The sequence below is a fragment of the Gossypium hirsutum genome, chromosome D13 (assembly GCF_007990345.1).
Source record: "Gossypium hirsutum isolate 1008001.06 chromosome D13, Gossypium_hirsutum_v2.1, whole genome shotgun sequence".
Classification (NCBI taxonomy): domain Eukaryota; kingdom Viridiplantae; phylum Streptophyta; class Magnoliopsida; order Malvales; family Malvaceae; genus Gossypium; species Gossypium hirsutum.
In genome coordinates this window covers 32,568,966-32,641,054 of record NC_053449.1, presented here as the reverse complement: position 1 = coordinate 32,641,054, position 72,089 = coordinate 32,568,966, and the positions used below count along the sequence as shown (strand labels likewise).

Sequence of the window (72,089 nt, the reverse complement as noted above, 5' to 3'; positions counted from 1 at the left end):
GGGTATATCTTTTAGGTTTCGAGCGTGAATTTAGGAATTTATCGGGTTAATAGTAATTTTTAATTTAATTTAGGAGGTCAATTTCATCTAAAATTGATTAAACAATAATCCGAAAAAATAAAAATATTTTTTGGAAAAAATAATTTTAAAGTAATTAAATAATTATTAGTTAAAATAATTAATTTGGGTCGAAAAAGAATTTTAAAATAATTTTTATTGGGGGTTAATTTGAAATAAATTTAAATATTAATTAAATTAGATTTAATTGTAAAATAAGAGAAATTTTGATGTATTTATTTGGCAAATAAACCTTTAAATTTAGAATTTTGGAGGGAAATGATCAATTAGTAAAGTAAGGAAAATGTGGTAGTGGCCATTAGGAAATTTCCCAATTTTTAAATTTATGGTGGGTTGTTTCAATTTTAAACACAATGCATCTAGCCTACTTTTCACACCATTTACATCAGATTAGAGAGCTATAAAGTTCGTTTTCTTTGCATGGTTTTAAAGACCTATCATCAGAGAATAGATTCAACAAATTTCCTTCTCAAAATACTCTCTTTTTTCACCCGAAATTATTCACAAGAGTAGCCAAAAATATTTTGAAATTTCTCAAGATTCTTAAATCAAGATTTTCAATCAAAGGATTTAGAAAAAATCAAAGGTAATTATTATTTCTAAACTTATTTTTATGATGATTAAAAGCATATTTACATGATTTGAGTGATAATTACATCATTTTTTTTATCAATGTCGTCTTCTTCAAAAGCTTAAGGTGCTTTAATGGTGGATCTTGAATTTTGATAGAAAATCTACAAATCAATGGATCTTCCAACTCAAAATGGATATATTAGAAGATTTTTTTATTTTATTTATCAAGATTAAACATGTTTTGTAAAGTAATTTAAAGAAATTCGAATTTCATCCCCTTCACGAACCGAATTTTTGGATTTTTGTGAAATTGATTTAAATGTGAAATTAATGCTTAGTATATGTTTATTTGGTCTAGTATTGATGTTTGGAAGTGATTAGGAGTGCTGGAGTGATCGATTTTGTGAGGAATCGAGTTTTCGACTTGATAACACAAATCCAGTAAAGTAACTTTGAGTGAGAATTTTGAATAGCCTAGTTGATGAAAATTTGTGTTTATTATATCTTTTGAAAGGTTATTTTATTTTTGTTGAAGCTCTGAATCTTGAAGAGGATCGAGCTAATCGAAATTGAAGCTTGGATTTGCTTGGTTGATCACTTGGTTGTGGTTGAGTTAGTTGTGTGGTGAGTGTTATTAAAGGGCGATTTGGTAAATTGACCCTCACTTATGCTTAATTGGATGATTAATTACTAATTGAAAATATTTAATTGAGTTTTGGTTGGTTAATTGTGTAAGATTATTGATATATATTTAAGTGATGAAATTTTTGTTAAATGTTGGTAAGTGAGCATCTAGTGATTTTATGTGCTTGATTTGATTGATTATAATAGTGAGCTAAGCAAGCATGCTGGAGTTTTTGGTTCATGGTATGATGATATTTCAATTGATAAATGAACATTGATAATAGGTAATTGGTATGCTAGATTTAATTTCATGTTAAAATGACTATGTTACATGATTCACATATGCATTTTGGCACTTTAAATTGAACGCATTATTGACTGAAATTATATTTTGATTGATTGATTATGTTGGTAATATAGCATGATGGATCCATTGGATATAGTTGGCATGCCATAGGATTTGTGAGTACTCACCATATTGATATGTTATTTGTAAGCAATAAGGCTCTAGGTGGACTAATTTGGAGTAGATAAGGGAGTGTTGAGTTTGTATCTCCACTGAACGGGACTGATTTGAGGCAATATAAGGGAGCATGTGGCCTCGACCCACTCAACCTGGGACTTATTCTGATTCTGATTAGGAGTAAGGAGATCTGTTTATCTGATGTATGATCACCCGATTAAGCTATGATTGTATATGCCAATATAAATGTATGAAATGTTATATGCTAAATTGATGATTATATGCCCTGATTAATTATGATTTTTGATACATGGTTGAACTTATGACATTGAACTATTATGGATTAATATTGTGACTGAAAATTTTTATTTGATTGGTTTCGATTTAAGCATGATTTGGGTGCTAATTTACTCGTCATTTTATTCATATTTATTGAGCTTTTTAAGCTCACACCCTCACATTCGTGCAGTTAACTGACGGGATTGAGGAGCTGAGAAGCCGAGCAAGAGAGTTCCAAAAGATTAAGGCTCGTTAAAGATTTAGATACACATTTTAGAGATGGTAATCGGGCATTGTGGAGCTTCCGGGACTTAGTTTAATTTTGGTTGTAATTGGACTTGGACATTGGACATTTTTTATTTTGGAAGGTTTTCTAATATCATATATGGATGTTTGAGTTTTATTATTGAATAATTTACGATGTATTGTTGCTTGATAACACGGTGTGTAAGGTATGATGTTTACACTAACCATTATTTAAATGAAGCTTCCGTAGAGTGGTTTATTAGCGACTAAGGTACGCCACTTGTTTCAATTAATCGGTGGATGATATGCATGAAATTGAATGTTTAATTCTAATTAATTGAGGCTGAATTGGTGTTAATAAATTCAATTGAAGGTGCATGAATATGTATGATATTTAATTGTAGCTAAATCAAGTTTAATTGGCCATTAAAATACTCAAATCGGGTTTAAAATCGAATTTTTCGCACAAAAAAAACTGCAGTAGACTGTTGGGGGTTTGAATTCTGGTCTTTTTAAATTGGTTATCTAATTCGTTTAAATTACAAATTAGTCTTGTAACTTGATAAGTCTAATTAGAGCCTTAAATGATAAGGAAGCTTGATAAAATTTTAGGATTAGACTTGTAATTGATAAAATTGGTTAGAAACACACTCAATTTAATATTCGAGTATAGTACTTATAGTTTGAAATTATTACGATTTAGTTCTTGATGATAAAACTTGAATTAGACATAGAAAATAAACTTGGATTAAGTTGAAATTTTTAGGGCTTACATAAATTGACTAAAAGAGGGTTGGTAATATATAGATTTAAATTCGGGTTAGTTTAACTGTAGGTGGTAAAATGGCAAAAATGTCTTTAAGTTAAATTACTTATAAAAAGTTTAAAATTGGTTCACAAATTGCTTCTGCATTAATAAATAACTAATAAATGGATAAGATTGAGGTGTTATAAGGTCGGGGTGTGTCTTGGGAGGTCATTAGTTGGAGAGTCATTTAGGTGGCTAATGTAACGCTTCGAATGTAGGCAGGTCCGTCCCAGTTAGGTTTGGGGTGCCACAAAAATACTTAATTCATATTATCAAGCTTTTCGACATGTTTTATGGCTATTTCTCGAAAATTCATTAAAACTCAAGAATTCTTTAACAAACTTCAAAGTAAGTCTAAAAACCTTCTAATTACATCAAAACTAATTGAAAAATATTTTGAAACCACGTTTTTATGCAAAGTCTCAAATTTCACCATTAACGACCTAATTTTCAACTTTTATTTAAAACATGCGATTTAATGGCTAAAAACTTAGCTTAAAAACTAAATAGTATTTAAAAATATTTAGGAGTTGAATCATTACCTTAGACGACGAAAAATCGAGCATTTGATCGAAAACTCGAAAAACCCACAAGCTTGACAATGAAGGAATCTGTGGTGTTTTTGGATGTTTTTCTTGGATTTAATGGAGGTTTAATAATTTGGAAAGTGAAAGAAATCAAGAGTATGGAGTTTGAGAATCAAAATCGATTGTAAAGTGCTTAGAGAATCAATTTGTGGGATCAAGAGTATGGAGTTTGAAGTTTGGTAATCAATCTGTGGCAAGTTTGGATGACGGCAATTCTAGTTCAAACCGGCTTAAAAAGGTTGTTACTAGGAAAAAGCCTGAGAATTTAAATCAAACAGAATGGGAAGAGCTTGATGAAAAAGCCTTGTCTACAATCTAGTTATGTCTCGCGAATAAGATATTGCAGTAAGTATTGATGGAGAAGACCTCATCCGCCTTGAGATAAAGGTTAGAAACTCTTTATGGGACTAAGTCTCTGGCTAACCGTTTAGTGTTGAAACAACGCCTATTTATATTTTGCATGGATGAATATGATCTTCTTAGAGATCACATCAGTCAACTTATTACTTTTTTAAATGACTTAAAGAACATTGAGGTTAGATTGACGATAAAGATCAGGTTGTACTATTATTGTGCTCTTTACCCCTTGACACAAGTCTTTCAAAGAGACCCTGATTTATGACAGAGACAAACTTTTGTTCAAAAATGTGAAGGGTCATTTTTTTACTAAAGACAAACTAGATAATGAGTTTGGTTCGGATAGCAATGCAGGTAGGAAAGCTTTTGTTTTTGTAGCATCAAAGAAACGAGACAAATGGTGTCGCCATTGTAAAAAATTAGGTCATGCCAAAACAAATTTCTATAAACTGCGAAATAAAAGTGCTACTGAGAGTAGCGAGGAAAATGTAATTGATGTTAATTTGGCCGATGAAAGCGGTGATGATTTCTTATTAGTGTCAACAAGCGATAACTCCAAGCTTATGTCCGAATGGATCCTAGATTCGAGATGTTCTTTCCACATGTGTCCCAATAGAGAATGGTTCTCCACATAAAGTTTGGTTGAAGGTGGAGTTGTAAGTATGGGAAACAATTCATCTAGTAAGGTAATTGGTATTGGTACTGTTAAAATTAGGATGCATGATGAGATGATTAAGACACTCTCAAATGTCACGTATGTACCTAGTTTACGAAAGAATCTCATCTCTTTGAGTATTTTAAACTCGAAAGGATGAGAATCAATATCGAGTCGAGCGGCATTAAGGTATCTTATAGAGCTCTTGTTTTGTTAAAAGGTAAAAGGACCAATAGTCTTTATATTCTGGAAGGTTCTACAATGACCGGTGAAATCGGACATCCCTCGTCCATTACGGAGTCGAAGTCAACTTGTTTAGAGCGGAGGCAACTTGGTCATAGGAGGGAAAAAGGTATGACCGTTTCGTTAAAGAGAGGTTCTCTTTTGGATGCAGGTTTCGAAAAGTTAAGGCACTGTGTTCGTGATAATCAAACCCGAGTTAGTTTTGATTTGGTAGTGTACAAGTCAAAGGTTAGAAGACTTTCAGTTTCTAAGCACAGATTTGACTCAGTTAATTCCCTACATAGTTCAAGATAGGCTTGTGGTTGGCTTTGGCAAAAATGTCGTTGTGGAAATATGAGTCAAGGTGGAGATTTGTTGAGTATGACTCCTACTTCAGTCAAATTTGTGAAATAATCTTCTAGTTAAACTCTGACTATTTGTTTCAATCAAACCAAAAATTTTAAACACAAGGGAAGTACATATTTTTCAAAATGTTGTTTAGAATCAATTGTACAATTTTTTAAATATATTAAAATTCTAATCAAATTTGTTAAAAATATTAAAAAAATTTACAATTACAATTTACGGTCAACAAACTATGAATTATTATCCCCTTATTTAAAGGTTGATGAGCGACTATAGGTAATTCTAGGCATATATGATAAGAACCTATAATGAGATTAATGTTAAAAAAAATTAATTTGATACTAATGTAAAAGAAAACAAGGAAAAATATTATCTATCATCTACTTTTTTTAGAATCAAGGTTAGGGAACTACCCGTCGTATACCTAGAAAAGCATCTGGGCACTAAAGGACTCCTAAAATCAGGAATGTGTTAAAGGGTTGGGATAGGGGAGAGTATATCAATCAGGGATGATGAATGGATCCCTGAATCTGTGGATTATAGAATTCATAATAAGGTTACAAACAGTTCGATAATAAAGGTATCTGATTTGATTTTGCATGAAACAAGACAATGGATGGAGGAGCTTTTTACCGGTGTTTTTTCGTCTGGAGATGCAGAACGAATCTTATGCATCCCTCTAGCTTGACACCCATAAGGAGACAGAATGGTACGAAGGGGAGAACAAACAAGGGAGTATTCGGTAAGGAGTGGTTACAAAAAGACAATGCAAGATGAAAATATAACCAACATACCAAATCCTTAGAGGAACTATTGCAAAAAACTCTGGCAAATTGAGCCGCTGAGTAAAGTAAAAATTACAAATCAGAGGGTGTTTAATAATTACATTTCAACACTTAACAATTTAATAATTCGAAGACTAGGCGATGTAATGACATGTCCAAGATGTAGAAATGACAGTGAGACCATTGAGCATGTGTTCAGGGAATGTGCATCTACAAAAGAAATATGGGACAAGTTAGGAGTTGGGTGGCCACAAAATATCTCCGAGACAAATTATAGAGAATGGATGACTTATCTATTCAAGTAGGGTCAAGAGAACGATGAAGATGTGGTGCTGTGTAGGCAATATGGACCGCTCGATATCGGATCCTGCATAAGGGGCAAAATTAGTCAGTACAGGAAACAGTGAATCTCATAAACAAGTATAGCCAAGAGTGGAAAGATAGTAAAGAACGTTTGGCTTCCAAAGTACTAGTGGCTGAGGGTTGGCAACCACCGAAACCAGGACTAATCAACTTAAACTTTTGATACGAGTCTCAAGTCCCAACTTCAGGCCTATAGATGCGATGTGCTTACACTACCTCAAGGCCCAACAGCAAGGTCTAAGGTCAAGCAAATCAAATCAAGATTCAATCAAATTCAATATGCGAGGATGAATATTTTCAAGGAAACGAAGAATGATACATGCATGGAATGGGTGAAATGTATTAAAGTCAAGTCAACCAAACTGTTAATTTTACTCCCCAAAACCCTCAAAATCTTTTATTTTTCCCAAAAATTTTTACTCCTTCCCACTTTTCCCCTAAAACTTTTATTCCCTTCCCATCCCACCTCCCACCTCCCACCTCCCATCTACCCCAAACCCTCCCCCCTCTAATTTTTTTAAATATTTTCCCTCCAAAATTTTACTCCCCCTATTTACTTTCCCTCAAACTTTTATTTCTCAAAACTTTTTATTTTCCCCCTAAACTTCTACTTCTCACCCTTTACTCTAAAAAAAATCAAAATTATCCCAAAAAAATCACTAAACATAAATAATAATAATTTTATTTATATCTACTATTTATATTATTAAATTAAATTTCACATTTTATAATATTTATATTATTGAATTGTTTAGTCATATTGAATATTTATATTAAAATTGAATTATTAATTATATCATAAAATATTCGTGTTAAAATTTTATATTTGTATCAATTTCACATTTTATTTTTAAAATAACTTTTATTAAAAAATCATATTTTTACATTTAATGTATTTTTTAATTCCAAAATACATAGTGATAAGAATCTGAAGATAATTGAAACAACTAAGCAAGCAAAAAAGCTAACCAGTATATAAAAAAATTAATAAATAAATTATGAGGTGATGAAAGTTAATAAAAAAATTGATTAAGGTGGACAAATTTTATTACGATGGGTGACAGTGGTTACAAGGACCTAAAATTATTTTTTAAAATTTAACTCGAACAAATATATTCGATTTGATTTGATTCGAATTCCATCTCACTCAACTCGATTCGAGAAAATTTCAAATCAAATTAGGATGATAAAATATGATTCGTCAACTCGATTAACTCGAAATTTTTCGATTCGATTCGATTCGATTCGATTGAACGCTCACCCCTACCTTTTTTTTACATACACAAGGGAGAGGAACGGTCTTGTGCATGTCTTGGCAATGAAGGGTTTAAAGTGGAGGGAGCAGAGTCACCTGATGAGGGAAGTACCGGTGTTTGCGAGAGGGAAAATGGAGGAGGAGAAGAGATCGGTTGGCTGGTGAAACGAATCGACGAATGACCAAAAGGGTCTCCTCCAAAGAAATGCGAAGGTTAAGGGAGCAAATAAGAAATGAAAGGGGAAATCTGGAGGTTCCTGTTTTCAAAATCAATTGGGTTGTGAATACTGGGGTGGTTTAGGAAGCCAACAAGGAAGCCAACAGTTTTTATTTATTACTGCATTCTTTTATTTTTTCTTCTTTATTAGTCATTATTATTTTATTGGTTTTCAGTTAGGTTGTTTTTGATGTTTAGTATTTTTTGGCTGTATTCTTTTCCATAAATGAATCCAGCTGGTCTTTTCTTTTATAAAAAAAAAAGCAAACAAGGAAAGTACCAACACTCTCTATATAAAGAACCAATTACCAAAACTCAAATGTTTTCCTTTAACATCACCAAATTTCTTTATCTTTTCTCATTGTTGTAAGGTCGTTGTTTATGATTAGCATGGAGAACAGAGGTTTTAATGTTAGATTTATGGTACTTCTGGGTTTATGTTGTCTTCTGATTTCTTGTGCTGCTGTTCCTGCTATAAGTGAGGGTAATATTTTAGTTTTTAATTTTTAATTTTTATTAATTAATTTATACAAAATTAATTTATTTGATATATATATATTTTTATATAGGAAATCTCAAGTCAAATAAGGAGCTACTCCCTTCTTCCGCCCGAAATTTACTTACCCAGGTCCTTTCTCACTCACAAAGACAAACATATATAATAAAATATTATCTTATATCTAAACTCCACAAATGGAGTAATAAAATGACATATTTTTAGGAAAAAGAAAACGATTACAGATTATTAATCTTAAAATAAAAGAGGACACTTTTGAACCACTTTTATTTTTGAAGCAAGAAGACGAACATCAATACTAGCAATTCTGAAAGTTGTTGTATTCTTGGACAATTGTCTGTCTATCCGTATAAATTTTGCATGGCTGAATATATGTAAATTTAATAATTAGATTAAAGTTGTATATAATTATATTTTGCAGGATGTGAAAAAATCAAGTGAAGCTGAGGAAATGTTTGGGGAATATTTAGGACATGAATTCAATGAAGAAAGGATGCTAATGGAAACAACAGATTATCCACCACCCGGTCCCGACCCCAAGCATGATCCCCATGCTCCTCCTCCTCCCCAACCATGAAAAGAAAAAAAAACCAACATGTCTAAACTTTTATATTTAACCAAAATAATTTATATAATCTTATATGTAACTTTTTAGTTGTTGCAATAAAATTCTTGTTTTATATATAGACATCTCATTTCTCTCATAATTATAAAACTTAAGCCTCGCTTCAATTCAATTTATATTCTTAAATCATTTTATCCACCAATGGCCCGATTTCCTTTGTTAATCTTCCTGTCCAACAATGGCTCTATTTATTTTTACTAACTAAAAGAATATTAGTTTTCATATTAATATTAATATTAATATTTTATAATTAAGTAAGAAAATGTTTTGTTCTGAAATAGTAAGGGTTGATTGTACATGTAATTATCGTTGGATAGATTTAATAAAAATGTGGGATGTGCCTTGTATTTATTGGACAGTTTATAGGCACTTTTTGTAGCTCATATCACGACACATGGACTTTAGTATCACAACACCAAAGTCAGTCGGCGACGTCATGACAAGAAGCTTCCGGACGTTACAACGACAAACAATGTGAATGGGAACGTTGCGACGTGGCAACATGTTCCGACATAAACCAAGTTTCTTCTCCTAGTTAAATTTTGTTATTTTTTTCAATCAAAGTCTGATTATTCTAAATATATTTTAGTATGATTAGAACTCTAATCTTAGCCTATTTAAAGGGATCATTGTATCCCTGTTTTGAGAGCCCAATTGAGAAGACAATTAAAGATGTAGTACTATAGGACTTTTCTTTTGGGGGCGACAAGATATAGTCACAAATAAGTTTTTGTGAGAGTTTTCATGGTAACTATGGAGAAAAGTTTGTACCCCTTTTAAAAGAACTCTATGAAAGTTAGGGCTTTGTTTTCGGGGTTTAGATTTGTAAGTTTAGTTTATTTAGATTTATTTTATCCGTATTGTACTATCGTTTGTTTACTCATTTAATAATGAAAATTCAATGCCTACTTTGCCTGTGCTTTTTTATCCTCTTAAATGAGAGTTTTTCACATAAATATTTGTGTCTGATCTTCTCTACTTTTCTTATTCTTTGTTTATACTAGTCGGTCCCCAACAAAAAACCTTATATGATTACAAGTTAGCAATTTGCCGCTCTCTGTCTTGTTTGTTTCCTTTTCTTTTCACAATTCGTTAAGCTTACAATTTGAATTAAGTAAAAAACTTATATAAACTTAATTTTATATTTTATATAAACTTAATTTGAAAAAAAAATAATGCTAGGTTGTATAATTTTTTACTAATAAATTAAGTTAAATATAATATAAATTTTATAGTATATAACATTTATAAATAAAGTTTTATAAATTGCTCAATAACTTTCATAGAAATTCTTATATATAATATAGTTTTTATCATAAATTTCAAAAGTTATTTTTCACAAATAAGTTACAATAAAAAAATTATGATAATTTTTATGAATAAGTGTATTATTTTTATAATATATAGGATGGACATGTAAATAAATTATATTCATACTTCTTGACCATAAATTTTTTTAAATAAATATATTATAACACTTTTATAACATGTAAATTATTTTATATAATAATTTTTTAGTCATAAATTAGAATTTTTTAGAATTTAAATAATATAAATTTTTGTATAACTTTATAAAGTACACAAATTATTTTTATAATATATTTTTTATGACTTATAATATTAATTTTTTTTCATAACCATTTCAAACACTGATACGTGTTCATGCTTACAATATATAATTTTTATAACTTGTATAAAATTATTTTTTAAAAATTGGATTTGAGTGTAATTATTTGCGTAATTACTTCAATTCTCACCCTCCACTTATCATTTGGAAAGTGTAATTAGGGAGCTCCAATTGCACCCAATTTGGTGGGACTCGCTAATTACAGTGATTACCCAAACATGTCATTCTTGCGTAATAACAAGCAATTACACCCGCATCCCATTACTAGTGTCACGGGGCTAGACCTTTCGTCTTGCGATCAGTGCGGCCTTAGGCTATCCGTTCGTCCAAACTCGCCTAAGTCAGCCTTAACTCAAGTGAGGATTCCTTAAGAACTCCTCCAAGGCACCAAATTGAAGAGCAGAAGCGATTTATGCCAAAAGAAGCTACAAGTGAACAAAAGAAAGCTAAAGAAAGAATGCACACAAAGTGTTTGAGTAAATGCTCAAATAATTCTATTACTCTTAAGAATTCAGCTTACAATGGATGAGTACAAATGAGGGGGAGCCTCTCTATTTATAGTTGAGCTCCCCCAAAACCGACTCAAGATACATTTACATCGACGGACGAGATTAACCATATCCCTTGATTTTAGGGATTTACAAGATATGTCATATCAAATCTAATCTAATCTTTACAAGATATGATTCCATCTATCTTCTAAGATTAATTACCAAAATTAGCCTAAGTTGCCATGTCTTCATTATCGGGATAACTACGCTTCAATCTGACAGGCTTCTCCAACATTCTTTGAATCGGGCCAGTTTTCATGGGCAAAATGTTCCCCATCTAATCGATAGACCTCCATGGGGCGCATCTTGTGCTATGGTCATGGGCTTTGTACTTTGGCCCGTGACATTCTCCCCCACTCATTCTCGCAACGCCTTTGTTGTGACTTCTGAATGACACTGACTTGATTCACCTTGGAACTTTCCCGTTGCCTTGGCTTTTTCCCGACTTGTTTTGTGATCAGGTTGTCCCTTGCTTCGGAACCTTTGACTCGACTTCTGTCGCCTCTTAACTTGAACAATTGCACTTATTGGTACATCCCGTTGGCAAGAAGTCTTCGCTCTACTTTCCCCAATTTTGACTTGTTCTCACTAGAATCCCCTGGATTCTCACCTCTTGGCTTTGTACCACCCATAGTCCCTTTGCCTCCTTGCTTATGAACTTTGAAAGGGCCCCTACGATCTTGCCAAGCCAACAAGTTAGAATTTAAAACACTATCAGAGTGTTTGCAATGTACCTTACTCGCAGTATTTACTCGTCCCGACTGTTTTTGCATCGCTCTTTTTCCCTCGAAGCCCGATGCACAACCCACCTTTCCCAAAGGTGTCGGCTCCACAGTCGAATCTGCAGGCTTCATATCGATCTTTTGCACCACTAACACTTCTGAAGGGGCTTTCGTAGCATTTCGTTCTGACGAGTTAATGTTTCTCCCATAAGAAACATCTTTGACTAGTTGGATTGACGATAACACCTTGGTCCCAACCTTCATATCCCGATGCTCCGGCATAACATTTTTGTTGATGAACCGGTGACAATATGGATTTGATCTGCCCATGGTTGCAGAGTTGCCTGAATCCTATCAAGGAAGTTTAAGCCAAACACATAATCGTAATCATCTAATTGGATTACCTCAAATTCTTTCTTGCTCTTCCATTCACCGATTTGTAGTTCCACATCATGAACTACTCCCACAGTTGGATCCTTCTCAGAAGTTGCTATCTTGATCTTTTTATTCGATTTTCTTATCGACAGACCAAGCTTTTTCGTAGTTTTTTTCGATATGAATAAGTCTGATGCTCCCGTATCAATAAGAGCACTCTGCTTCTGACCCGCAATGTTGATGTCCACAAACATCAACCCTTTTTCACCATTCCTCTTCTTAGGAATGAGTACCATCAAATTGACCATCAATGTCTTCCCCTCAATAGGCTTCGCCTCTTCCTTCGGCTCATCTTTCTTCTTGATTGCCGAAATCATCAATTTATTCTGACATTTTTATGCCATGTGTGGTCCTTGACAAAAGAAGCATTTTATTCTTTTTTCCTTGTCCCTCGGGTTGTTGGATCCCCGCTTCACATCTCGTGGTTTCCCATTGCCACTTGTTTTATCGGTACTATTTCCATCATCGCTATGTCCCTCTTCATATTCCTTATGGTTTCTCTCACTATTGCCCTTTCCATTGGGCTTAGACGACTCGAACTTGTCTTTCGTTAGACCAAGCTCAACAAAGGACTCTACTTCGGCCATGGCTATAGTAAGTTCAGTGATTCCTTGCCTACACAACTCATGCTTTGCCCACGGCTTTAACCCATCCTCGAACCAATAGAAAGATTCTTTCTCGCTCAAGTCAGAGATTTGAAGCATCAACTCGCTAAATGATCGTACATACTCCCGAACAGTGCCTTGTTGCGTGAGACGGTGCAACTTAGCCCGAGCCTCCTTCTTGACATACTGTGGGTAAAACTACTTTTTCGACTCTCTTTGGAACTCCTCCCAAGTCCCAATTGCGTTCCCACCACGTTTCTCATCCGTGGACCTACGACGCGACCACAAGAGAGCCATATCAGTAAAATAGATTGAAGTAGTGTTTACCTTAATGGCATCATTCTCGATGCCCATCGCTCAAAAGTATTGCTCTATTTCCCACAAGAAGTTGTCCACATCCCTTGCGGATTGTGCACCCTTAAACTTCTCCGGTTTGGGAACATCAATTACTTGTTGCTTCGGCCTTAAAGACAACATCCCATTACTCAAAGCGGCTTTGTAAATCGTGAGCTCCCCCTTGAGCTCCTCTATTTCTTTCTTCATGGCTAACACCATATCCTCGAGATTCTCATCTCTCTACCAGCTTTTTCGTAGTGGACTTGACTAATTCATTCATCTTTTCTGTATTGGCATCGAGAGAATCCAACACAAAATCTCTAAGTTGCTCTTCCAATGAGTCAAACCCATCCGTGCGTCCCTCGACCAATTCAAGCGTCTCTTTCATGTTCCCTACAGATTCCTCGAGATTAACCACTCGATTTTCCAAAGCTGTCAGCATGTCCCTCGAGCGAATTACTTTTCTGGCCCTCCCACGGGTCTCCATTGGCTCACTCTGACCAACAACTTCTTTCAACATCTCAATAGTACCTTCGAACTAATAACTCAAATATCACTTGGTTCAAACCTACACTCGGATACCACTTGTCACGGGGCTAGACCTTTCGTCTTACGATCCGTGCGGCCTTAGGCAATCCGTTCGTCGAAACTCGTCTAAGTCAACCTTAACTCAAGTGAGGATTCCTTAAGAACTCCTCCAAGGCATCAAATTGAAGAGCAGATGCGATTTATGCCAAAAGAATCTACAAGTGAACAACAAAAAGCCAAAGAAAGAATGCACACAAAGTGTTTGAGTAAATGCTCAAAGAATTCTATTACTCTTAAGAATTCAACTTACAATGGATTAGTACAAATGAGGGGAAGACTCTCTATTTATAGTTGAGCTCCCCCAAAATCGACGGTCAAGATACATTTACATCGACGAACGAGATTAACCATATCCTTTAGTTTTAGGGATTTACAAGATATGCCATATCAAATCTAATCTAATCTTTACAAGATATGATTCCATCTATCTTCTAAGATTAGTTACCAAAATTAGCCTAAGTTGCCATGTCTTCATTATCGGGTCAACCAAGCTTCAATCTGACAGGCTTCTCCAACAATTCTTTGAATCGTGCCAGTTCTCGTGGGCTAAATGTTCCCCATCTAATCGATAGACCTCCATGGAGCTCATCTTGTGCCATGGTCACAGGCTTCGTACTTTGGCCTGAGACACTAAGTGGCTTGCTTTCCAAACACTACCTTAAGGTCTACTTGGACAACACAAAGTAATTGGATAAAGATGTAATTACTAGAGTAGTAATTGAACTCTCTTGTAATTACAAAGAATTGTAATTCTTTGGATACGTTTGACCAACAGAGTGTAATTATATCATAATTCCCAATTTCATGTTTGGTAGTACAAATTCTAATTACATAGTTAAATAATTTATAATTTAAAAAATATTAATTACTATAAAAAATATTAGTATGATAAAAATAATTTCTAAACAAGTACAAAAAATAAAATAGTCATATGTATTATGTTAGTCTAAAAAAGTTATTGATAATACGATAGTTAATAATATTAACAAGAAAAAAAATCATACGCAATTTCATCTAATTGTTCTAGTGCATATTTGTTGGGTTATTTCCTCTTTAGTATTTAACATATGCTCCTTATCATCATCTATTGGTAATTGACTGAGTTCATCATAATTTTGAATTTGAATCACATCATTAAGAAAGATCTCCTTCTTCAATGTACTCGTCAAAGTATGAATCATCTCAATTCTACTTACGGTTGAAGTTATGAATATGCAACATGCTAGTATGATCCAACCTTGTCTTTTTTCTTCTTTTTTTTATGCTATACTAAGGTGATGTTGTTAATATGATAAATATTTTTTTAGAACAACAAATATCTTCTCAACCACATTTCAAAGCCTTGAATGCCTCAAATTAAAGAGTTTGTTATATGTCTATGGTACTTGTATTGGACATCATTCTTTCATATGATATCATACCTTAAGATATGGTGCAAGAAAACCTTTTTTATTGTATAATTAGATTTCACCTTATAATATATGCATTCACAGTCCAATTAATTTGTAGCTTTAATTATAAAAACTCATAAACTTAATCTGAAGAAAGATTGTTGTATATTTTTTTAGTAAATAAAACAGAAAAAGTGAAACACAAGGAAATCCTAGTTCAATGCGAACAAATTAGAATTCACCATAAGCAGCTCTTTAACTAAAACCAGGGGTTCCTCCAATAAATGAAAGCACAATAGCTCTAGATCTACAATTTTGGTCAAATGATCTACCACTATATTCTGCGCTCGAGGAATATGTCTAACATGAACCTCCCAAAATCGAATAAGGAATAAGTTCTGTCAGCCTGTTATTCATGGTACCACCAGCAAGAATAATCTCAATCAATAAGGCATTGTCACAGTCCAACTCCAAGTTTCGAAATCCTTTGTCCCATCTTAAACGAAGCCATTCAAGCATCGCCCTTGCTTCCACCTGAAATATTGTACCTTCTCCAATCGTCATTGAGAAACCACATTGCCACACCCCATTAGCGTATCTAATAGTGCCTCCAATAGAGGCACAAGCCCTTGAAGAGAGTACAACACCACTAGTATTAAGTTTAACATAACCCTCTTTAGTACGCAACCAAGTTGAACCTACTGCCCGAGGATGAGGATAAGAAGATTTGGGGTACGTAGATAAAAATATTTCGTGTCCAACTTGTGCCTTTATCCATAATTTCTTGAAAACAACTATGGTCATCAGAGAAGACAAACATATTCTGATTCTTCCAAATTAGCCAAAAAATAATGGAAAATAAAGAATGTCAAATCATCCCATCATTAATACAGATATTAACATATTTTAAATTACATTCCAACTAATCTTCTAAAAGTAGAGAGAAAAAAATACACCTAGATCTGAACTGGCACTAACGTTAACCAAACTGTCCTTGGAAAAGAGCAATCCCTAATTGCATGGATATTAGATTCAACCCCACATCCACATCTCGGACATCGGTTATATGTGGTCATATGCCTCTTCAAACATTCTCCATTGGTTAAAAACCTATTTTGCCAGAGAAGTCATAGAAAGACCCTTACTTGTTGAGGCGTCTTGGCCTTTCAAATTAGATTCCATTGAATAGTCGAACCAATAGAATCAATTTGATACAGATTCTTATACGTTTCATTGGATGAATAGTTATCACTTACTATCCATTTCCAAATAAGTTGATTTAGTGCACCTGTTGGTGATGGAAGAATCACAGCTGCAATATAAGCCAAAATCGAGCTAGGAAGCCAACTCCTCGGTCTAACCAAATTCTATCCTTCTGAGGCATCCATAACATCATAAACACGTAGTGTGTCAACTTGCTGACCTGTACTAATGTAGAAATCTCTGAGCGAGGTATGTAATCTAAGATAAATATCATTCCAAAAATTAGCCGTACTACCTTCACCAATGGACCAGAATACTTTGTTGAGGACTTCAGGCCAAACCTTCAACAAAGACCTCTAAATAAAGGAGTAATTAGTCCTTGTAATAGACGTCGGTAATATCCCATCAATCCTATACTTCTTCTATAAAACTTGAACCCAAAATGCCTCTGTATCAGTCAACAACTAGTATCCTAGCTTTAGAAGAAAAAATTTATTCTGATCAACTAAATCTCGTAGCCTAAGGCCCCCTTCTTCCATAGGATAACAACAATATTTCCAATCCATAAGCATCAATTTACGATCCAACAAATTTAAACCCCAAATAAAGTTTTAAGCCAGCTTCTCAATTTCTCGACATATGGAAATAGGCATTAGAACTGTACCCATAAAGTAATTGGGTATAGCTAATAAAACATTCTTCGCTAAAGTAATTCTGCCTGCTAGAGAAAGCCTCTTCACATCACTTCATTAAGCTTCCTTCGAACTTTGTACACTACAAAATCAAAAGTCTACTTCCCAACTCTCCCATGGAATAATGGCATGCCTAAATGCATCTCCAAATTGTCCATGTGTTTGAAAACCGACTAAGGTGCAAATATCATTCACTCTATCAACAAGAATATTAGGAGAAAAGAAAATCAGGGACTTACTCCTATTAACTTTTTGCATAGAAAAATGACAAAAAGTATTCAGAAGGTCATTAATTAAGTAAGCTTGCCCTCTATCAGCTTCACCGAATAAAAACAGATCATCAACAAAGAATAAGTGTGTCAAAATCCGTCCTCTTTTAGACAACCGAAGCAGTTTCCATCTCCCTTGCTCTATGGATTCCTCAATAAGATAACCCAACCTCTCTATACATAGAACAAATAAATACGTCAACAATAGGTCCTCCTGTCGAATTCCCTGTGAAGGCCTAAATTCTTCTGTAAGATTACCATTCCAAAGTACCTGAAGCAAAAAAGAAGATACATAGTGAATAATGAACCTGACTAACAAATATGGAAGCCCTGCCTCTATCAAAGTATCCTTCAGAAAGTCCCACCAGATTCGATCATAAGCCTTCTCCAAATCTATCTTCATTGCCATCCCAAACCTCTTCACTTTAAAAGTCTTTAAAGAGTGAACTACCTCATGTGCAATGATAATATTATCTATGATACTTTGCCCCATCATAAAGCTGGCCTGGTTAGGACGAGTAAGATGCCCCATCAATAGCCATAATCTATTAACCATTGCCTTAGTGATGATCTTGTAGAGCACAATGCATAAACTGATCAGGTGAAACTGAGTAATTCGTTCGGGTCCAAGGACCTTTGGAATTAACACCAGCAAAGTTCTAGTAAGATTAGGATCTATCGAATGACCTTCCAAAACTTGTCGAACCATGGAGTAAACTAAAGGATTGACCACATCCTAATGCAACTGGTAAAACTTAGTATGATAACCATTAAACATTCAAGTCTAAAATAATGTGTTTTCAATAAAAAATAAAAATTAATAAACATAATAAAAACAATCATTAAGGATTTCCCTTCATATCATGGAAGTGAAATTTTGGTTAAAATAGTGAAAACAGGACATTTTTACCTTCATTTTTCATTGACAATGACTTGTTCTTTGAACAAACAATGAGTTGTTTGCTTTAATGTATAAAGAGAAACAAACCTACCATGGATTCATTGATGTTAACTTGAACAAGTTTCCAATTTTAGCTCGCAGAAAAGCTTTAGGGTAGCTTTTTAAGGTCAAAGTACAATAATGCTCTGACCATGGTTGTTGTTGTTGTGAATTACTTTGATAGGTTCATTTCAAGATTGAAATTTTAACAAGACAAGTTATGTATGAGTGAATTAGTTGTTATGGCCTGTTTATCTTTAGTTGTAAAAGTCGAAGAAACCTAAGTGCCACTTTTTTTAGATATCCAAGCATGTTACAAAATTTATGCTTCTAAAATCTTGTTATTAAGAAATTAAAAATGGTATTTTTTATTTTTGGGGGTTTTCTTTGGTTGGAAGAATCATACAGACAAAAGATGAATTAAGATGGGTGATATTCGATTTCGGTACATTTTCAATGACAGTGATCAATTCAAAAGATAGTGCTAAGGTTCTCTCCTACATCAACTCAACAATGTAATACAATTACTCATCTCAAATGAAACTCAAGTCTGAATTGAATTCAATGTTTCAAAATACTTACCATTTGTCTATTTCAAGATTTGTAGAAATCCAGTTGCATCTTGTGTCACATCCCTAGATTAGGGTCAGAAGTATTAGCTGTACGAAGTTAAAGTTCACTAGTGTTCCAGTAAATTGAGATCATCAAAAGTTAAGCAAATTGGGGGTTTTCCAAGATTCAGGTGAGCTGGGTGTTCGTCAAAAAATTTTTAGCAAAGGGGTTTTCAAGCGGTAATGTACGCCAAATGAAATGATAAAGGGTTAGCTAGTTCCACTGCGAGGCAGGTTCGCTAACGTGTTAGGCGAGCTAGGGTTTGCTAGTCTGTGAGATGAACTGTGTTCACCAGGCAAGTTGCCAACTGGGTTTGCCAGTCAAGGTGCGAACAGGGTTCGCTGGTCAAAGATGAAATCATAATCAAATTAGGAAAAAGTGATTTAGTGTATCTAGGAATACTTTACGTGAAAGAAATAACTTTTCTAAGTTAGATAGGGTATCCAAAGATATCTAGAACTCTTAAGTCTATAAATATGACCCTTAACTCTATGAATTCTTCACTGAAAATTCTTCCATTAAAGTCTCTATTCTAAGTTCTATTCATAGTAATCCGAGTAAGTCTTTACCTTGTTTAAGTTGATCGTCCCAAAATCTAGGTTCGCTTGCGTGTGTGATATCTGTATGCTCTGTTAGTAATCTATTTATTTGTTACGAACCAACCAAACCATCTTCTAGCAAGGACAAAGGCAAAGCCAAAATTGTTTAAGTTTTTTTATTTTCCGGTGAGTGGTCCAAAATTATTTGATTATGTGAACTACTATGGGTTTTCAATAGTATTCTGATTATGTTTGCTAATGGCTATGGTTTTTCTAAAAGAAACTTTGTTTTTGAAACCTAAGAGTAAGTTTTCTGAAAGTTCTATTTTAAGCTACGAAACTTTGTTTTCAAAACACGATTTTGGAAAGAGGATTTTAAAGCACAGTTTTATGCAAACTCCTATATGAGCCTTTGATTATAAGAATATTTTTTTAAATGGTTTTAAATTGTGTTTTAAAGTAACTTAACGTGCAAGCTTTTTATAAGTAAATATTTTAGCTCTGCTTTATGCGAGCTCTCTACTAAGTTCTCTTTGTGATAAGCTCTCTATTTAGCTTTTCCTTAGTGCAAGCTTTCTATTCTGTGAGCTCTTTAGTGAGCCTTCCGATTGGTATACCAAATGCGTGAGTACTCACCCATGTTAAGTCTCACTTTGCGTGTTCCTTTGAGAACATGAGCTTTTGTGAGCCTCACTCTGCGTGCTCCTCGAGAGCATGGGCTTTTGTGAGTTTTGTGATAAGTTTCACTCTGCATGTTCCTTTGAGAACATAAGCTTTTGTGAGCTTTACTCTGCGTGCTCCTTGAGAGCAAGAGATTTGTAAGATTTTTTATATGTCTCATTCTATGTGCTCCTTGCGAGCTAGGTTGGATATATCTTATTCGATGAGACATGTCTTCTGTTTGAAGAACCAGTTGTACAACCTTAGGCCGACTCTGTTCATAATTTCTAATATGTGAGAGCTGGTCTCAAGGCTCTATTATAAACTCATATTTGTTTTTTTAAATATGGCCTCGCATGATTTTAATGCGAAACCTTTTTTAAAGCAAGTTTTCGGAAGAAAAGATTTGTAAACATTGCTTTTAAACTATTTTCACAAAATATGTTTTCAGATGCGAACTAGGTCTCGCATTCTCACCTACGAACCTAGTACACAAAATATTTTCAAACTAAAGTTTTCCATTGTTTCAAATATTGTTTGAAGACATGATCTAATGGTTTTCGATTATTTCACTAAATTCTCCCTGAACTCACCCCCTACTATCTTACTTCTCAGGTAAGTAGATCGCGGATGGCATAAGCGATGTCGATGATTTGATGAGGCACCTGACTGATACGGGTGAACCATAGAGATAGGCAATGGGTTTATGTTATGTTGTTTTGAACAATAGTTATAGTGTTAATTTGATTATCAAATAATTTTCTTATGTATAAAAGTACACTATGCTATGTTATTAAGTTTACTCTATTTCTGTGAGCCATGATATGGATTTTTCCTTCTATTTGATAATTAATAAATCGATGTTATCATGCATGTCTACTTTGTTGATTACTAGCGTACCCTTATAATGATACATTATTTACATGTGAAACATTGTTTACTATGAACTATATTCACTTGTGTACCCCTATTATGTTAATTTTATTACATGTGAAACCTTAAGTTGTTTAGCAAAGTTACATGCGCACCCTTAGCTTTATGAACCTTTGTGTGTCTGTGAACCTATGAAGTTATACGAACCTTGTTTAAATATTATAATATTTTGTATGCATGTTTTTCCTTGTTTTTGAAGCATGTTATTTAGTAAAGCTATGATGTATGAGCTATTTAAATATTAAGCGAACTGTTAATGTTTTTTAAACTTAAGATTCAAAATTACTATATGCCATCTGCTAAATCTTGTGAGCAGGTGTTTTTATGCAAGCCTATATTAAACTGTAAACCTATGTTTGTGTGTTGGTCTGCGATCTCTTGTGATAATAAGGTATGCGAGCTATGTCTGAATGTTATACGAAGTGCTTAAATGTAATATGAGCTTGTAAATATTTCTAAGTGTATGGAAATATTGTTTCACATGATTAGGTATTCTGATTTATTTTATCATGCGAACCCTTATGTTTTCTGAATGTATGATTTTCCGCTGCGTTGTTAAAGATTAATATTATGTTCGTGTGCTATGTATAAGTGGTGTGTTGGAGGTTAGGTTAGGAGTTAACGGAGAGTCACTTTAGTGGCTAATGTGGCACGCCAGATTCGGGTCGAACCTTTCCGGCCGAATTTGGGGTGTTACATCTTGCCTACGACAACATCGACAAATTATAAACTGACACCTACTATTATTGTGTATTTCTCATCTAGAGGCCCTTCCGCCATCCTAGAAAACATTCTCAAGGCAAATCATTTTCTGCCTTGTTTCACAGAACTTTGTTTCTTCCTAAGCTAATGTTGATAAAGCTATCTTGACTGTGTTGCATGTTAGGTTGAGTGAGGAAGATGAAGAGGAAAAAAAGAAAAATAAAGAGAGAAAGGAAAGTGATAAGAAAGAAAGAAAAAAGGAAAAAAATAAGAGTGTGGGAGAAAGAAAAATAAATAAATAAGGGAAACAAGGAAAAAATGGGTAAATTACACATAAAAGCCCTATTTTTTTAAAATTTACCGAAATAGGCCCGGTATTTTATTATTTACCGGAATGGGCCATTTTCCCCGAAATCGCGTCCACGTCAGCGCGATGTCAGGGGATGTGTCAGCAAATTGCGTCCACGTCAGCGCGATTACTTACATGGCAACAAATCGCGTCCACGTAAGCGCGATTTGCTGACGTGGAAGCAATAATTCATGAACAGTTTATGTTTTTTAGCTTGGAAAACTTTGGAAGGCCATAACTTTTGGCTCAGTTGTCCGATTGAGACGATTTTTTTTATTTCGAATAAATTTTCGAGATCTACGCGTTGACAAACTACCGAAGGCGATTTGCCGCAGTTTTCGTCGAAAAAGATCCTTTTTTACCTCTAAATTTTGATTTTTTCGGTTTAAAATTGAATTTTGAAACATTCAAATCATTATTTTCCTTATTTATTTGAAGTAAACACCGGATTTTTTTACAGAATTGTTGTATTATTATTTTTGATTTGACACGTGTATGGAATAGGTCCGATAAATCGTTAGAACGTAAGTAATATAATTAAGATAATAACAGTATTTTTATAATATGTCAGTTAATTAGTTTAGCTTAGTTGGTTAAGATTCTTATTCTTTTCCCTTAGTACCTTGGTTCAAATCTTGTTAGTAATAATTTTGAATCTTTTTTGTACTTGTTGCATTTATTTTTTTAATCAATTAACTCTTCAATATTACATTTATATATATTATTAGTACAATAGTATAGACGGATTGACAATTTGAGCTACAATATTATGAATATTAACTACAATACATAATTTGAGCTACATATTACAGTAATACATTAATATGTATTATTAGGGGCAAAATACCAAAAAAAAGGGGTAAATTACACATAAAAGCCCTATTTTTTTAAAATTTACCAAAATAGGCCCGGTATTTTATTTTTTACCGGAATGGGCCATTTTCCCCAAAATCGCGTCCATGTCAGCACGATGTTAGGGGATGTGTCAGCAAATCGCGTCCTCGTAGGCACGATTTGTGTCCACGTAAGCAAATCGCGCTGACGTGGACACGATTTCGGGGAAAATGGCCCATTCCGGTAAATAATAAAATACCGGACCCATTTCGATAAATTTTAAAAAAAATAGGCTTTTTTTTGGTATTTTTCCCGGAAAAATAACTAATGGTGGCTCACAATAAAACTGAAAAATTAAGTAGTTCAACTTTTAACGTGATTTTTGTTACACATTTAAGTGCGGATAACATGATCAAATTATAAATAAATAAATTAATAATAAAATGCTAACAATTGAAATATTGAGAATTAAAATGTAAATTTAAATAAATATAAATAATTATTTTTATAATTTACCTTTATTATTTTTCAAATCATAATGATTATTATATATAAATACTTTTTCCAAGAGATTTATGTAATATTCCCCGATAATAGTAATGAGAACATATTCAAATTCCTTGAACCCTCTACAAGAAAGGTTCCAATACTTTATTCTAGAAATAAAAAAGTCCATTTTCTGGCAGTTACCTCGACATTCATCTTATCTCGATGCAATCCAAAATCTTGATTTTTCAACTTATATTTTAGGACCACTCTCATATTTACACGCTTTCGTATTTATAGTATTATTTTATACATTCCTGTCCAATCTCAAACTGTCCACAAAGGTCTTTTTTCTTCTCTTTCTGTTTATACCAGTTTCCTTCCATTTCCATCAATGTCTGCTGAAAATTTAGCAGGAAAATGGACAAGGAAGAGTGGAAGAACACTCTTCGATTCCATTACTTGTGTCGTCTTTCTTTTCCTAGACTTCCTCGACGCTGTACTTTGTGTGGTTTTCAAGTTAGTCGATGAGTTCTTCGAAGGTAATGCCTGCACTCCCTGTTATTGTGGAAAAGCCGGAGACAAAAATGGAGAGAATAAGGAAACTGAGATGTTATCAGAGAGTTTGTATGGGAGGAAATATATGTTGAGGAATATGGGGTTTCTTGGTTTTGCAAGAAAATGGAGAATATATAGAAAGAAAAAGGATGATAGAGATGGTAGCGTCAATGAAGGCTTGATGGTGAATCGATGGTCTGATTGTGGATGCCAGTCTTGTGTTTCATGGATGAAGAAAGAATATGATCAGAAGCTTCATGTTGTTGTGAAAAATCTTCCTCAAGGTAGCTTTTTAGGCAGATTTGTTTTATTTAGTTATTTATTTTCTCACTCAGAGGCATTTGCTATTGCAGTAGTTGATTTTGATACCAACATATTTTTGCTTGAAAGTAGGAAGAGGAGATGAGGCAGCTGAAAATGTGATATTTTTGCATGGCTTCCTTTCTTCTTCTTCATTTTGGACAGAAACAATTTTCAACAATCTATCTGAATCTGTAAAGGATCATTACAGGCTTTTTGCCGTTGATCTTTTGGGATTCGGAAGAAGTCCAAAGCAAAATGACTGTATGTATACATTGCTTGATCATGTTGAAAGGATTGACAAATCTGTGATCTCACCATTTCACTTGAATTCTTTCCATTTGGTGGCTCATTCCATGGGTTGCTTAATTGCTTTGGCCTTAGCTGCTAAATACCCCAAGTTCGTCAAATCAGTCACTCTTGTTGCACCTGTAAGTAGGTAACATTTACCTTAATTTTCTTTTTGGCCTAATTGAGTCCACAACAATTCTAGTTGTAAGTTAAATTGAAATTTAAAATTCGATTTGAGTTTGATCGAGTGTAGCCATACTTGAACCGTTTGAAATTTGTGTGTTTCTTAAACTTTAACCTACCTTTTTCTTACTTCTCTCTGTTCAATCTTTTTTCTAATCTACTGTGCTTCTACATTTAGCCATACTTGCCTTGTGCAAAAGATGGAGCAACAACTTCATTAATGGCGCTTAACACATTCGCTGGAAAGACACTGTGGCCGCCATTAGCATTTGGTAAATCTGTGATGTCATGGTATGAGCATGTTGGAAGATGTTTTTGTGTCCTGTTTTGTCGTAATCATCGGATATGGGAGATGATTCTTAAGCTATTCACACTTCGAAGGTAACAATATAATCATTCCTTACTCGTATTCACAATAAAATAAACATGCCTACAAATTTACTATATTTGTATTTATATGCATTCTATGTCATAAACTAGAGAATACCCAGTTAGTTTTAAATGGTAACATTCGGACGGCAGGTCCGGGATTTTAATTATGGCTTCTGCAACTCATTTTTATATTATCTAACTAGAACTTGGGACTTGGTTCAATTAGTTTATGTACTCACCCTTAGCAGATAGCATTCCATAAGTTCGAGATTTGTATTCCAGTATTTGCAATTCCTTTCCATTTCCAAATTATATCATATACAAACATATGCTTTTAACATCTGCAATTTCTTTCTATATTTTGGAATAAAAAATTTCCACTAAGATGACAAGTTCGTCCACGTTTTACTATATTTCCAGGGAACTGAATTTCATGGAAGTGGACTTGACAAGGCACACCCATCATTCAGCATGGCATAACATGCACAATGTGATATGTGGGGCAGCAAAGTTGATGGATAAATATCTGGAAATTTTGAATAAATCAAGGTCAGTAAAGGTTTGCATCATCCATGGTGATCATGACATGGAAGTCCCATTGGACTGCAGCAATAACACGAAGAAGAAATTCCCAGAGTTAGTTGAACTTAACATGATTGAAAATGTTGATCATACATCTGTTATTTTAGGTAGAGTGAGGGAATTTGCCAAGAGTTTACAACATATATGGGCATCCTCATAGAACTGTTCCATTTAAAAGCTGATTCCCTCCTGTTTGATAATTGTTAGCCAAAGGTTGTACCACAAATCTTGCTCTCTTTTTTTCATTAGAAAGCTATTCACCAGAGAGAAACGGGGCTATTTTTATTTTTGAAGGTACAAATGTTGATATTAATTAAGTTATCCCAACTTGAAAGTGAGTGTTGAATATAATATGCACCAGTCATGAGTATATTCAATATTTGGTACAACCATAGAGGTAGTCCTTATATTACAGTAAAAAGTGCAATTTAGTTCATACAAGCAATGTTAAAAAAAAAGCAAAAAAAACATCAACTTTATTGTCATTGTTTGAATTTTAGTTTGGTGGATCGGTTTTAGTTCGAATTATTTTTATTTTTAGTTTGTTATGCTAGTATTTGTTTAATTCTACATTATAGTTACTCGAACATGTATTAGTAATTGTACTTTAATTATATTGTACTTGTAAACTCTTAAAAAAATGCATAGATTAATTAAACTGATTGAGTTAGTGTAATATATTTATCACCAAATGAAGATGAAAAACCAATTTCATTAATATTCAAAGTGACAATACTATGTAAAAGTTAGTGGGATAACAAACTAGGATTATAACACAACCCTTAAGCAACAACAATTAAATAACGTTAACCTTTCGTCATAGGGACACGTGTCAGCAGTATAGGTAGTGTTGACTCCTTGTTGACTATGACTAAGAAAGTGCTTCTCTTGACCACCCGCTTGGGAGCGAAAGGTTAAGTTCATGCTTTTGACCATTCGTTGCGATAAGGAGGCTCCTTACCCTTTGTTCTCTTCAAGATGACAAGGCATCCGCTTTTTAAGTGTGAACACTTCTCAAGTGTGAACATGCCCCTGAATCTTTGTGAATAACACTTGAGTGTAACAACCTTATATTGGTTAAATGCATAACAAAATGGGCTCCACGGTGCATTTCCTTCATGTAGTAAATGAGGATAATTCCCTAAATAATGATTTTCCATATCACATTAATGGACAAGAGGACCTCCCCTATAAACATCCTTACCAACGATGAAGAAATGATTGACTCTCAAGCACCTTAAAGTTACTCTGAGCAATCATCTTCTGTAATAGTTAGCCTATCTTCTTATCCTTGTTCCAGCTCTTCGCCTCTTTAAGTGAACTTACCTCCGCAATGCCACCACTTTCTCCTCTTTTCTCCTCCTTCTTTTCCTCCCTTATTGTATCTTGTATCAACAAGTACAAATAGGAAAGGACACCAAATAAAAAAAATGGAAATGGCCTTTGGAATCACCAATTTCCATCGTTCTAAGAATTGCATGTTGTGGTCATCATGAGAAGCCCAATGGAAAAGAGATACAAACGTAAAACATCGCTAAACTAGTAGTACCAAAAACTACCAAAGATAGATAACTATGATTAAACACAAATAATAGAATCTTAGCTCTATCACCATCTGTAACATCCCGAAATAGGGCCTAAATGAAACAGTGGTTGCGAAATCACAAGTCCGAAATAGAAAAGTTTATTACGATGAATTATCATGATTTACCGATTGATTGAATGCATGTGTTATACTACTGATAAGAAATTTTATAGATTGCATGTTTAATTTGTCTATTAGGGCTTATATGTAAAAGTTGCAAAATATGTATTCTAGTTCATAAAGTACTTAATTGAAATGAGGATTTAAGGTAGAGGTCCTTAAATAGTAATTAGATCATTAGAGTTTGATGGACAAAAATAGACATGGTTAGTAAGTAAGGTATTTAAGGGCATTTTGGTAAAATGCCTTAATTAATGAATAAAAACAAAATAACATGAAATAAGCTATCATCTTCTTTATTTCTTTTCTCCATGGCCGAATGTAGCAAGGGAACACCATGGCTAGGGTTTTTTCATCTTCCAAGCTTCATAGTAAGTTCGTTCTAGCCCCATTTTCATGTTCTTTACAGTTTTAGAATCCCGGTAACTCGCTTAAGTTAATTCTACCATTAATTTGAGCTAGGGTTTATATTTGGAAAATTACCCATAGATGAAAAGTGTGTATTTTGATGTTTCGTTATAGAATACGAAGCTTAGAATTATGTTAAACGATTTTTGCTAAGCGATTTTCAGTGAAAACGAGTGAAACGGCATAATCGGTAAAAATTATTATTGTTCATAAGTGCATGTTAGAGCAAGAATTTGATGTTGTCATAGAAGGGAAAAATGTTCAGCATGTCATAAAATATAAGAAAAAGGAATAAAGTTTAATTTCCGAGCCCATGGGAAAAATCGTAATTATGCAAAAGTTTAGGGGCAAAAATGTAAATTTTGTCAAAATATGTTTTAGGTCCGAAATGATTAGTAAATTGATTAAATAAGTGAAATATGATGTTTTAGATCCCAGAAAATGAGATTTGGACCTAGAATGGGAGAAAATTTGAAAATCGAGAAAGTTGATCAAGTCGCCGTTTTGGTATCGAGGTAAGTTCATGTGTTTAATATGCATTTAATTAAGCATGTTTGAATGCTAAATTGATATATTAGTTATAAATGCTTTAGTATTGATTTTTGAATATAATGATAATAGTTGAGAAATGTTCGATAATGATTCGACATTAAAAATGAGTTCGAATAAGTTTACATATAAGACCATAGTTGTAATGTGGCTTTGTATAAGATCAAGAAAGTAATAAATAACTTAATTTGAGGAGAGTAAGATAAACTGAGGATATGATGAGATTGAGAATGTAAGTATGTAAGTTGAGTAGCATTTTATTATAATGCAATTGTTGCTATTATTATTATTGAGTTATGTGACTGACCTTGAGAATTTGAGCAAGTATGTTTCAGCTATGATTTTTCAAGGCATTGATATCTCAAGGTCCATGTTTATAACATGGCAATTAAGGAAGAATTGACGGAAAAGTCCATGTTTATAACATGGCAATTAATAAAGAATTGACGGAAAAGTACCATGGTTGATCCATGTCAACACGAGATGAGAGGTCCCATGTAAGACATGTCTGGGATATGGCATTGGCACCGAGATGAGAGGTCCCATGTAGGACCATGTCTGGGATATGGCGTTTGCACCAAGATGAGAGGTCCCATGTAAGACCATGTCTGGGACATGGCGTTGGCACCAAGATGAGAGGTCCCCCGTAAGACCATGTTTGGGGCATGGCATGGGCATCGATATGAGAACTCCCATGTAAGATCATATCTGGGATATGGCATTGGTAGTACAGGAAACATCCCATGTAAAACCATTCCAAGGCATGGCATTGGTGAGTTCATAAGGCAATGATACCACGTAAGACCATGTCAAGACATGACAATGGTAAGTTTCAAAAGGAAAGGTACTTGAGTAATCCAAAGAATAATTCAGAGAGATGATAAGATCATGAGGAAAGAGTACATATGTACATAAGGCTTAATAATATTAAGGTTATAAGTTGATGATATTAAAAGTATTTTACTGAGTATATTCAAGTATTAAGTAAGTGATAAGTTTTCAGTTATACTTATAACGCTTTGTGACATGATATGCAATATGCCTATATTATGAAAGAGTATTAATGTGTTAAATGAGATGTTGCAGGTACGTAAGCAAGCTATTAAGTAAGGTGCTTTATTTTTTTTTATTCTGAGCTTTTGGTAAGGTTACCAATGAGTAAGATGGGAAAGTATGAACTTAGCGTTATTTATGCAAATTATGAAAGCTTAGTGATATAGGGTTGTGCGCGGACCAAGATCGAGTTGCCAAGACACGAGAAACTCCTATGAAAGGCCCTAGACGAACAGATCTGAAAACACAAACAAAGATTAAGATTAAACCGAATCAGATTTGAATTTAAATCCCCAAATTCAATTAAAAGAGCAGCAAGAAACAAAGAAATAGAATAGATGACTCAAACGAAATTGAAAGTATAGAAAGAATGCAAATCGGCCAACAAATTGATTCGGCCAAGAATGCCCAAATTCCAGCAGCCAAAATTCACCCAACAAGTGGAAATAGCAATCGGCAAAACCCTAGAAATTAGGGAAATCTTGAATCGATTTAGGAGCTGCCAACAAGAGATCGAATTAAACAAAGAGTTCTTGGAGTTTAATCAAGGCTGAAACACAAACAAGAACAACAAAAGAATTAGAAGAAGAATCAGCACAAGCATAATTAAAGAAAATAAATTGAACAACAAGAATTAAAGAAAAGTCCTAAGAATCTTTGAAATCCCGAAAGATTTCACAAATCCCTTCAAACGGCTCTAATCTCCCCTCCAAAAAATATCAATGGCAAGAAGAAGGTAGAAGATGACTCCCACAATCACAAAATTGCTAAAACAACTTCTAAAGAAAACTCAAGAGAGAATTCTTGGAGAAAACCCCAAAGAAAATTCTGCACTTTATCAAAACTGAAATTTTAATGTATTGAATAATGTGTACAAGGGGTGGTCGGCCATCACTTATATAGGCCACAAACTAATCCTAATCTTATTAGAAAACTTAAAAATTAACCCTAATTAATAAAATAATAAGAGAATTTCGGCCAAACACTTTAAATGGGCTGTTTTGGGCCGAATTTAACATGTCATATTCCTAGAGCCTAAAAATTTAAATTAACAATTAAAATGTTTACAAAATGGGCCCTTTGACATTTTGGCCTGATTTTCAACTAAGTATGTATGGATTTCTTGATTGGGCTAGAATTTGCTTATTGGGCATCGCCTTCAAGAATTTGGGCTTGTGATCCATCTCCTACCGAAATTGAGTCGTTGATGCTCGTGACGGAGATCCAATGCGCTTTGGTTGCAAGGTTCGGTTTCTTGGACCAAGATTTCCAATATTTGAAATCTTGATTTTCTTGATTCTTGAAATCGCTCCAAACAGCAAAATTAGGCCAAGATTCGGTTTCTTGATTTTCTTAAAAACAAGAAAGTGAATCTTAATTTTCTCGTTCTTTTGTGTATGCATCTAAGGCCTTTGTGACTCGTATCACTTAGTAATAATCTAAATTCATTACTAATGATTGTTATTTTACATATGAACTTACTAAGCTTTATAAGGTTACCTATTTCGTTTCCTTTGTTCCAGAGTCTTATCAAACAAGCTCGGGTTGGAAGTCGTGGGAGATCGCTTCACACTAGCAACGATCAAGTTACCAATTAGGTATTTTCATTGACAAACGTTTTAAGTTATGGCATGTATAGGGACTTAGTCATTTTGTGTGTATGTCATTATGTTATGGCTAAAGAATGACATGAACATATTCGATAACAATTAGCTACAGTTTTTGTATAGCAGCAATGACGTGATTTTGAAAAATCACCAAAATTAGTAGAAATGGAATTAGAGAGTGAATGAGATATATAATTAAATCTTATTGAGTCTAATTTCATATGAAAGAAACAGTGCAGGCAAAGGAATTTTATATTATGAGATATTTGAATTTTAGTGTGACAGGGTCAGAATGGTTTCTGAAGTTTCCTGTTCTGAATTTGGAAAATCACTAAAAATTGTAAAAAAATAATTATGGTTTTTAATTTACATGCTTAAATTTATCAATGAGTCTATTTTCAATAGAAACAAATGGGAACATCATTTGAATTCTGTACAAAGAGATAATTAATTTTTAGTGAAGAGAGGTCAGAGCTGTCGACCAGTGAAATAGGGGAAACTTTAATGAAAAACTGTACTAATTGGCTAGACAAAAAATCCTGAAATTTTTATGGTAAGAAGTTATGTGAGTATAGTTTTAGATAAAATTTACGGATTTAAATTTAGAATTTCGTAACTCGAGTTATAATTAATTTAGTGACTGTTGTGCAGTTGGATAGTTTTATTGTGAACAGTGAAATAAATTATTTTAATTTGTTTAAGTATTTGGAAAATTTTTAATGTTCCCGGTTTGGACTCGAACTGTTTTCATTGCATGTTTTAGGGTCTCGAGGATCTTTTTTAGGGACATATTGATTGAACGTGAGCAAATTAATTTTAAAAGTAAATTTTTATGCTCCGAATTAGTAAGTTAAGTTAGGTAACGCTTCGTGCTCGATTCTGGCAACGGTCTCGGGTAAGGGATGTTACACCATCAGATTACCCGATAATGAACTTGGTTAACAACAATAATGCCAAAGGTCCCCAAAAGATATATAGTGCAAAGCCTTTAAACACCAAAAAGGTCTTCGAAGTGAATTTGTATACCCGATGGTCTGCAAAGAATGCTCAATTAAGGGAATCACATAATAGATCAAACCCCATACCAAATGCAATTATGACCCTAATTAACATGTCAATAGTATCTTAAAATATCTACTAAGTTTACATGAACTACATATTCAAATATATATATATTACTCACTGATCACCCCAAAGGTATTCTTAATCTTTCATATACAAACATGTATCAAATTCATATCAAAAGCAATTTATGATTTTTCACATGGTCAAAATCATCAAGTCTTATATTTCACCATAACTTCATATATTTTAGTAACGAGAATCATATTAAGAGATATTTATACATTTTATCATATTTTTTTCTAAAGTCTACTTCTCACTTCATAATAACAAAGAAAATGTTTATCAATTTGTCATACATTTTTCCTTTATTTATTTTTCAAGTATATTAATAGCATTATATGTAGTTTTTTTGTTATAGTTGTGTGACCCAAATTCCTGTTAAAATAAAATATAAGTGGCAAGATAGGGGGATCTACGAGGGTGAAGGCTGCAATCAATCGCAGATCCCTAATAAGCAAAATACTGGACTGGGTTGCAATTCGACCCCCGTGGTACGGTGCAGGCTGCATAAGTGGAATCTGTATAAAAGTTTACTTCCTTTATTTGATATTTGATTAGAATAAGGTGTTTTAACCTTACTGTATTACTTCTATTGTACTTTGATTAGAATATGATTTTACAAACCTATAAAAAATGAACCTTTACAATATAATTAATCAATTAAAATTAAATTTTAATTGTTAAAGCAATAATTTATAATCGTAATAATAGAAAATTGTGAGATACAATAGCTTTTACATTTATTTATGATATTATTATTTATAAAATTTATTAATAAAATAAAATTTGATTTAACACAAAATATTATGTATAAATAAACCCATAGGGATAAGCAAAGAAATTGAGAAAATCTAAAAATGATGTATTATGTTAGGTTCAGGTATTGTACTATTTAATTCGATGTCGGGTTGATGTTATCACCCAAACCACATAATTCGATTTGAGTTCGATTTTCCGCACGGAACCCATTTTATTCAAATCAAATTGAATGAGAAAAAAATTATTTAAAGGAACAATCTTACAAGAATAATAAATTGACTATTTCAATATCCATATGGACTAATTCATTTAACCTTATTATTGTTATTATTACTATTAAAAATTAGATATTATCTTTCAAAAAATTAAAGTTATAACAGTATTTCATAAAAAAATACTAAAAATGTAGTTTTATATTAGAGAAAGTGGATATTTTTAAATATAATAATTAAGCATAATTTTAATTTAAGAAAAATAGTTTATTAAACTTTATAATATTTTATTTATAAAAAAGATAATTATTCATAAGTTGTCAATTATATATCTATTAATTATAAATTTAATCGATTATATGACATATTGCAATGACTTAGTTATAACAAATTAAAGCTAGCACTAATTAAATTAATTTAATGAAATGAGACAACAAAACATTAGGTATATGAATGATTTACCAACTTAATAATTAACTTAAAATGATTTTTTTAATGGTTGGATGATTGTGATATTAGTTTAAATATTTAATTTTCTTTATAAATGTATAAATGAATCTAGAATTGCTATAAAAAATTAATAATTATAATATTAAGTTTTTTGAACTGATATAGATTTCTTTTCCAACAAAATCTCAATTTATTAAAAACCGTCCAACATTTATCAATTTTGAATATTCAATACAATTTTAATTTCAAAATTTTAAAATAATTTAATTCCTCTCTAAAAACGGAATCCAACCGAACAGAGTACGTCACTAACGTGTTTGTGGTCTATCCGAAAAATTAAGCAAAAATATTATTCAATTAAAACTTTCATTATTATTCTAAAAAATATAAAAGTTTCATTATTCAGGGAAATTAGGCCTTACCAATAATTTATTACAAAAAAAAAGAGAAAAGGAAAGATAAGGGTGGTTCTATAAAAGCGAAGAGCCAATCTAAAACCTCAGGAAAACCTCTACGGAGAACGAAAATGTCACTATCATCTTCTCTGCTACATCTCCCTCCTCCAAAACCCTTTCTTTGTATACCTAAACAGTACAGTTTTCCACCGTTTAATGCTTCATTGAACTTTTCATTCTATGATAAACCTATGTTAATTGTAAAAAGTGCCTCCTTTGCTGCAACAAGAAGAGCTTCTTCTTTAATAGTCGAAGAAGAAGAAGATGAAGAAGAACAAGAACAAGAACAAGAACAAGAACAAGAAGAGGGATTTGAAGCTGTTAATATTGCTGAGGATGTAACCCAGGTTCTAGTTTTTTTAATACCAATTTCCCCTTCAATGAAGTAATAGTTTTTTTTTTCAAGTTGATGTTTTGTTTTTGTCTTTTTGAGGCTAAGAATTTTATTGGTTTTCTTTGTATTTTCCTTGAAATGGGAGAAATGAGAAGTGATTTTTGTGGGTTAATAGCATTTTATTCTATTTACTGTTCAAGTTTCTTTGCCTTCTCTTCTATAGGATAATATTTGAAGGGGTCTTGGGGGGGGGGGAGGGGGAGGGGGGTGGTTAAGAAGTGGTTACTGTTGTTTAAGAGTGTATTGTATATACTGCTCTAGAATGTTGATTTTCTTGTTTAAGAGTGTGGTATATATACTTCTCTACAATGTTGATTTTCTTTTTGTTACTTGTTTCTTCTATTTAATTTACTTGAGAGATTGATTATGTTAGTGTGACTTATGTTGCTGAAATATTCATTTTCTTGAATATGGAGATATGATCCTCCAAAGACCTGGAAGCATGAACAATTTGAAGATAACCATCTAGAAAACAGAAAATTTTGAGTACAGTCATGTCAGGCATATACCCATTTCCGACTCTTACAATTCACAGCCGAGTCTTAGTAACATAGGTCTAGACCCTATAATATGGATTTAGTCATTTATTGGTTCTGGAGAAACACCACCTTAATTTTTATAATTATGGAGACAGTTTTCTTAACCAGGAGAGTAGTTCTTGTTATTTTCCCTTTTTGTTGCTTCTTTAATCTCTTGCAGTTGATAGTGATTACATTTTGAGCTAAAGAATAGAATGATTCAATAAAATGTGGTTATGTTAACTTTATGACATACCACTTAACATTTCAGAATGTTGTAGTGCCATTTCTAGTAAAAAAAATTTATCCATAGTCTTCTAGATTGATTATGTCTTGCTGTGTAGGTGTTGCTTGAAAAGCATTAGTTTGTTTACTTTTGATAGTAATGTTTTGCTTATGCGTCAAACCTTTACTGATTTTGAGCAGTTGTGACAAAATTGATATAGTTGATTGGGCGTACTCCTATGATATATCTCAACAAGGTAACAGACGGATGCGTGGCAAACATTGCTGCAAAACTTGAATCCATGGAACCTTGTCGGAGTGTCAAAGACAGGTACATATTCTTTCTATTGTGAAGTCCACAATTATCCCATATGCATTGGACATCTTTTTTTATGCTACTCTGGGGCATGAATAGTCTGTTTGATTGTGCTTCAAGTCATCATTAGAGCTGGAGACTCTCAGAAGTTACAGATGACCTACACATGTCCTATATTGTGCAAGTTCTTAGCGGTTTTCATGTATGTTTATTGGAAATATGTTAAAAGTTGACCTTTTTTTTTCCTTTTTTTTTCAATGGTTGAATGTTTTAGGATTGGTCTTAGTATGGTATGTGAGGCTGAAGATAGTGGAGCAATTTCTCCCAGGAAGGTTAGCCATTCTCTTTATTTCTAGTGAAAGAAGTCATCAGCAAATATGCCTTTGACTCTTGAGAATTCTAGGGCTCAGAGTCTTAGACATGTTTTCATATTGGAAACTACCTTCTCTTTGGAATAATTACATGTATAATTTTTGTGGGCTATATCTATCGCAGACCATATTAGTGGAACCGACAAGTGGAAATACAGGACTTGGAATTGCTTTTGTTGCAGCAACTAAGGGATACAAGCTTATAGTAACTATGCGTGCTTCTATAAACCTTGAAAGGAGAATCCTTTTACGTGCGTTTGGAGCAGAGATTGTTCTGACAGACCCAGAAAAGGGCTTGAAAGGAGCTGTCGATAAAGCCGAAGAAATTGTGCTTAACACTCCAAATGCTTTCATGCTTCAACAATTTGATAATATGGCTAATACAAAGGTAATTAATGTTGTTCTAACAGTTCACCTAAATGGCTAAATGTTAATATTCTTGATATATTATTCAGAGATGGTGATATGAAGATACTCATGCATGAACTGCAGATTCATTTCGAAACTACAGGACCAGAAATATGGGAGGACACTTTGGGTAATGTTGACATATTTGTTGCTGGAATTGGAACCGGTGGTACTGTTACAGGCACTGGACAGTACTTGAAAATGAAGAACAAAGAAATTAAGGTCTCTTTGCTATTTAAGCCTGTAATGAAGTTTGTTTCAGTTTGACAGCTTAACTTCTCTTTGGAATATCTCAAGCTTGTAACTGTTACCTGTTAGGGATATTTTTATTTATCTAAGGGGTGATATGTCCAAAATATAACATTATTGTGTTTCCCCTTTTTCTTTTAATAGTAGCAATAGTATCCATTTGGCAATAGTTAATGTGTATTGTGTTGCATCCATCTCAATATTTTCATCTTCTCGTGGATTAAATGTGTCTGTTTTCTTCATGAAATGTTATTGCTTACTCAGGTTGTCGGTGTTGAACCTGCTGAGAGGAGTATAGTTTCTGGAGAAAACCCAGGTCAAAATTTTTTTATTTTCAGTACATAAATTTTTCTTGCCTGTTTCTCTCGATGGATTTGTTAGGCTTTGCTTCTAATATCATAAAAGATTTTTCTTCAGGTTATGTGCCAAGCATCCTAGATGTTAAATTGCTTGATGAAGTTGTCAAGGTGAAGATCGTCTTTCCCTCTATTTTTCACTTCTTGTCTTATCCGAATGTAGAGGAATGTCACTGGAATTCTTTAGACATTCTGTTTTTTGCTAAATTTGTTTTATAGAAAACACTATTGCAGTTATGTCATGTTCTTCTCAGTCAGTTGTTTGACGTTTTTTTTCACTCCAAGTATATAAGGTGTTCATCATTTCACTGCATAGCTCTCTTAATCATTCTTCTAATGACTAGTCTGACTGACCTCTGAACAAGATATGCCAAATAGTTTTCATCTTATAACTCGGAAGCGGTGTCTTTTGCTAGACTATATATGAGTTGTTAGAGGAGTTTGAAAATCCAATAAATAAAAAATTTCTTTGAGTGAAAGAGCAGCACATAAGAGCTGGAGCATACCAACCAATCAACTTGAAAGAAAATGAGAGGTCCTTTTTTTATTTATCGAAAATGCTAGTTTCTTAACCAATGATTAATACTGTTTACTTGTGGATGTGTTGCAAGTGTATACTAGGCATCTTGACATTACATCACAGATTAACTTTTGAGCAGTTTAACCAGAAAGGCAGGGAGGTGGTCATTGTCTCAATATCATGTATCAAACGATCTACATCTAATATCCTCTGTACTTTTCCTTCCACTTTGTAAGGCAATATATATTTCTAGCTTGGTTATAATCTTATTTTTAGTGGCATCTCCACCTAAAGCGATATGTTGTTTGAGATGATCTGGATGTATTGGTCCATAAAGATTCTGCTTATCCTTTTGAGAGTATCTACTGTATTCTGGTTTTCTGGATTGCGTTGTATGCACGAGCTTCCTGAATAATATTACATTTGAGTGACTTGATCCATTGTGTTTGGTTCCTACTGGTTTCTTAGCACATGGTTTTGTCGAGTTACAATGTTAGATGAATTTTAGATATTGATTTTGTCGTCATAAAAATGTAGGTCAGCAATGATGAAGCGGTTGATATGGCAAGGAAATTAGCACTGGAGGAAGGGCTGCTGGTAATATGCAACTATATTTTAGTGTAGACTCTTTTAATAGTATTTCGTCACATGAAAAGCCATCTATTCAGCTTAAAGCTTTTTTGCTGTCAAAATAGAGATTATCTTCTTTAGTTTCAACCGAAAAACTTTTCTCACCTATTTGTCAATTATGAAAGGAGACAAAATTCAGTTTGATCTTATAATTTACATTAAGTACAGTGTTCAAAACCAGCCAATTTTGCTAATTGATTGTTTTGTTTTTAAATTTTTTTCTTAGGTTGGCATTTCATCTGGAGCTGCAGCAGCAGCTGCAATTAGCTTGGCAAAAAGGCCTGAGAATGCAGGAAAACTTATCGTGGTGAGAAAATTTTCTTTAAATTTTCTTAGTGACTCAGGTAGCAGCTGAAACCGTTTGGTGATGTACATATCTTGCTCTGAATTTGAAAGAATTGGTTGATTGAAATTCTATTAAGAAAAAATCTTTGACAGCTAGGTAAAGGTTATTCAGAATAAAGAGTATCAGGAGTACTTCATATCGCTGATTCATGTGTGGTTTCTTTAGAATTGACATAATTATAGTTGCATTAGTCTATGTTGCTTCAATGCTTTATTCTTCTTGAAGTATGCATGTCTTACCACTTATATTCCATGCTTATTTGGACATGGATGTTGCCCTCCCTCCAAACACATGGAAACACTTCGAAATTTGAACATACCCGTGTTCAACACATATTTGTATTAGAGACTCATACCTTACTCCAAGTAAGATAAGCGTTAGGTATTTTGGACCCAAAAGTATTGGGGGATTGTCAACCAGTACAAGATTTGGGAAACTCACATAACACTGTTAGGGCATCATACTTTCAAACAAGGTGAGTGTTTCAAAACTAGAAAAAGTTTTGGTGCTTACTTGATAGCCTCATATGCCATTGCTGTGGACTGAGAAACAGAAAGGTTTGGAACATGATATTGTTATCGTTCAATCTATTGCGACTGCCTATTTGATTTCATATGAAGGTAGATCAATAAAATTGTTGGTCTAAACCTTAAATTTCACATTCATTTGTTTACTGACTGCTCCCAGCACCTTCACCATGATGGTCAAGCACACGATTAAGCTACGTTGCTTGGATTCTTCATTTCTCTTGAAGTAAAAGCTTAGAAAAAATTGAAAATACTCGTGTTTGACGCATTCTATATTTGACACTCATACTGGAGTCTGAGCAATATAGCAATCATGTTAAAGCTCCTTAGAAGGAAAGCAGGAAAAGTGAAACATTGTATCCATTTCCGATTTCAGTGGCTGATCAAAATATGCTTCCAACCTAAGCTCTTCTTTCAACTTGGGCACTTTTTTTAAGATATCTTTTAATTGTTTGTAATGATGTAGGTTATATTTCCAAGTTTTGGTGAGAGGTATATTCCGACGGTTCTTTTTCGTTCTATACATGAAGAGGTTCAACAAATGGAAGCAAGATAGTATAGATCTGTACTGGAGATACAATCTACCATGGCATTCAATTCTCACTTGTTTCAAATCAAAACTACTCGACGGGTAAATAACCTTTATTAACTTTTCGATCTGTATTCGATGATCAACTCCTGTTCCTTTTATCTTTATCTATTGTTTTCTAGGTGCAATTTTTCATAAAAACACAGGAGTTCCTACTAGATTTTTCTTGATAATTTAACTTCCTGGTCAACCGTCGACCATGTTATTGTGCTGGTAATCAGAATGCTTTGTCATACATGGTGCATACTCATGCTGCTGCCTTCTGGATTATACAATTTCATGATGATCTTGGAGCTAACGAGTCAATTTGAAAATGCAAATTTAGTAATCCTGTTAAGTATGTCAGACTGATTGATGTTTGAAAAATCATAAATCAGCTTCTCGTTTCTGAGAACCTATACCATAAATTACTTGGAAAATATTTGTGTGATTGCTTTCATTGGAAATATTCAGATTTACAGACAGGCAAATGTTTTACTTAATGCACTACAAAAACTCTGGCATTATTATATATCCGTCTTCCACATTGTGTCTTGTTGCATTCCCATTCTTGGTTGAAACTTCTCATAATATATGTATGTAATATGTCGAAAGGAGTCATCCTAGTTTCAGATGTTTTTGGTATAGTATTATCTAGTGGGACAAGTTATCTGTTCAATACGAGTCTAGGAAATGCTGATTACGGAATTCCCAGATGAAAAACATTTCTGCGTAGAGGTAGATGTCCACTGGAAACTGTAGTTTGTACAAATTTGCCAATGCGATTTGAGAAGACCAAGCAATCCATGTACATGTATCCTGTTTGTATTATATTTTTAGATCATAATTATTAATAAAATGTTTAATTATATCAACTTTAGCAGTTTTCTTTTTGAGCTTATAAGTACATGTGATTGAATAATTATGATTAAAATCAGATTATTATAGAAACAGATTTTCAGGGTTTATTTTGCCATCTTAGCAAATGCTTGATTTGCTGTAGTTAATTTATTATATACATATTTTGGCATGTTCTTATATTTACATAATGTTGATGTTTAATAATTATTATTATTTTCGTGCCGAGCTCATCTATCATCATATCCAAAATTATTACACTATATTTAGTTCGCTGTAATGGAATAGAGTTGTAATCAGTAATTCAATTGTTTGGTTGGATGGAATGGAATGGAATAGAATTATATTAGTATGCTTCTGTTAATGGAATGATCTTTTAATAAATAATTGCTTATTATTCGTTCATGTGGACTAGTTTTTTTTCATGGGCTTTATTATTTGCTCTTTAGGCCCATACTATGTGTTATAACACTTAAGATGCAACTGTGCTTCGAATTTTATTGTTGGTTGGGAAGTAGTTGCTTTGGTAGCCTTATTTGCCACAAAAGGAGTGGTTTAATGAGGCTTGTAAGGGGGAATTTCAGACCCGATGTAATGTCTCAAAATTTGTAGTATCGAATTTCGGAAAAAATTAAAATACTGCAATGTTTATTGAAGGTTAATTTATGAGACACGAATTTGATATCTGAAATTTAATCTTTAAGCCATTAGTTATTCTTGGAATTTTTGTAGTTGGGATTTTAATTACGGAAAAGGCAAATTGGAGTGTTTTAGTTTGAACATTTGAAAATAAGAGTAAAACTAAAAGCTTTTATGATGCTAATAGCAAATAGGCCTCGGTTTAAAATTTCAGCCAAAAGTAACGCTCTTCACTTCTCATTGCGTCGTTCTTCATCCAAAACAAAGAAAAACCCATAGTTCATCTCTTACCTAAAATCCTTTTGAATCAAAGAAAAAAAAAGATTTTCGATTCTTTCTTCCATCTACCAATCGATTCAATTTGGCGAAAGCAAAAATCAAATTTCCCTTCAACCCCATTGCCAGAAATTCTAAGCTTAGAGTAGAAATTCGATTTCCAAAGTGACTTTTCGAGTTTAATGGTGTTATTAGATTGGTAATGAAGTTTTGAAGTAATCAAAATCATCTTTCCATCGTTCGAAACGATTTTGAAATGGATTTGGGTAGATTTTGGATTGGCAGCAAGTTTTGGGGTTGTTTTCCTGCTCATCAATTTAGTTTTATTTAATTTATATTGATTAATTTTTAATTGGTGTGATGAATTCAGTTTTTGAAGCAAATGAGATTGGAGAATCATCTAAGGTGAAGAGCAAGGTGACCTTCGACGAGTGATCAAGCAGACCTCGGTTTGTGATTTCTATGTTTCGAGTTACTGTATACCTTTGTTAAAATTACTAGCATGTTGCTAACGCTCCTTCTTATATCATTTTATTTTGATAACCTGAAATCTATATTTGTTTGGAATGCACATTATGTATTAAACAACCCAGTAAAACATGTAGGAGAATCCTTCAGGTATAGCATATTGTAGCATCCGGGAGTATTATCATTGTTGCTCTTTCCATATTTGATGTACGAATGATCAAGTTGTGTTGATATGTGCTACGGGTATTGTCATTGTTAACACTATGCACCGTTGTTTTCAGATTGTTTTGGAAGTTCAATTGGACACTCACGTGCTCAAATGCTTTTTCCATGTTACTTGAGGTACTTCAAAAATGGAAGTTATTAATAAATGTTCAAATGCTTTTGGAACTGATTTTTCTTCATTTTATATAGTATATACATTGTTTAAATTGTGAACGTATGTCTTGGTATGCCGTTAATGTTAGCTAATGTATATGAAAATTTTTTTAGAGCTTGGTGAATCACAATTGAGCGTTTTCGCTCACCGTTTTGAAATATTTGTTTTCGTGCGCTAGTCCAAGGTTGCATGAAAGGATATCTTGGAAGCAGCACGTTCGAGCATTTTCGTACAATTTAGTTTTTAAAGACTTAATTTCCAATTTGTCTTTGAATTGAAACAAAGACTTGTACCTAGGACCAACGTTACTATTTAGCTATTTTACTCATAATCGTGTTTAATGTTTGACCCCATTGGCCCATTGACATATTGGTTCATTTATGGAATATGTTTTTGGAATTGGATAATTTATTTGGTTTAGATTGAATATTGTAAGCTGGATTACTTGACACGCTAATTTTTGCACACTAGACGATTTTGTTCGAAAGACGATGTATTAAGTTAGAAGCATGTTATTTGTATTACGCTTGAATTGTGAGAATTGTTTATTCATGCCAATATTTTTAGCCTCTTAGCAAATTTTACTTGAGCAGCTAAATCTTGTGTATGAAGTGCTCTTAACATGTTTAAAGTAGGTTATGAACGTATTTGTGTATGCCAAATATGTTGGTTGTGTTATGAGAGCATCTTAGGTACGTTAGAAATGTGTAATGGGTTTGGTAGTAGTGCAATTTATTTATTTATTTTTTCTTTTTTGGGAGGGGGAATTTATAATTTTAGTTAGAGGTATTGATACCTTATACTAAGTATCAGAACTTTGAGGAAAAATATCGATATAAAGGGGGTCATGTATTGCTACATCCCTTGGAATGTTGGAACTCCAAAACATCGAAGTTCACTATGATAATATTTCAAGGCTAGTATTAGTAACCACAATCCTAGTATTAGTACTTAGGGTCACAAGTTGCCTAATTTGGCTCAAATGCCATTTTAAGGCTTGGTTGGACTTGGATTATAAATATCCTATGTTGTATGTCTGAACTATATTCCATTAAGTTTTAATTGTGTTGAGCATGTATTAATTATAAGATTGATGATAGGGTTGTTAGGTTAAGCTGCTGAACTGGGTATGGAATGTTACATTTGATACAATAGACATTGAAATTCTCATACCATGTGAAAATGGTGAGAGTTTGACATAGTTGTTAAGTCAGGCTCAACAAGACCCCACTTATCTAACTAGCCCAAGTCCACTATTTTGGCGTAGATTCCCATCTTTGGGCATGAGGAGCCTAACTTTGACAATTAAAAGGTCCTCTAAGTGTATAAAATCAGGAGCAGGTGAGAGTCACATGCACCCCTCAATGAATTGAAAAGGTGCATGAACCTTAAAGAATACAACTCTTTAGATCCTATTATGAGGCTAACAACTTACACAAATTGACAAGTCTACTAGCCACGAAAAGCAATATTAAATAGATAGGTTCACCCCCTCGAACATCATATCTCAAAACTTAACACCTCAAGATCGGCACAAACTTTTCTTCATTTGAGAGCATCTCTCTTTAGTTTCCTCTCTCTTTATATATAATATAGATGTATATATATAATCTACAACTCCCACCATCAAAATATACTACCTATCACAACACAATCATCTAGGGATATTTTATTTCATCTCAACACCCCGTCCCAACAACTGGTATGGATAAGTGATGTTGCGTTGATAGAATGATCACTTTAACAAGATATCATTGTTGGAAAAATTAATTTAGAAAACAATATTTTTAGGCATAAAACAAATCAAGTGCCCAGAATAAAAACTTTTCTTATTTTAGTATGAAAATTAATTCTTTTTATAGAACTAGAAACTATGAGCTTTCATGGAAAATAAATTTTTTTCTAAAAAAATTACCACTACTTCCTTATAGAATAACGACACTCTCAAATATGTGTAAAGAACTTAAAACAATTCATGCTGTGAAACAATAAAAGAATTTTGCTTGAATAAGGTTTAATTAAATAATAATATTTTAATAGAAAATATGAGTTCTCTACTAGGAGTAGAGTACACTAGGAGTGACGTCACACCTTAGGAAATACTAGGGTTTGTCACCCTTATCATATACCAGACCTAATTTGACATTTCATGTATTAGGTATAATTATATGTGTTATTTAGACATTTATCCAAAACTTATAATATATCTAATCCAATAAATATTTTCTATATCCAAAATATTAGTTAATTAATTAATTTAACTAAATTAATTTATCAATTAAGTTATTTTTTCAAGTCAATTCTAATTTTGTTAAAGTCATGGCAACTTTATCATATTAAAATCTACGATGAAATGTATTTAATTGCCTCATTCAATAAATCCATGATGACTAATTAATTTAACTCTCATTTCGAACTTCAATTATTTAAATTAAAATAAATTAAATAATAATTCAAAAAAAGTAATTAATTTTTAAATTATCTTTTGTACTTAGTGAAAAAAAACACATTCATTGCGGATAATGATACATGCGACCCATTTTTGTTACTATCATGCAATTCATTTTGTGTTATCTCTATTGGATCTAGTGCATTTTTGTCTATGTATACTTGTATTTTTCGAACAAATTAGTTTAATAAAATATCCATCAATTGTATTATATTCTTTGTATATTGTTCTTAACGATTTTTTCATGCAAAACAAAATTAAAGCAAATATTGACTTATTGATTATCTAACGTTTAACTAATACTAAGTGACACTACGTGGTCGGATCGTAATATAGAAAGAAAATTTATATTCATAGATAATTTGAGCATGTCATTAGTCTAATCGGAAATGAGCAAACTGATTGGAAGGCTAATATGTTGTATATCAAGTCCAATTGGGAAGATACATTGTCTTTGATATCGAAGCAGATGACTCCTAAAATATAAAGAAATAGATATGACTGATTGAACTGATAGTACATCAAACATGACACAAGCAGAATAGATCCTAGATCCGTTTGTAAATTTATTCACTTGTGACGTTTATAGTGTGACATACGTTAGTCATGATTGGGTGATGAGCTATGTATACGTGACTCGTATACTTTGATCTAAATAAAAGCTTGAGTTCAGATAGATAAAAAATCGAAAACTGGTAAGCTGGGTATACTTGTAACATCACAAAGTAGGGCCTAAAAGTTTGAGCCCGACGAACTGTGTTCACTAGTAGGTTGGGTGAGCTAGCGTACACCAATAGGTTTGGCGAGTTCGTGTACACCAAAAGGTCTGGCGAGTTTGTGTATAAACAATTGGCGTATACTAACTTTTTAACAAAATTCATTTCATTTAAATAATGATTGTTCTGAACAAGGAAGAAAATAGAACACTCAGTGAATTTAACACTCTTAAAATAACATAAAGCATTACTACTCAAAGGTTTGTTACAATAGAATCTTTAAGGCGTGGTTCACTATACGCCTTAATCCCAAGACATCCCCTGTATGCATAATATCCCATCTTGCTGTTTCTCTGGCGCGTTCCTGGCTTGTCCTTCTTAGCGCACTCATTCATACGTCAACACCTGAAACAAAAACAAACACTTGTAAGTTTAAGAGACTTAGTGAGTGTTAATACAGAATACCTTGGCGGGTACTTTCATAAGGTAAGATATATTTCTATATGCCAGTTTCCATACTTAACATATCATTTCTATTTTGGCGAACACTTTCTAATATCGGTCTTGCATGTATACGCCAACTACCATACTTAACTTACTAGAATTCATTTTTTTACCAAACAATATTTTGTTATCTTCTCTCAGAGCAATCAAAGGTACTTTTCAAAAGATTATTGATTGAGATCCTACTTCTTATGGACTTCCTCTTCACAAAACCTCTTAACATTTTTCCTAGAATGGTCATTCACGGATACAATTCACTAGCGGATACTCACTATTTGCACTCACATTTTGGCAAATTCCCATGCTAAGTTTGATATTATCAGTCTACCAAGCAGATCATATCTAAGTTCAAAGCCCAACACATGTTCAAACTAATTAAAAACTATCCAAATCATTGAGAAAGATTCTAATCACTTTTGTTACAAAACATAAGAACACCCAGTTGACAAACAACTTAGATTCCATAAAATCCGTAAACAATAAATGATACTATTCAGATATGACAAATACCAGATAACTTATATTTCAACATTACATAGTGCAACATACTCAGACCAACAGACACTTATATTTTTCATACTATGAATATGCCCGCATTTTAAACTAACAGATTATCATGGTGGATACTTTCTATGAACAAACAGATACACACTTCTTTTCAGGAAACTTCCCTTAAAACTTATTCAGTTACATCACAGAACTAATCCAACTAAATTATTTTCAGACGTATCATATCCTTATCATATCAGAGAACTCTTAGAATTTATATAGAATTTTCCATAAGGGCGGATAACCAAATTATACCATATAGACATCACCGAATACGTCAATAAGACGATACAAAACTTGTCATAAAGGCTATATAAAATACACCACAAAGGTCTAGCAGATCACACCATACAGGCAATATACAAAATCACATGTTTAGTATCCCAACGGACTTTCATAGAAGGTACCATGAGTTTTTCCCTCAAGGACTTATACATAACTTCATGTCGTGATTTGCCAATCCGATTTACATATTACCGAAGATATCACTATGCTATGCCATGGGTCTCAGCCACATGGACTTACACATCCTCATGTTGTGATATGCCAGTCTAGTCTTCATCTTACTAGAGACATCACCATGAGTGTTTTCATATCACACATTGCCATGGGTCTCAGCCACATGGTCTTGCATTTATTTCATATTGTGGTTCGTAGTTTAGTTAGCAATATATCTACCTTACCAGAGGCATCATAAAGGGACATTTTACTCTAGATTTACTTATCCAAATTTGTTCATACACCTGAATGATTTGTATTTTCCCATATCATACTTTACCTACATACTTACCACTTAACTTCCTATTCAGTCAGTACTTTATACATATCATCAATACACATATAGCATCATTACTATGCTTCATACACTTACCAGATTATTTGAGATATCATCATCATTTATATATATATCACTTCTTGAACAATTCACATGCAAGAGCCAAGAGAGAGACTCACCTAAATTGTAGCTCGAAGCTCCAGACTTGAATATCCTCCTCGAACCAACAACAACAACTGCTTACAAAACATGAAACCATCATTACAAACACATTTACAAAAAAAAATCTAACATTCCAATTATAGATGACCCCCATGCAAGGTCTCTTATTCAAATTCTACTATTCATAAGCTTCTTAATAGTCTTATTCTTTCAAAAGTTTAACATGCAGAGTTATCAAACTTACCAAGAGATAGAACATCTACTAATTAACTTAAAACTCTAGCTTCCATCTTACTAAAGAAGAAAGGAACTTATAAGTTTGAGAAGAATAACCAAAAAATAGATTTTTCAGGGAAGAAAACCTTCTAAATTAACCCTTCTCACTATATATATACCTTCAGTTACCACTAGTGGAACTTGATAGGTGTTAAATTTGTTTAGAGTTTGTCTTAATAAATGGCCTACTAGGTCCGAGAGAAACACAAATGAAAATACTATACAAATGATGTTTGACTAGTTAATCCAGTTGCCTCCTAACCAGATCACATTACAAAACCCAACTAGCACAGTACTCAGGCAAATTGGGTGAACTATACATTTGGATGTAACTCGCACCATGTTTACTTTTTGCTTGATACATTCTTTTCTTGGATAGAAGAGTAACTTGAAATAAAATCTTGAATTACTTATACGATGAGTACCATACGCCAATTTTTACTCACCAAAAGACTGCGAATGAGCGGACTACACTACGCTAAACAAATAATTTCACAACTACATGCCTTATTCTGTGATTCGTCAGACTTGGGGTGTGACAAAATAATAGAAATCTATTTTAATAGAAAAACAAACTCCTAGTCTAACTAGGAGTAGGTGGGGTAGCAACCATAGTTAAAAAAGCTAGGGTTTGTCATCCCTTGCTTTAAACATGAATGGCTTTTAGGCCCCCCATATCAGGTCAAATTATAAGTACTTTTTGGACATTTCACCCAGTACTTTATAATTCAATCCAACCCGATATTTTTTTCTATTTCCCAAAATAAACATATTAAATTTATTTAAATCAATTAATTTCCCAATTAAATAATTTTCTCAACCCAATTTTGATTTCGTTAAAATCATGACGAATTTATTGTAAAAGAATTTATGAGAAAATATATTTAATATTTCTACATTCAACGGATTCACTATGACCAATTAATTTATTTGCATATTCTAACTTCAATTATTTAATTAATGAATTAAATAATGATTCGAAAAACTATAAATTATTTATTCAAGACATTTCCATTTAGAGAAAACTACATTTATTTCTAAATGTTTCTCATTTCTCTAACTTTACCATTTTCGTTCAATTTTGTTCATTTCATTTAACATGCAATTCATTTCTGGTTTCAACGAGCTAATGGAGGGACCAATTGGACATATGCTATTAGGGCTCAAATGACTTATAATTAAGTTCTAACTTTTTTTCTATTAATTATAAACTCATTTAGTCACGAAGTCATTCCACTATAGTATCGTGACTAAGCTCTCCCTAATAACATACCATTACGAAAGTAACTTAATCAGTGATTGTCCAACGACCTTGTCATAAGATCAGTGCTTGTCCAACGACCTTGTCGTAAGTGTGTTACCCTCATAGGATATCATTAATCTTGTTGGGATAGATACATTCTCCCAATATGATGCTATTTTATCTCATGGTAACCATTACATCTTCCTTTATGAAAAGTCAATTACTTTAAAATAACAATTAAGTAATTCATCACAAAGACGAATGACCCGTGGTCACGTCTACTTTTCATCTACCATGTAATGCCAATGAGAGGATACCATTACTTATATCTCGGGCTATGAATTCCATTGTTATGAATGATGCTACATATTGTAGAAGTTGTATACCTAACGCACCAACTTCTAGTTCCTTTTATATTTGATCTCAGGCTTTTACTTATTGAAAGACTAATATGTCATCTATTCTTCTTGGGTCTAGTTCGATGTATTGTTAGTCTAATCAGTCAAATATATGTCTCTATCTTTTGGAAGTCATTGTCTCTAATGCCCAAGACAAGGTATCTCCCCAATTGGACTTGATAGATGACATATTAGTCTTTCAATAAGTTTTCTCATTTCCGATTATACTAAGGTCTATTTGATATTGATTAGAATAAGGTGTTTCAATCTTACTACACTCATATTAGAATATGGTTTTACAAGCCTATAAATAGACATAGTCTACTCCTCTTGTAATCATTCGAATTTGACATAGTGAATTATCTTCTCCTCTGCCCATGGTTTGTTTCCCGAAAGGGTTTTCACGTAAAATCTGTGTTCTTTATTTTTTTCTCTTTTTTTTGTGATAAATTGTCATTACTGACGTTATATTTTTTACAAATTGATGTCCAAGCTTCCGGGTTTTTCATCTCAATCACGGTAATGGCGTATTTGAAGTATGAAATTCCGCTGTTGGATCGCAACACCAGATTTGTGTTATGGAAGATAAAGATGCAGGCAGTTCTTACATAGATGGACTTAGAGGAAGCCCTGCTAGGGGTAGATAAGATACCTTCAACATTGATGGAGGAAGAGAAGAAGCGCAATGATCGAAAGGCGTTAACACAGTTACATCTGCATTTGTCTAACGAAATTTTACAGGATGTGATGAATGAGAAGACTGCCGCTGGATTATGGAAGAGGTTGGAACAAATATGTATGTTGAAAACTCTAACTAGCAAGCTATATATGTAGTAACGTCTTTATGCTCATCGTTTGGAGGAAGGTGCATCTGTCCACAAACACTTAGCAGTGTTTAAAGAAATTCTCTCAAACTTGGAGGTCGTTGAGGTTCAGTATGATAAGGAAGGTCTAGGGTTGATTCTACTTTGTTCGTTGCCCTAATCCTATACAACCTTTAGGTTTATGATTCTTTAACCTCGTATGATAAGATGAAACATCTTGTGGTTAAAACTGACTCTCAGGGAGAGGGTCTCATTGTTCATGGAAGATAAGATCAGAATGCTGATGATGATCGTGAAAAGACACATGAATAGAATCCTCGCGGTAAATCTAAGGGTAGATCGAACTCTTCAAACAGAGGTAAAACTTGTAACTTCTACAAGAATAAAATGCACATTAAATCTGAGTGTTATAACCTACAGAACAAGATCAAAAGGGAGGCTGCAAATCAAAATGGAAAACAACCAAAAATTTTTGGTAAAGCTGATGTTGTAGAAGACTACAACGATGGTGAACTTCTAGTTGCTTTTGTCAATAATTCTAAAGTGAGCGAGGAGTGGATCCTTAATTCGGGCTGCACCTTCCACATGAGTCCCCATCGGGATTGGTTTACAACTTACAAAATAGTGTCTGGAGGTGTTGTTTTGATGGGAAATAATGCTTTATGTAGAATTGTAAGTATTGGAACAATTAAAGTTAAGATGTTTGATTGAGTTGTCAGAACACTTAGTGACGTATGACATGTTCCAGAATTGAAGAGAAATTTAATTTTGTTGAGTACTCTTGATTCAAAAGGGTACAAATACATAGCTGAAAGTGGGGTTTTAAATATTTCCAAAGGTTCCCTCGTTGTGATGAAAGGGCAGAGAAAGGTTGCCAAGTTATATGTTTTACAGGGTTCTACTGTTACTAGTGATGCAGATGTCGCATCCTCTTTCTTGTTAGATGATGATATTACTAAACTTTGGCATATGCGCCTATAGCATATGAGTGAGAATGACATGGCAGAATTGAGCAAAAGAGAACTTCTTGATGGGTAAGAAATTTGCAAACTGAAGTTTTGTGAGCACTGCATTTTTGGGAAGCAAAAGAGAGTTCGATTCATTAGAGGAATCCATAACATGAAGGGAACATTGGAGTATATTCATTCTGATTTGTGAAGGCCATCCAGAGTGCCTTCGAGAGGTGGAGCTAATTATATGCTAACTTTTATTGATGATTTTTCCGGAAAAGTGTGATTTTTCTTCCTGAAGCAGAAATGTGATTTGTTATTCGCATTTAAGTCTTGGAAAACTATGATTGAAAAATAGACGGGAAAACAAATAAAATACCTTTGCACAGACAATGGCTTAGAGTTCTGTTATGATGAGTTTAATAAACTGTGCAAGTCAGAATGGATCGCAAGACACTTGACAGTTCCTCATACTCCACAACAAAACGGCGTTGCAGAACGAATTAACAGAACGATCATGGAGAAGTTTTGATGTATGTTGTCAAATGCAACTTACCAAAGTCATTTTGAGCCGAAGCGGCTTCTATTGCATGTTTTTTGATCAACCGATCTCCATCTGTTGCCATTGAGAAAAAGAGTCCACAAGAGATATGGTCTGGTAATCCTGCTGACTATTCTGATTTAAATATCTTTGGGTGTCCTGCGTATGCTCTTGTTGATAATGGAAAATTGGAACCGAGATCCATTAAATGTGTTTTTCTTGGTTATAAAGCTGGTGTAAAAGGGTACACGTTTTGGTGTCTTGAAAATAGAAAAGTTGTGATTAGCAGAGATGTTGTTTTTGATAAATTGCTATACTACCTAACTTATCTCTTAAAGGCTCTTTCAAAAAAAAATGAAAAGCATGTGGAATATCAGATTAATCTAGAATCTACAACAGAGTCGACTCTTCAAGCCAGTAAAAAAATTTAGAATAGATTTGCTTCTTCACCACAATACTCTATCGCCAAAAACAGAACTAAAAGAGAAATTAAACCTTTAAAGAAGTATGCCGAGGTTGATCTAGTTACTTATGCTTTAAATGTTGCTGAAGATATAGATGCAAACCAAGAGCCATCTAATTATTTTGAGGCGGTTAGTTGTGAAGACTCAGAAAAATAGATGTTTGCTATGCAAGAGGAGATGGAATCACTCCACAAAAACAAAACATGGAATCCTGTGAAACATCCTAAAGGTAAAAATGTTGTTCACTGCAAATGAGTGTTTAAAAAGAAAAATGAGACTCTAGGAGTTGAAGAACCCAGATATAAAGCAAGGTTTGTTGCAAAGGGTTACAGTCAAATTCCAAGAGTAGACTTCATAGATGTATTCTCCCCAGTTGTGAAGCATAGTTCGATTCAAGCTTTGCTTGGTATTGTGGTCATGCATGATTTGGAGCTTGAGCAGTTAGATGTAAAAATTACATTTATGCATGGAAAACTTGAGGAGGATATTTGCATGCAACAACCTGAGTGTTTTACAGTCTCAAAAAAAGAGGACTATGTTTGCTTGCTGAAAAAGTCCCTTTACGGTTTGAAACAGTCACCAAGATAGTGGTGCAAGAGGTTTGATTCCTTTATGACTTCTCATGATTTTAAAAGAAGTAGTTTTGATCGTTGTGTTTACCTTAAGAAAAATAGTGATGGTTCTTTTGTGTATCTACTCCTTTACATTGATGACTTGTTGATAGCAGCAAAAGATAAATGAGAGATAAGAAAGGTCAAAACCCAACTAAGTGAAGAATTTGAGATGAAGGATTTGGGAGCAGCAAAAAAGATACTTGGTATGGAGATTCTCAGAGATAGAAAAGCAAGTAAATTGTACCTAAGTAAAAAAGGGTACATTGAGAAAGTTCTTTGCAGATTCAATATGTAGAATGCTAAGCTTGTTAGTACTCCTTTAGCAGCCAATTTCAGACGTTCATCAGCTTTGTCTCCACAATCAGATGATGAGATTAAGTACATGTCACATGTTCCATACTCTAGTGCAGTGGGATCTCTCATGTATGTTATGGTTTGTTCACGTCCAGATTTATCATATGCAGTCAATGCAGTTAGCAGATACATGGTGAATCCCAGTAAAGAACATTGAAAAGCAGTTCAGTGGATTTTAAGATACTTACGAGGTACTACTGATGTTTGCTTACAGTTTGGAAGAACTAGAGATTGAGTCATTGGGTATGTTGATGCTGATTTTACTGGAGACCTTGATAGAAGAAGATCTCTCGCAGGTTATGTATTTACAATCGGAGGTTGTGCAATTAGTTGGAAAGCCACTTTGCAAATTATAGTTGCTTTGTCTACCACTGAAGCTGAGTACATGGCGATTACTGAGGCTTGTAAAGAAGCTATTTGGTTGAAGGGACTCTTTAGTGAACTCAATGAAGACCTTCAAATCAATACATTATTTTGTGACAGTTAGAGTGTCATCTTCTTTACAAAAGATCAAATGTTTCATGAGAGAACAAAAACACATTGATGTTCGCTATCATTTTGTTTGTGATATTATTGCTCGTGGTGATATTGTTGTGAGCAAAATTAGTACTCATGAAAATCCTGCAGATATGATGACTAAGTCACTTCCTATAACCAAGTTTGAGCATTGCTTAGACTTGATTGGTATTCATTGTTAAAGTTAAACCCTTAAGGGGTTTTATAGAAGAGGTGGAGAACTTGTTTGTTGAGAGTTCGCAATGAAGAACTTGTTCGTTGGGAATTCATGTCAAGGTGGAGATTGTTAGAATTAAGTGACCCGAATCCTTATTTAAATAAAATATAGTGGTAAAATAAAATAAAAGTAAAATCCCTATAGAACTATACTTCTTTTATTTTATTTTAGAATAAGGTTTTTAAAACCCTATTAAACTCCATCTATTTGATATTGGTTAGAATAAGGTGTTTCAATCTTACTACACTCCTATTAGAATATGGTTTTACAACCTATAAATAGACATACTCTGCTCCTCTTGTAATCATTGGAATTCGACATAGTGAATTATCTTCTCCTCTGCCCGTGGATTTTTTCCTGAAAGGGTTTCCACGTAAAATCTGTGTGTTCTTTATTTTTCTCTCTTTTTCTTTGTGATAAATTGTCATTACCGACGTTCTATTTTTTACAAATAACTATATTCAATTATTAACAAATAAAAATAAAAAGATAAAGATTTTCCACATATAAAAATAAAACTAAAAATAGAGTCACATGTTAATCATTCATTGCCTCGTTATGTCACCTCACGTTGTTAAGTTATTGAGGTAATATGTGTAACTTTTGTGAAGTTGAAATAGGTCCAAAAAAAAAATAAAACCAAATTAAAAAAGATTGTATATATTAAGTCATCTATAAATTATATATAAAAGGAACAAATGACTTTCCTTCTATAGGTAAAAGGCACCTCATGGTGCGCTCCTCCATCTTTTTAACATAATAGATTAGTGGTTAAATTTTATTCTTGGTCCTTACGCTTAAATTTGTAATTTAATATTTATATTTTAATTTTTAATATAATTTTGTTCTTATATTTTTATAACAAATAATTAATATTGTTAATTTTTTATTAAAATATTACATGGTTAGTTATAATTTGAATGTCTCAGAGTCTTAAAGACTGACAAGTGACTTCTCATTTATTTTGAGTTTGCCATTATTTTTTCTTACATTATAAGATAATTTTTAAATTTCAATTTTGGCTCATATACTATGCTAAAACTTGAGATTTAATATATATATAAATAAAATTATTTACATAATTTGATATGTAATTATTTACATAATTTGGTTTCTCTCTTTTATAATATCATTAGTTGGTCTTAGTAGTTGATATTGTTAATTATTTCAAAAAAATATTGATATCAATTTTTCTTAATAACACTACAAAAAAAATTATTTTGTCATGATGAGTTCAAACAAGTGTTTTTAAGAAAAAAAAATCCAAATTGGTATTTTCAACATTATGTTTATTGTTGCATGACTATCAAGTGAATATATATTTTTTAATTTAAAAAATGTTACTCTAGTAAATTTAATAGAAGAATTTTAACTGTGATAACAATTGAATTTGAATTTTTAAATTAAAAAAGTAGAGGGATTAAATTCTTGATAATAAAAGTAGGGACGAAATTTTAAATGTACTAAGTGTAAAAAGACTTAGAATATATTTTAACCTTCAAAATTTACTCCATAATTTGATACAAAGAAATAATCAACTCAACATGTATGGAACTATAATAATATACATTATATGAAAGTTAAAATAAATAAAAGAATGGCTTAATGACAAATTTGGCCACTAACATTTACATGTTTTGACAAAATAGCCCTAATTATATTTTTGAGCCTTTTTTGGCCATAAACCTTTATTCTTTTTTTTTCAAATTACTTTTTTTAAACAGATTTAATGAAAGTACTGTTAAAAAATTTAATTGGATGATGTGGAATTTCATATGTGGAGTATTTTTAATGAGAGATAATTTATTACTTAGATAACCCGATAAAATAATTACATGTGGAAAATAATAAAATAAATAAATAATTCATGAAGTTGAAAAAAAATAACTCTTAATTTAAAGAAAATAAATGTAATTATCTTTTTAAACCTTTCTCAATAAACAAATGTATGCATTCACATTTTTTAGATAAGTACGCTTATTTTTGTTAAATTAAGAGTTATTTTTTTTAATTTCATGTATGATTTATTTATTTTATAATTTTTCACATGTAATTATCTTATTGGGTTACCTATGTAATAAATTACATCTCATTAAAAATATTCTACATCATCCTGTTAACTTTTTTAATGGTACTTTCACCAAATCTATTAAAAAAATCAATTTGAAAAAAAAAAGAATAAAGGTTGATGGCCAAAAAAAGCTAAAAAATACAACTAGGGCCATTTTGACAAAACATGTAAACATTAATAGCCAAATTTGTCATTAAGCCTAAAAGAATTACAAACTCAAGTTCAACTAATAAATACATGACTTGAAAGATACCAAAATAGAATTTTTCGACACTAATATAGTATAAAAGAGAGAGATTTCTACAAAAGAGAAAATTTGAGAGTTCAAATAAGAAGATTTTGTTGATTCATTTGTCGATATAATTGATATATATGTCATTAAATTAGTATCGTGCATTAAAATAAACTATAAGACAATCCTTGTGCCCATCTATTTGTTTTCATATACTTGGCACAATACATACATAATATAGGGAATGTTGGGGATCGACCTGATTAAGTAACAAATAAGTAAAAATAGCGGAAGAAATTGAGAAATTGAATACACAAATTTAATGTGGAAAACCCCTTCAAAGAGGATAAAAAACTACGGGTAAAGATAATTTTACTATAATGACAAAAGAACGAAGAGTACAAAAGATGAAGATAAAAACTAAACCCTCAAACGTAAACACAAAATTCTCCAAAAGTGTTATGAGTTCTAATATTTTAATGAGTGTGTTTTCTAAAGTTGTAAAAGAGCTTATTTATAGGCTAAATTCATAGGTCAAATAAATTATGCTAATAAATGCTAAATATATTATACTAATAAATACTAAATCTTCTAGAAAGAAAATATATTTTGTTTAACTTGACTTGCAAGCAATCTCTTATTTTATTTAATTGAAATTTGGGTCACACAACTCTAACAGGGAAAATTATACCATTAATGAATTTTCAAATGCAATACATATGGATCCTTACACTACAACAAAATAGCCCTAAGATGACATTTTTGGGCCGGCACTTTCCTAAGTGTCGGGATAGACCTGCTGACATATGCTTTGGCCAACTTTTTGTATAAGGGTGGGGATATGCATGCCTAAGGCAATGCTTAAATAAGAGTCGACTTTGTCCAACACTATGTCGACTTTTTTTTATACCTTTCTCAACTATATAACAGTGTTGCCATATGAAAAGCCTAAGACGACTCTTTTTGGACTACGTCGACCCTTTAAAAAAGTCGACATATGAATGCTTTATTCTAACCTTTTTTGGGTTATCTATTTCCTCCTATCCCAACCTTTTTTAAAGGTCAACCTTGACTAGGTCTTTGTCAACCCTTCAATAAAGGTTGGGCTATGTTGAATTATGCCAACGTTTTTTCAAAAGCGTCGTGACACCTATGCCAATGATATTATAAGCAATGTTTTCGAAAGCGTCGAGATGACCTATGCCAGCATTTTTTGCTGTCGTCCAAAGTTAAAAAAAGTGTCACGAAAAACCTGTTTTGTTGTAGTATTACCATACTAAGACAACTGTCATTATTAGTATTAAACCAATATCGATTTATACAAGTTAAATCTTCTAATCGATAATTGGGCCAAGAAAAAAATTTAATTTAATTAATTTCTTTTTATCACTTGATAGGCTGCTGCCACCAAATTATTTTGAAAGAAATGCAACCTCACATTCTAAACCTACTGTAATAGCCCATTTTTGCTCGGTCCATTCAAAATAAGACCAACCCAAATACTCATTACACCAATCCCAAATGACCCAATCGGCCCAATAGCTTAGCCCAAACAGCAGAAATCGGCCCAATTGGCCCACAGTATGTTTTCGGCAAATGAGGCAGAAACCCTAGGGCACGTCGCACGACTCCCTCGCATGCCTCCGCGAATGTCGCCGCACGCCGCAACTGCCCACGTTCTTCCCTCGCAACAACGCCCCACGTCGTTGCAACTCCCGCACAACGCCCACACACCTGCAAACCACGAATGGCACTAAGAGGATATACACAGCAAAAATTGTAAAAAGGGGGGATTTGGGTTGTATAAAAGGGGAATCGATTGATGTAAAAAGGGTTAGCAAAATTTTTTTTGTACCGAAATCAAAAAGAAAATATACAGAAAAGTATTTTTGAAGGTGGGATTTGGTTTTATTTTTCTCTGTTCCTTTACTGTTTTTTTTTGAAAAATTTATTTTAGTTCTTTTCTTTTGCTTCTAAAAAACAACAAATAAACAAAACGAGGAAGAGAGTAAAGGGAACTTACCGGTGTGGCGTCGTTGAAGCTCCTTTGTTTCATCGCCATAGGAGCAGAGGAGGGCAGCAGGAGAACATTACGGCGCAATGTCAAAGAAAGAAAGAAAATGTTCTTTTTAGGGTTTAAAAAGGGGTTTTTTGTTTGATTTTAAGTTGATGGGTTATTTATAATTTAGGCCCTTCAGTTTTTTATGGTTTTCAAAATCACTGTTTTTTCTTTTATTATTATTATTATTTTCAAATTTTTCCATGAAACATTGTTAATGTTTTGATTTAATCCAATGTTGCGCATTGCTGTGCAGTGTTTTTTGGTTAATTTACTCCTTCAGTCCTTCCCCTGTTGCGCATGTTTTGAATTACTCCTTTTATTGTTTTTATTTTCAAATTCAGCTCTCAAATTTTGTTGTTTTTTTAGTTTAATCCTTAATTTGCTATTTTGGGTTTTTTTATATATTACATTATTATTACTGAATTATTATTAGTTTATTATTAGTTTATTATATATTTTTATTATTATACTTACCGCATATGCATATTAACACACGTTTTTTTATTTCTTAAATGTTGTAAATATATATACTATATACATATCATATATTTTATTATTACTTTAGTTTTCTTAGCTTTATGTACATATGTATGCGTATATATTCGTATTTTATAATACTTATATATTTCCTCTATCTTATAGTCCAAATATTTTTTATAATATGTATATATATACCTACATTATTCGACACTTTTATAAATATAACTTTCAAATCTCTTTTATATATGCATATATATCCATTTTTTTTAAAAAATTACTAGTATATTATGTTTATAATTTTATTTTTATTTTATAAATTTTATTTTTTTTATTTTTATTTTGTTATTTTTGTTATTTTTGTATACATGTATATATATGCATCAATATCTTATCATACTTTTTAAAAACAAATATTTTGATTTTATCAAAACATTAAAATGATTTTTTTATGATTCAAAGGTTTTCAAAAAAAAAAACTATATTCAAAGTTAGGGATTTTCGAGGAAAATTGAGCCCTAACGTATTGGGTTCCGATTTTCTTTGTTAATTCCAAATAACCGAGAATATTCGTTATTTAAAATATATAAGTAAAAATCATTTTTGGGAACTTAATTTGTTATGTCCTAACGTATTGGGCATGATATAATTGCTTTCTCGAAACGAAGATTTACTAGGCAAAAGTGATATTCAAAATTCAGGGATTTTGAGAAATTGTACCCTAACGTATTGGGTCTCAATTTCTTCACATGACTTGAATAATTGATTATCCTTTTCAGATTTCATCATTTGAATTTTAAAAATATTTTTAATACCCTCGACATTAAGACATCAAATAATCAATTTGGTACCGATTTTTGGGCGTTACGAGGGTGCTAACTCTTCCTCATGCGTAACTGACTCCCGAACCCGTTTTCTCAAATTTTGTAGACCAGAGTCGTTTTTAAGGTGAGCCGATCACACCTCAATAAAGGATCGGTGGCGACTCCAATTTTTGTTTTTTAAAGTCGACAACCCAAATTTTTGTTTTCAAAAAAAATGGTTTCGACACCTACAAAAATAACCAAAAAGTTAGAGTAATTTAAATAAAAAAAATTACATGCCAACAATAGGAATGCAATTTAAAACATCAAAGTCAAAATACTTATATTTAATGTATACAAATTTATTTTTAAATAAAATTTAAAATATGGTTAATTATTTAATTATTGGAAAGAAAATATTATAATAATCATTCAAGAATTATTATAATTATTTTTATAATATATTTAATTTTATTCTCTGCATAATATTTTTTAAGATAATATAAGTATATAATAAATATTTTTAAATTGAGTTTAAAATAAAATATTTTATAATTAGATAAATTATTAATCTAAAAAATAATTTTTAAGAACAATAATAATTTTTTTAAAATTCACTTTTAAACCAAAATTTATAAATAGAGAGAATTTTCTCCAAAAAAAAAATAGAGAGAATAATAGTATTTAATTTTACTTAAAACTTTCTATAAATTTGTAATATGTTGTAATGTTGTGTGTCAATTAAAAAGAGTATCCACACCGTCGTTAAATGAAACTATACATTTAAGCATGTACCTAGTTATATAATGAGTTAATTTTACCATACATCCCTCAACTATAACTTTTATTCTAAATTGGTCTAAAAAATTTAAAATATTTTAATTATATCCTCAAACTGTTGTGGTTATATCAATAAGATCATTCCATTACTAAAATTATTAATTTAACTGGTAAATGAGATTTTTAGATCTTAAGTGGCATAACTTAAAAATGAAAAAAAAAATGAATATTATAAAAATGGATGTTGTAAAATCTTAATTTTGAGGTTTTCAAAACTTTTATAAAATCTTTATCGCTCATTCTCTTTTTCTTTTTACTTCATTTTTAGGGTCTGTTTGATTGAAGGAATTGATTTTCCGGAAAATCATTTCCAACTTTTCCAGCGTTTGATTGGCGGAAAGCATTTTCCATTTGGAAAATGAACTCCAAAACAAGGGAAAATGGGTTACATTTTAGGGAAAATGTCTTACCCTTTCAATTTCCGTAAGACATTTTCCGTGCTCTCCTCTCTATCTCCTCCTTCATTCCTTCCTTCATTTTCGGTAGAAAATTACTTCTGTTTATTGATTTTCCAGTAACTTGTTTTTTTAATTATTCAATACTTATTTTTTTTAACACAATTACAAATAATTTATTTGATATTAATTTTTTTCAATTTATAACGATTAATATTGTAGCTTAATAATTGAGTATTATTATAAATAAATCATTGCAATATATGTAAAAATAATTTAAAATATAAAAATTTATTAATTTATATCAATATATGTAAAAACAATTTTTTCGAAAAATATTTTCAAGAAATCTGCCAAACAGCCAAAAATATTTTATACAGATTCAATCAAACACCAAAAAATATTTTCCAGTAAATCATTTTACAGAAAAGTAAAACATTTTCCCGAATCATTTTACGGAAAATATTTTACTGGCAATCAAACAGACCCTTAGTTTTAAGCTTTAAAAGTTATGTGCTAATGTTTTACATTTCTTTAAATTTTTTATTTTAAATTACAACGATTAAATTAACGGTTTTAATAATAGAAAAACTTAAATGATATAATATTGATAGTTTAAGGATGTAATTAAAATGCTTGAAAGTTTGGGAGCCAATTTAGAATGAGAACCACTCTTATATAATATATAATATATTAATTAAAATTTATAATCTAATCTAATCTAATTATTTTGTTTGATAAATAATAATTTATAACAGATTTAACTCAAATAACTTATTTAAATTTGACTTGATTCAATTTTAAAAATAAGAAAATGAACATCATCAACCTCTAATCAAATTCAAAAAGTAAGAGCAAAAAATACAAATAACTTGAATCTAAAAAGACTTGATTCAAAATAATTCATGCATGAAATTAGACACAAATTACTATAGATAAAATAATTTAACTTGAAAAATTTAAAATAATTCAACTCAAAATATAATTTAAACTCAAAATGACCTTAATTTGTAACCCAACTTGAAATAACTCAAAAAATTTAAAACTTAAATTAACTTAATCTAGATTAACTTAACCTAAAATCAACTTCACCCATCCAATTAATCAGTTGGCTTATTCTTTTTATTCTTGTCTATAATTAGTCACATATTGTTTTCTTCAAGAAATTAACATATTCTCCACCCCTAATGTACGAAACATGATGGAGTGTTGGTGTTAAAAGAAAATTGAATTAAACTTTTTAACCCAGTTCCTGCTTTTATATATAATAAAACACACTTAATTTGCAGCAAAAGTAGGAATTTAATATGCCTATAGTCTCTTTTCCAGTTTTGTAGTTTAAATTTCAATTATTGAAGACCATAAGGCCGTCTAATTTATTTATTGCAAAATTATTATGCTCAACCTAAATTTTTATGGTATTAATATCAATAATAGAATTTGCTTATACGATCCCGAGTGAAGAGTAAAGTCGTTGAAGAGTGAGCGTATGGCATTACAGTCGCTCAAAATTTATTGCTTGGTATATAAAGTATCAATACTAAACTTTGGTACCGCTTAGATTAGCAGGTATTGCAAAGTTGTGTCCTACAATCTACTTAAATGCAATGATTTTTTATATGATTATAATAACTTGATAAAAAAATTTGGGTAAAGAGTTATTGTATTACTGAATAAATTAGTGTTAGATTAGAGAATAAATTGATTCTTCTGCTTTCTATAGTGAATGAAGCTTACAAACCAATTTTTTAATGGTTTTGAAGTATAAATATGAATTCAATTCATCCCCTTAATCATGTTTAGGGTGATAAAACTCATGATACAATCAATATTTCATAGCTGTGAGCTTTTTTGTTGTTAATATTTATTATAATTGATGGCAATAATATTTAATGTGTCTTTATAATTTTGAGCCTATCGTAATTGATCATAACAATATTTGATATGTTTACATTCACGAGAAGATAAAAACTTATTTTACGATGATTTAAATCTATAAAAAATTATGATTATTATTTTGTGATTTGATATATCATAATTAATGGTGATAGTATTTGCTATGTAAACAACCATACGGCATAGAGTGAAAACCAAATCTACCACAGTAATAAAAATAAAGAATTAAAATCTTAGAAAATTGGGGAAAGTTCCATCCACTGATTCATCTCTTCAACTTTACCTGCACAACTGTCATCCAAAAGCCATTTCTCAAGAGATGAAAATGAAGGATAAAATTTGCTATTATTCCCAGTTTTTTGCTTCATTTCTTGGGTAATTTCAACACTGAACTGATCATCATTCCCAGAATCTTGAAAACCACCCTTTGAAGTAGTAGAACCACAAGTGGATTTCTCCCAGGCAACATTATTCATGTTCTCAAACCATAAAATGGACTCAAAATGTTCGTTCGACATCAAATCACCACCTCCACTTTCATCTTTCGGCTGGGTTTGGAGAATTATGGCACTCTGATTACTGCAAATATTTGGTGACGCTCTCATCCAACCTTGAAGAAGACGAGAAATATCTCAGTGCTTGAAGCATATGTAGCAATGGTTGAACTTGAACCAGTAGCTAGGGTTTTATTCAAGCAAGCCTGAGCCATTTGGGGGAGTTCCATAGCTGGCTGAAACTTCTTTAGCTTCTTCTTCAAGTGGGTGTTCCAGTAGTTCTTTACATCATTATCTGTTCTTTGTGGTAAATATGAAGCAATGGCTGCCCATCTAAGTGGAAGAATAAAATAAAATTGCCGAATTAGATAATCTGAGTCTGAGATTAACCCAATGAATTGAAAGTGTTTTTCTACAAGAAAACGAAGAAGATGGTTGAAGATTACTTGTTACCCAATAAAGCTTGCAAATGAATAATCATCCCTTCTTCATGAGGTGTAAAGTTCCCTCTCTTGATTCCTGGTCTCAGATAGTTTGTCCATCGAAGCCTGCAACTTTTGCTGCATCTCTGCAACCCTTTTAAAATTTAAGCATCCAAAAGTATGAAACTCCCATTTTTTATTGAGCTGACAAAGTTTAAGATTCTTCAACACATAAGATGAAATAAAATGGTAATACCAGTGTTAGTGGGCACTAATCTCCAATTCCCAGGTCCGTGTTCTTGGACGTAAGAAACAAGAAGGATGTCTTCCTCAGGGGTCCATGGACCTTTCTTGATGCCAACTTTATCACAACAAGGAGATCTTCCCATGCCTGTTTTCACTTTGCTTCTCTTTTCACTGCTTTTTTTTTGCTATATAGCTTCAACTGTATATATACACGCTATATTAATTATTTAACCCTTTTCATGAGTTATCCTCACTGTGATAAACTCAGTTAATAAAAAATTATAAAAATAATTATATTATTTAAGAGTAAAAATATCCAATTTTTTTTCAAAAATCACTGAATTAGATCGATTTTTTTTCAAAATTTACCGAATTAGGTAACGAATTAACAGGAAAACGCTTCCAGCTATAAGCGTTTTCCATAACGGCTACCCCACCCCAACGGTAAAAAACCCAACGGCTCCCGCACCTCAGCGGCTATATAGCTTCAACTATATATATACACACAATATATTGATTATTTAACCCTTTTCATGAGTTCTCCTCACTTTAGTCAACTTAGTTAAAAAAATTATAAAAATATTTTTATGTAACTAAAATAATTATATTATTTAAGAGCAAAAATACCTAAAAATGTTGTTTTTTTTAAATTACCGAATTAGGTAGCGGATTAGTAAGAAAGTGCTTTCAGCTAGAAGCGTTTTCAGCGGATTGGAGCATTTTCTATAACGGCTACCCTACCCTAACGGTAAAAAACCCAATGGCTATTTCAATGCCCTTTAACCCCCCTAACATCTCTTTTTTCTCCCCCATATAAAGCCCCTAATTCTTATTTTTTTTTCAATTCAATCTCAACTTAACTCTCTCTCATATTCACAATTCTCTCTCAAATCTCTTTTAAATTTCTCTCAATTTCCTATTGATTCTCACTCAATTTTTATTTCTCTCTCAACTCTCTCTCTTTTTTTTATTAAAATTTTGTTAAGTTTTCTAAAAATTAATTTTATATTACAATTTTTTTTCATATTTATTGAAATTAGTAATGGCAAAATCTCTAATTCGTTTGGATGAAAAGCACATTTCGGTTTATCAATTGCAAATGGTAAATTTTTTATTATATTTAATCTAATTTAATTTAAATATTTTGTTGTTATACTAAAATTTAATATTTTGTATGTTTTTTTATATATAGTCGGAAGATCGGATTTTGGGGACGTATATTCGTAATCTACTTGTTCCTTCATCGTCTTTGATAAAACCATACTTGAGGGATGTGGGATTTTTGCATGTGGCCCATATGGGTAGGGGGTGTAAATTGGACCCCACACTTGTAAGCGTGTTGGTGGAAACATAAAGACCCGAGACGTACACATTACATCTTCAATGCAGTGAATGTACTACCACACTCGAGGACGTGTTGTTATAGCTCGAGTTATCGGTGGATAGGCTGGCAGTGATTGAGTCAGTTGTCGCAGTCGATTGGAGAGATGTATCTGAGCAACTTTTAGGGAAGGTTCTGGACATGATTTATGGAGCTATAATAGATATGAATTGGTTGAAAAGAAATTTTGGTGGGCTCAATGTGGAATCAAGTGAAGTTGAAAGAGAACAACACGCTCGGGTGTACATCATTATGATCACCGGGGGTCTCCTAATGCTCGATAAATCATGAAATCTTGTCCATTTAAGGTGGCTTCTAAAACTTGTGAACTTTAGAGAAGCGGGCGAACTTAGTTGAGGGTCAGCCGTGTTGGCGACTTTATACTAGGAGATGTGTCAAGCAATGCAACCATAGAAAATTAAAAATTAGTGGTTGCATGCTACTACTGCAATAATGGGTGTGGTACCGACTGCCTTTTTTACGTCCTCGAGTGGACACCCTTATACATTTCCACTCGTAACAAGGTAAAATTCATTAGATAATATATTTACCATAATAAAATAATTTAAAATTTAATTTATTGTGTTAACATATTATTTCAATAGGTGGAACCATAGGCCGAGTTATGTGGAACTATCGAAGGAGCTTCAAGATATATGTTTTCTGTTAGATCAATGATTGGAAGCGGAGGTATGTATTTTTAAAATTTTAATTATATAATATTAACGTAGTTGATTTAAAAATTAATAGAAAATATATAATGAAACTTATTATTATTTTAATATATTTTGAATGGACTTAATACTATGATCCGAGAATTCAAGCATGCATCTCGTCCGAATTCTTGGTGAATCCTTGGTGAATTTTTGGTGAAGGTGCCTTGGTAGTGTACGCTACGGTGGAGATGCACGAATCAGATAGAGTTATGCAACAATTTGAGTTTAGGCAAGCGATTCTGCTGACACCCCAAATACATCGACGATCTGTACCATATCAACTTGCGAGAGTGAATCAATGAAAATTGGGTTACATTCCATGCGAAATATATATGTCTCGAGACTAACTAAAAATACGATAAAGGCAAGTGCACCTATTGATAAATATTATAACTATAGTGAGTAAGGATATCGTATCCATGAGGACTAAAAGTACTAGTAATCACCGTTTTCCTATTATTTAGCCGACAAATTGGAGTGATTGGTTTAAACTAAAATTACTAAATTAATTTAACTAAAGAAATTAACAGAGAATAAACCAGGAAAATAATTGAATAATATATAATAAGAGAAACAATACATAGGAAAAAATCTACCTAAACTTCATCTATTATTATGAATCTGAATTAAATGATTTTTTCACTTGGTATCTTGATTCGTAGAAATCCCTAAATTATGCTAATATCTCTTTTGAGAGTAAGAGCAACTAACTCTAGGCTGATTAATTGGAACTTCTTTCTAATTAAAACTCCTATCGTCACATTAACCCGATCTATGGATTCCCCTATTAGATTTGACTCTAATCCAGTAGATTTATGTCGTCCTATTTCTAGGATTGCATGCAACTCCACTCAATTATGCTAGATCTACTCTTAAACAAGAACTTTTCCTCATTTGATTTAAGCACATAAAACATGAATTAATATCCTAGAAATATTAAATCAAGAGATAAGCACACATAACTGAGAACAAGAATCAAGTATTTATCGTGTAAAACATAAATCAAATAATAGAATTCATCATGTGGGTCATCTTCCCTAGGTATCCAGGGAATTAGTTCATAATTGTGAATAAAAACATCTTAAAAACAGAATAACCATAGGAAATAAAGAAACTCACAAAAATTTCAAAAGAAATTAGAAGGAGCTCTTCAATCTTGATGGAAATCTGCTTAAGATTTGGCTCCAATGGTGTTCTTCGAGTTGTTTTCTTCAATATTCTCTAATGACTCCCTTTTCTCTTCTTCTATTTGGTATTTATAGACTTTAGAATGCCCAGAAACCCTAAAAATTGTGTTTTTTTACGTGTTTGGGATGTGAATTGCAAAATCGACATGGTCTGGCACATGGCCATGTGTCTAGCCCGTGTGGCTCACACGACCATGTATCTAGCCATGTGGGAAGGCCCAGCCCATGTGGCTCTTGAAATCTGCTCCAAATGTTTGATTTTTGCTCCTTTAGCTCCCAAATGCTCTTCTAAGTATAAAAACATGAATTTAAAGGATTAAGAGCATAAAATCTACCAATTTGCATAAATAATCATCCAAAAACGCATTAAGAATGGGATTAAAATATGTTACTTTTATCACTTATCAAATATCCCCAAACTTAAGCATTTGCTTGTCCTCAAGCAAAATCCTAAACTCACATTAAAGTTAATCTTTCTTAACTTGTAATTCTCATCAATATTGTCTCAAAATAATTTGCAAACAGTCATGCATTGGCAATTCAACTAAAAGGGCACTAAAGATTCAAACTATCCAAGCCAAAAATTTTAAAGCATGAAAACATAGGTGTCTCCCCTTATTTAAGTAATTACCTTTTAATTCACAATCAACAAGAATTGAGATCCTTACTAAAGATTCACTCAAAGCACTCAAAGTGTTTAAGGTTCAAGAAATATGCACTCAACAGTCGAACAAGAAATGTCATTACCATAAGCTTACTTGAAAATCAAATCTCTGCCACTATAAAATGATATGACACACCAATTAAAATGTTTTTAGGAGGTTGTAATGAGGCTTAGGTTAAGGGTGTGGAAAAAGGCCAGAAAAGTTGGTTATAATCAAGATTGAGTTGATAAATTACCAAACTAGAAAAAATAATCAAATGCTAAATTAAAAGAAAATATATCAATCAAGATTATTCAAGAATAAAAACAAGCTTCTCGACAAAATAAGAAATTAATTGTTCAAGCTCAATCAATAATTTTTTTTTCTATTTTTTCAACAGAGAACAATAAAAGATTCAGCAATTCAAACAAAGGAACATAGTTAAAGCAACTAACCAAGTCAAATCTCGATAAAAAGGGAGTCAATAAATGGGAAAAGTCACAATGAAAAAATGAGTTATGGGTTAACATTAATGGGTTAATCAAGAAAAAGTGTGTTAGGCTCAATGGGGTTCACTAAGGGTTAATTCAATAGGTAGGCTTTTTATAGGTTAAGTGGGTTAAAACCTAAGTGCCTCTATCATCTCAATATATCAAATCAATGGTGTGATCTTAACATGCATAATCGAAGCAAGTTCTAGAATAGGAAATCAAGTTGACACACTCATAACCAATAATAAAATGAGGATGAAAAATTTATGCTCTATAGGCTCAGAACCTCACAAAAAATCATGGTTTTGATTTCAAAGTTGCAAATTTAAAACTTAAGGATAATACCTTAATTTGGGGAAACAACCTAAAATTTTTTATTTCTGAAAAATAACTTATCATGCTTGACTCTCTCATGTCTTAAAGTTTAAGTCAACCAATGCACAAATATCGAATAATTAATCCAAAACAACATCAATAAGAATCTCAACTCGAAAATGATTCACTCTAATGGAAGTATGAGAAAAGCACTTAAACACAACACATAATTCAGAGATTTTCTAGTAATTATATAAATATCCTCTCCAAACTTAAGATGTAAATTGTCTTTAATGTACAAACAAATATAATGACAGGATAAGCAGAATATCATAAGAGAGAGAAAACTAAAACTACCCTGAATATGGACGAAATTGTCAGAATAGTGAAAACTGAAATTATAGGTAAATCTAAATGTAGTGCATGGTTCTGAGAAAACTAATAAGAAAATAAACATAAATAATGAAAAAGATTAAGATGTTACAACTCAATTAGAAACAACCATAAAAATAAAAACATAGTTCGAAAGAAGATAAAAGAAAGAAGTCTAAAAAATAAAAATAAAACAACTAAAAACAAAATAAAAATAAAAATAAAACTGAAAAGAAAAGAAAAGAAATAAATAAGATTAGTGATCTTCATCGTGAGAGGCATCGAGATCGTGAGGTGTCGGCACTGTAGAAGAAATGTGGAGATGTTGACAGATTTGCTGTAAAGTTGCATCAATACTGTCGAACTGCTCAAAACAGTGCTGCTCAAAACAAGTGAACCACTCAGAAAGGTCCACTAGGGTGGCAGCAGAGGCAGTAGTGGGGTGACTCGGAAGTGGAGTATGAGGTAGATCCTCATGGTGGAGAGGGACATCATCAGTTAAGTCCTCATGCTCATCCAGAGGATCAGAATGAGATAATCTGTATTAAGGAGGACCCACTCCATGCAGTTGCTCGATCATCCTCATATGACTCATACTCGATTACCTCTACGGGGTCATCTGTCCAACTAGTGCAAAAGAGGACTGCTTTGGAGTGTCGAGGAGACCAAAATGTCATACAAGACGAGTCACGTAAGGGCCTAAGTAGATAGGACCCTTCCTACTATGCTCTGTCTGATGGCGGCAAACAAGGGCAATGAAGTAAGCAAAATCGAAAGTGCATCCCATCGTCATGCTCCTAAGGAAGTAAGCATCGAATATACCAACGAACCCGGTGCTCTCCCTCCGACCAGTCAATGTGTGGGCCAATATGGCATGGATATAGCGGAAGGCTGGAGGAAGTGAAGTCGCCTTCGACCGACTCGGGTCATAGGGCGTCGTACTCGCAGTAAGCTTTGTCCAGCTTAGAGATGATAAATAATAGATGTGTTGTAATAAGGTTAGGAACCCCTCGGCACTTATTAACTCCTCAATATAGAGCCTTAGGACAACTCCAAAGTCTGGGACGCTCAGATGATACATCGTACTGTCGAGTCTGAAAGAAATAGTGCACGGCTCATCGTGGATCAACATCACGTGCTGTAGAATGAATGTCAAACATAACTCGAGGGTAATCTCCAAGTAGGTGGGCTCGATGATGGAGAAGAAACGGTCCAATGGATTTGTAGTAATCAGTGCGCAAACTCTATCAGCTAAGTGAATCTGCTCCAAGGCGCCTAATCAATACAATGGCCTAATCCCAATGGTCGCTACCGCAGATGATAATAAAGGTCCTCCTGAGGACCCTGTGAAAATCGTAGACATGAATGGCATGCATTGGCAGTCTTAGTCTTACGTCGCGTGTTTGTCATTATGTCCCTGAAAGAAAGGATAACAACCTAATATCAGAGAAATAGTAAAGTACGCACCACCAATCGACATCGAATAATTATAGTACGAAAACCAAGATATAATACTAATAGAGCGAGAAACTATTCCTAAGATGACAAGGGAAAAACAAAAACTAAACAGAATAAAAGAATAAATCCTAATAATATGAAACTAAAACTATGAAACTATGAGTACTAATACAATTATAAGAAGGATTAAAGGAAAAACAAACCTCACCAAAGAAAATAAAAAGAATAAACAATAAAGTAAGAATAAAATTATACTAAGCATAATAATAATATGAAACCTAATAATAATAATAATAATAATAATAATAATAATAATAATAATAACAAACTAGTTGTCGACACCATTTTTTTTAAATTTGAAAAACGGATCGATTTTGAAAATAGAAATGAGAGTCGCCACCGATCTTTTATTGAGGTGTGATCGGCTTACATTGAAAATGATTTTGGGCTGCGAAATTTGAAAAAACAGGTTCGGGAGTCGGTTACGCACGAGGAAGGGTTAGCACCCTCGTAACGCCCAAAATTGGTACCGAATCGATTGTTTAATGTCTTAGTATCGAAATTTTGAAAAGATTTTAAAATATGATCCTTTGAAAAGAAAATTTGAGTAAAATGAATTAGATGATAAGACTCGTTTATTTTAAAGAAATAAATTGTTACACTCAGTAAGTTAGAGTGCAACGTTTCAAATCTTCAAAATTAAGCTTATCCTTTGATTTTTAAAACCTATGCGTTTTGAGAAGGATATCCGATTATTTGGGTCAAATGAGAAAATCAAAACCCAGTAAGTTAGGGTTCGTTTTCATAAAATTCCTAAATATCGAACATTGCCTTTATTTTTAAAATTCTCGTTTCGAGAAAATAACATGTCATATCCAATGCGTTAGGACACAACAGGTTGAATTCCCGAGAATGGGTTTTTATTTAAAATTTTTGTATGTTTGGAAATATTTCAATTATTTAGATTCGACGAGAAAAAATTGGAACCCAATACCTTAGGGCTCAATTGTCTCGAGGATTCCAAACTTCGAGTATTTTGAAGATTTTTGAAAACTTTTGCATGAGATAACTTTGACATTTGTGATCTTTTAAAAAAAATGATTGAATAATAACGTACAACGCGAAATAATAATTCATACACTAAAGCATACGCAAATGCATAACAAAGATTCAATATACACGAATAAACAATATTATAAACATAAGAGCAACAATTTTATATCCTATATTATGCAAATACTTACATCCATACTAGCAAGTAAAATGAATTAAAAAGTCAATCTTATAAAGGTAACAAGCAAATTAAATAAAATGTGACAAGTTTCTAAATAAACAACAAAAAGCAATCATGAAAGAAGGGAAATTATATATTAAAAGGTTTGAAATAAGTAATATATACATGAAAATTTGAAAAAAAATACAATTAAAGACAAATACGTCATAAAATAACAGTAGCCCAATAATTTTAAAATAAATATTATATCAAAATACATAAAGTTATATTCATATATTAATTTAGGAGAATAATAAATACTGAGTGGAAAACTTAATATAAATATATATATGAACATATTTAAAAGAAAACTTAACATTAATAATTAATAGACCAATAATATATAGATTAAGCATAATTTAATATCAATAATATTATATAAAATATTTACAAAACAAAAAAAAACGAATTAAAAAGAAAAAAATAAAAAGATAATATATATATACTAAAACACGTATTATACTAAAAGTTTAAAAATGAATAGATGAAATAATGGAAAAAATAAAGAAATTATGGCATGTATTAGAACAGTTTAAATCAAGGTAAAGATCGACTTGAAATTGCAATAAAACATGGGATATAAACAAAAAAGGATTGAAATTAAATATGTC

General features: G+C 32.4%; 3 protein-coding genes, 1 long non-coding RNA gene and 1 pseudogene across 9 annotated transcripts; 4 read left to right on the top strand and 1 right to left on the bottom strand.

Moving 5' to 3' along the window:
• Positions 1-8,132: 8,132 nt before the first annotated feature.
• On the top strand, positions 8,133-9,077 carry LOC107919501 (uncharacterized). Its single transcript, XM_016848952.2, has 3 exons — positions 8,133-8,362; positions 8,448-8,506; positions 8,817-9,077. Exons 1-3 carry the CDS (start codon positions 8,260-8,262, stop codon positions 8,970-8,972), a joined length of 318 nt encoding a protein of 105 aa, XP_016704441.1. The 5' UTR covers positions 8,133-8,259; the 3' UTR covers positions 8,973-9,077.
• Positions 9,078-19,499: 10,422 nt separating this feature from the next.
• LOC121225056 (uncharacterized) lies at positions 19,500-21,063 on the top strand. Its single transcript, XR_005922817.1, has 2 exons — positions 19,500-19,716; positions 20,806-21,063. It is a non-coding gene; the product is annotated as an uncharacterized lncRNA (long non-coding RNA).
• Positions 21,064-23,656: 2,593 nt separating this feature from the next.
• On the top strand, positions 23,657-26,118 carry LOC107918734 (probable lysophospholipase BODYGUARD 4). 2 transcript variants are annotated; one of them, XM_016848320.2, is made up of 4 exons: positions 23,657-24,336; positions 24,443-24,783; positions 25,005-25,207; positions 25,619-26,118. In XM_016848320.2, the coding sequence occupies exons 1-4, from the start codon at positions 23,889-23,891 to the stop codon at positions 25,938-25,940; spliced, it is 1,314 nt and encodes a 437-aa protein (XP_016703809.1). In that variant the 5' UTR covers positions 23,657-23,888; the 3' UTR covers positions 25,941-26,118. The 2 variants fall into 2 exon arrangements, with proteins under 2 accessions (XP_016703809.1, XP_016703810.1); XM_016848321.2 differs by having other exon boundaries at positions 23,658-24,336; positions 24,446-24,783.
• Positions 26,119-34,067: 7,949 nt separating this feature from the next.
• On the top strand, positions 34,068-42,563 carry LOC107920708 (S-sulfo-L-cysteine synthase (O-acetyl-L-serine-dependent), chloroplastic). Of its 5 annotated transcripts, XR_001690736.2 has the most exons (13): positions 34,074-34,450; positions 35,462-35,571; positions 35,831-35,888; positions 36,052-36,315; positions 36,420-36,557; positions 36,849-36,900; positions 37,002-37,051; positions 37,998-38,057; positions 38,317-38,397; positions 39,430-39,594; positions 41,675-41,753; positions 42,054-42,114; positions 42,330-42,563. XR_001690736.2 is itself a non-coding variant. In XM_016850534.2 (10 exons), exons 1-10 carry the CDS (start codon positions 34,175-34,177, stop codon positions 39,517-39,519), a joined length of 1,179 nt encoding a protein of 392 aa, XP_016706023.2. In that variant the 5' UTR covers positions 34,068-34,174; the 3' UTR covers positions 39,520-40,063. The 5 variants fall into 5 exon arrangements, 1 of the variants encoding a protein (XP_016706023.2); XR_001690734.2 differs by lacking the exons at positions 42,054-42,114; positions 42,330-42,563 and having other exon boundaries at positions 41,675-42,031; XR_001690735.2 differs by lacking the exons at positions 41,675-41,753; positions 42,054-42,114; positions 42,330-42,563 and adding an exon at positions 39,774-40,063.
• Positions 42,564-62,611: 20,048 nt separating this feature from the next.
• Positions 62,612-63,812, bottom strand: LOC107919587 (transcription factor MYB60-like; annotated as a pseudogene).
• Between the last annotated feature and the right edge of the window lie 8,277 nt (positions 63,813-72,089).

Coding starts and splice junctions, on each gene's coding strand:
- LOC107919501 (XM_016848952.2), top strand. CDS start 8,260: ATGATTAGCATGGAGAACAGAGGTTTTAATGTTAGATTTATGGTACTT. Junction 8,363..8,447: donor TGTTCCTGCTATAAGTGAGG/GTAATATTTTAG, acceptor ATTTTTATATAG/GAAATCTCAAGTCAAATAAG. Junction 8,507..8,816: donor CCCGAAATTTACTTACCCAG/GTCCTTTCTCAC, acceptor TATATTTTGCAG/GATGTGAAAAAATCAAGTGA.
- LOC107918734 (XM_016848320.2), top strand. CDS start 23,889: ATGTCTGCTGAAAATTTAGCAGGAAAATGGACAAGGAAGAGTGGAAGA. Junction 24,337..24,442: donor TGTGAAAAATCTTCCTCAAG/GTAGCTTTTTAG, acceptor TTTGCTTGAAAG/TAGGAAGAGGAGATGAGGCA. Junction 25,208..25,618: donor AAGCTATTCACACTTCGAAG/GTAACAATATAA, acceptor CTATATTTCCAG/GGAACTGAATTTCATGGAAG.
- LOC107920708 (XM_016850534.2), top strand. CDS start 34,175: ATGTCACTATCATCTTCTCTGCTACATCTCCCTCCTCCAAAACCCTTT. Junction 35,572..35,830: donor TGTCGGAGTGTCAAAGACAG/GTACATATTCTT, acceptor TGAATGTTTTAG/GATTGGTCTTAGTATGGTAT. Junction 36,316..36,419: donor ATAATATGGCTAATACAAAG/GTAATTAATGTT, acceptor CATGAACTGCAG/ATTCATTTCGAAACTACAGG.